We start from the raw sequence: 71,314 nt of genomic DNA on the forward strand, positions 1-71,314 counted from the left end.
TGAAACGTAGTTAGACGTGCCGTCTAACTCCATTAGACTTTGTGGTCTAATGGATCTCTCTATTAGACGTGAGCGTCTAACTTCCTTAGACTTGGCAATCTAATGGAGCATGTCTAATGCATCGCTTCAGCAACTGCTTAAAGTTAGCATCCGTCTACCCACGATCAACTAGTTGTACGCTACTCCTGCTCCACTCATCTGTGTAGTTCAGTACGACAGCCAGTTGCATCCAATGAATGAATGTCACGTAAGTAAATATTCTTTCCATTAATTATTCTATGCAGGACAGTTCTAGAAGAATATTCGGCGTTCTACCAGTTCGGTACGGCCACAATTTGAGTGCACAAAGCATGTTGTACTATTGTACTATGGGCGGCTTTTCAATGGATGCTCACCATGTGTCAATACAAAAGATTCGACCATTGGTGTCTGTCTTATATATAAAGATCCTCAAGGACAACGGACGAGCTGTTGGTTTTTTGCACTGTCTCAAAAATTATTGTCTACTTGCTCACTTGCTTACTGATTTTGTACATCATCTTCAAGAGAGAAATAAAATCAAAAACATTGTCTAGTTGAGTGATATTCTTAAATATATTGTACGTTGAACAGAGTCTGTTCTGTTCAACAGTTAGCTAGCCAATAAACTGTATTTGATTCAAAGAAGTATAGTGAATCCTTCTGGTGGTTGTAAGAAGGGGTGACGTAGGAGAGTTTTCTCCGAACATCCATAAACAAATTGCTGTGTCATTTACATTATATCTTTTCTTCTCTCATTGGTTCTTAGCTTCAAACCTGAGCAAATGTTTCCACACTTGAATTGCATCAAAAGTTTGCAAGGGTTTGTGAAGAATAGAAAGTGATATTAATCCCTAATAGGATTTCTATCAAACCGTTTTCCAGAAGTTGTCATCAATCAACGAACATGAATATATTCTGCGAGATCAAGTCCTGCTCCTCTGCTACAGATATTTGGAAAAAGCTGATTCAAATCTATGGCCGTAACATTCAAACTAAAAAGAACCAGAAAGATCAGAAGGTTCTTATATGTGCTGAAAACAAGTCCAAATGGGCCGATAGCGACTAAGAGGACTCATCTAGTGAAAGTGAAATATAAGTTGTCACATGTTTGATGGCAAATGATCAATCCAAGGTAAATGATCTTCCCTCACAAGAGTTTACCAACGAAGAGTTAACTATTGCACTCAATGACATGGCCATTGAGTACAAGAAGTTATCAGATTCTTTTAATGAATTGAAAGCGAAATATGAGACCAATATCTCCTCTTTATCTCAAATATCTGAACCAAATGTTTCTGAATGGTTGAGCTCTCATCTAAGAATGAGATTCTCAAAGAACAGATTCAAACTCTTTCTTTTGAAAACAAAAGGTTAAATTATATTGTTAGTGCTTGAACAAGGTCTGGAGAAGTTGTCAAATATCAGATTAGTATGTTGAAACTTGTTGGATCCAAATCTGGTTTAGGATTTGATAGTAATGACCCAACCCAGTCCTGTAAGAAGCTAAACTCAGCAACTGACAAACTTAAATCAATAAGTTTTGTCAAAGGGAGTCTAACTAACACTAAAACTGATCCAATCCATGAGAAGTTAACTTTAAAAGATGAAATAACTTATGTTTTACCGACTGTTAGCTGGCTGAAAAAATAAGTTAGATGCAAATAGCAAGTCTGGCAATCTAAAACCTGACTCAAAGTCAAGGAGTTTTAAAAGAAAATCATCCTCAAAAGCTAAGGGATCAGTGGCTAGCATAAAGACGTCTGCTAAGTCAAATTCATACGCATTAATTACAAAACAAAATGGGAAATCCATAAAAATAACTCAAATATGGATTCCTAAGGGACTGATTAACAGAGGACCCAAGTCAACATGGGTACCAAACGATTGTACATATTGTTTTGTGTAGGAACATCCTAGGGACTTCCTGGAGGATTTTGTTTGGTATCTGGACAATGGTTGTTCTAGACACATGATAGGAAATAGACGGCTTCTAACTGATATAGCAGATTGCTCAGGTCCTAAGATCACCTTTGGTGACAACAAGAAAGGTAAGATTATCCATGGTAATTTAACTATTAATGATGTGTTACTTGTTGAGAATTTGTGCTATAACCTGATTAGTATTAGTCAATTATGTGAAAATGGTTTATCTGTTGATTTTCAAACTCATTCATGCCTAGTTAAGGATCAGCAGGTTAATACTCTGTTGACCAAAAGTATGGTAGGAAATTCTTATAAAATAAACTGGCAAAATAAGACATCTGACCCTATGTGCATGATTCCCAAAAATGACCAGAAATGGTTATGGCATAAAAGGTTAAACCATCTAAATTTCAAAACCATCAACAACATTTTTTCGTATAATTTAGTATTTGGTTTACCTAAATTACAGTTTTCTAAGGAAAAGGTTTGTCCTGCTTGCCAATTAGGCAAACAGGACAGATCATCGTTCAAAAGTAAAGAGAAATCTCAATCTAGCGTTGCTTAGAACTTTTACATATGGATCTGTTTGGTCCAATTCCTGTAAAAAGCTTAGGAGGAATGAGATTTACCCTAGTAGTTATTGATGAATTTTCACAATTTACCTGGGTAGCATTTTTGCAATCTAAGGATAAAATTACTGAAAATTTGATTAAAATCTTTAGAAGAATTCAGAACCAGAAATCTTTAAGTATTGCTTCTATTAGAAGTTATCAGGGAACTGAGTTTACCAACAGATGCCTATCGTCTTATCTCGAGGAGTCTGGTATTAGGCACGAGTTGTCTAGTGCTAGAACTCCACAGAAGAATGACATTGCTGAGAGAAGAGTAAGAACACTGAAAGAAGCAGCAAGATCTATGCTTTCTGAATCAGGTGTTCCTCAGAGGTTCTGGGCAGAAACCATAAACACAGCATGCTACACACAAAATCTGTCGATAATCAACAAAAGTTTTGACAAAACACCCTATGAACTGTTTTATGGGAGAATCCCTATAGTGTCTTACTTTAAAGTATTTGGGTGTAAATGTTTTATCCATAACAATGGGAAAGATTATCTAACAGCTTTTGATGCTAAAGCAGATATTAAAATCATGTTAGGTTACTCCTCAGTAAGTAAGGCTTACCGAGTATACAACAACAGAACACAAACTGTTGAGAAATCCCTACATGTTGTTTGTGATGAGTCTGTCGAAAGTAATCTCATTGATCCCATTGACCTTGCTAGCAGATTATAAGCGACAAGTCTTGAATCTGTGTGAGGATGAAGCTCTGGCTAAACAGATTCCATTGTCTGATCCTGTGGCTGATCCGGTTGAGAACCAACCAGACGTTCAAACTCCTATTCAACAAGATATTGAGAGTTCGGACGTCGTAGAGCCATCTGGTCAGACGACTAATCATTTAGGACCCACCTTCAGATGGAACAATAATCATCAACCAGAATTGATAATCGGTAATCCTAACTCTCCTCGTAGGACAAGACGTCAATTAATGGATGAAATGGCCAACTCTGCCTTTATCTCTCAAATTGAACCCAATAAAATTGGTGAAGCAGTGCTTGATCCAGATTGGATCAACGCTATGCAGGAGGAGTTAAACCAATTTGTGAGAAATAAAGTGTGGCATCTAACTCCAAGACCGACTGATCAATCGATCATTGGAACTAGATGGGTCTTTAGAAACAAGCTTAGTGAAGATGGCTTAGTTATAAAAAACAAAGCCCGGTTGGTTTCCCAAGGATATAGACAGGAGGAAGGCATCGACTTTAATGAGTCATTTGCACCTGTGGCTAGACTTAAGGCAATTAGAATCTTCCTAGCTTATGCATCATTTAAGAATTTTAAAGTTTTTCAAATGGATGTGAAAAGTGCATATTAAAATGGTAAACTAAATGAAGATTTTTATGTGGAACAACCCCCTGGTTTTCTAGATCATATTTTACCAAATCATGTTTTTAAACTTGACAAAGCTTTATATGGTTTAAAACAAGCTCCAAGAGCTTGGTATGATACGTTGACTAAGTTTTTGTTTGATCATGATTTCGTTATTGGAACTGTTGATAAAATACTATTTAGATTTGTTAAAGATTCCCACATTCTACTTGTTCAAGTATATGTTGATAACATTATATTTGGATCAAATAACTCCAAATTGTGTGAAAAATTTGTCAAGCTGATGCAGGATAGGTTTGAAATGAGCATGATGATAGAACTAACTTTCTTCCTCGGCCTTCAAGTTCGCCAGCTGGAGAAAGAAACATTCATCAATCAAGTCAAATACACCAAAGAGTTGCTGAAGAAGTTCGGGATGGAAAAGTGCTCTACTGCAGCTACTCCAATGAGCTCCTCCAGCAAGTTAGACAAAGATGATGGTGGACAGGGTCTAAACATCACTTCCAATAGAGGTCCCATCGGATCCTTGCTTTATCTCACTGCCAGGCCAGACATACAATTTGTTGTTGGTGTCTTTGGAAGATTTCAGGCTAATCATAAACTCTCTCACTTTACTACTGCTAAACGTATTCTGAAATATTTGAAGGGAACTCAAAATGTGGGACTGTGGTATCCGAAGGATTCCAGTTTCAATTTAATAAGTTTTTTAGATGCAGACTATGCAGGGTGTAAAACAGATAGGAAAAGCACGAGTTGAACATGTCAGTTCCTTGGAGATCATCTAATCTCATGGTTCAGCAAGAAGTAGACGTTGGTTGCCACGTCTACAGTTGAAGCAAAGTACCTTGATGCAGGAAGTTGTTGTTCTCAGCTCTCTTGTGGGTTCAACAACAACTAAGGGACTATGGGATTGAGGCACAAGAATCTCCAATTTTCTACGATAACACAAATGCGCCATCACCTATGATAGGATCGGCGTAATCAATAGAGACGGGGTCTGGCTATTGATAACGGCTTCGGATAAATGATTTGATAGAAATCCTGTTAGGGATTAATATCACTTTCTATTCTTCACAAACCCTTGCAAAATCTTGAACGATTCAAGTGCGGAAACGTTTGCTTAGGTTTGAAGCTAAGAACCAAAGAAGGAGAAGATGACAGAATGTAAATAACACAGCAGTTTGTTTATGGATGTTCGGAGCAAACTGTCCTACGTCACCCCTTCTTCCAACCACCGGAAGGATTCACTATACTTTTCAATCAAATACAGCTTGTTGCCTAGCTAACACTCTGTTGAACAGAATAGCCTCTATTCATCTTACAACACACTGTTAATGACTATCAAATAGTCCAATAACTTATCTCTTAACTTCACGTAGTTATTAACAAAATACACTTGAGAATAAAATATCTAGAGAGAGAGTAAGTTGATTCAAGAAATCAAGCTTTTGAAAATCTGTTGATTCAATGAGAGAGAGAGCATTAGCTTTTGTCTTGTAATTTCTGCTGCTTTGCATCTTGATCCTTAGGCAACAATATATTGTTGAAAAACTTCAACGGTCGAATCCTCCTTTTAGACACGTGGAAAGCGTCCATTGGAAGGCCTCCCATAGTACACAAGTACAGCAGACACTATGCACATGGAATGTGGCCATACACAACTGGTAGTGCGCCGAATATTCTTCAGAAATGTACTTGCAAAATAAGTAGTGTGAAGGATATTCGCTTACGTGACATTGGTTGATTGGTTGCAACTGGCTGTCGTACTAATCTTCACTAGAAAGTGAAGCAGGAGTAGCGTACAACTAGAGCACGTGGGTAGGCGGGTGTTAACTTCAAGCAACTACTTAAGCATGGCATTAGACGTATTTCAATTAGACGACCTCGTCTAATTAAATCAGACGTCCCCGTCTAATAACAGGATCCATTAGACCACCTGGTCTAATGGGATTAGACTTCACGTCTAATTACAGTTTACTTTAGACTAATCTGAAGGAGTTAGACTGCACGTCTAATTTTCACTAGTTAGACTGCACGTCTAACTTTCACATTCCATTAGACTCCACGTCTAATTACGGTTCCCTTTGGACTTGTCAGAAGGAGTTATACTGCACGTCTAACTTTCACATTCCATTAGACTCCACGTCTAATTACGGTTCCCTTCAGACTTGTCTGAAGGAGTTAGACTGCACGTCTAACTTTCTGTAGTTATACTGCACGTCTAACTTTGCTAGTTAGACTGCACGTCTAACACCGTGCGTATTATTAATTCTGCACCTGATGAGATTCGAACTCAGGTTACCTGTATGACAGACGAACATGTTTACCACTACACCAATTAAGATGTTGATATCTAAATATATATTTATATATTTGATATTACTAACCATTATTGAACTTAGTTTTATCCATTTATTATCAAAAAACCATTTCATCAATCATCAAATCAAAATTTTTAAGTTATTTTAAATCAATTAAAAATCTTAACCCAACAATACCTACAACCCAGTCCTGCACTCTCGGACAAGGCACATCGAAATCAGACATCATTTCATCCGAGAGCATGTCAGTGAGAAGCATATTTACCTTGAATATGTCCAACAGATCAACAAATGGCAGACATCTTCACGAAGCCTCTACCCGAGACTAAGTTTTCTCTCTTTAGAAATATCTTAGGACTTGTTGATCTTTACTGATTTTCTTATATGCATATACTGAGGGGGAATATGTTGTTCAAATGTAACTGGACAGACAAGTTAACAGAGGTCTCAATACGTCCAATGCATCAGTAGTCTAAGAAGCACAACTACTTAGACGTGAGTTTGCTCAAGCAGTCTATACCTCCTTTTATATATATGACTTGGTTATTAACCTGTGCAGTTAGACGTCGGCGTCTAATAGACGTTTAGAAGTTTATAAGACAAGAGTAATTGGAAGCTCACGTCTAACCAAATATACGTCTAGCACGTGGTGTCTATGCGTAATTAGACGTTCAAAGTATATAAGACAAGCGTGATTAGACGTTTCCGTCTAATAGACACATATCCAAATTAGAGGTAAAGAATGTGGAAAGTAAATGAAACGTCTAACTACTTATGTAATTAGACTGTTCATCTTCTGGCTATTGGGACAACTGTCCACTACCATTGTATCTGTCTATTTACTTTTCCCGCCAAAAATTAAAATAGTCACTTCTCAAATGGATTGAAGACATGTGTCTTTTAATATTCAAAGAGTGACTAAAATATCAGATAACCTTTCAATACACGTTTAACATTAATAGCACTTTTCATGATTAATCTTAAATGATAGTTGTGTTTCTTGGGAATAGGTTTCTTAAGCTTTTGAAGGTTCATATAATCATCAATTTAATGGTCACACGTCAGCTCTTCTGTATTTAAGAAACGGTCATACTCAAAGGCTTGAATATCTCTTTCCTGAATCCCCGATTCTCTTTCTAAGAAATCCTTCTTATAGCTTTTGAATCCCTAAGCTTTTTTCTTTCATCTTATTGAAATGTCTTCTCTCACTACAAAATCTCTTCAAATAGATTTTGAATCTGTCTCCTCCCTGGTGATTCTAGAAATGGTTACAATGTTTCAATCTCTAGAAACTTCTGGGCTAAAGAAGTTTCTGCGTACCCACTGTATCTTTCACGAACAGGCGGTTCGTGAATTCTTTGAAACTGCCAGATTTTATCATAACAAGTATATTCGTGCGACTATTCTTGGCAAAAATGTTTGTTTCTCAGAGGAAACATTCTCCATGTTCTTCAGGCTTCCAATTGAAGGGATCTATGAGTTCCCTCCTTCCTCCGATGAAATTTTGTCCGAGATGAAACTCGTTTTCTCGGATCAATCATTTGAAGGGCATCTCTTTCCTGTCGCCTCTCACGGAAAGAGTTCATACCTGAAAGTTGAGTTTTCCCTACTCAACGACATCATTTCAAAATCTATTCTTGCTAGGGATTATTCCTACATCTACTGCAACAAAGTATTTGAAATAATGGTGGCCATCACAAGGGGTGTAGCTATCAATTGGTCGAAATTTCTTTTCAATAATCTAGTAAAGATGATTTCTTCTCCAAAGAAACTCTATGGATATGATGCTCCTCTCAGCACGTTCCTTTGTTATCTCCTCTCTGAAGCTGGACACGGTGTTTACTTCAATCCATCTAGAGTTTTGAACAACCAAAAGGTTTTCGACTATGTTCTACAAATAGGTAGGCTCAGGTTGAAGCGACGAAATCGGGCAGCCTACATTGCTGAAAGGGCATATTAAGATTCCATCTCCCAATGATGTTAAAAAGGGGGAAAAGGGAAAAGATTGGCCTTAGACTTAGGGGGAAAGAAAGAAAATATTTTGTTGATCTTTTACTATTTTGAAAATCTCTTTATTATTGATCATGCTATGTGTCCTCTGAAAATATGAATATATGATCTTTTGTTTTTAACTGCGTGATGATTATCGAAGTTGCATATACATTCTTAATCTTTTATTTAAAGTTTTAGCATCATCAAAAGGGGGAAATTGTTGGGTCAAATTATTTTGACTAACGTTATTTTAATGATGTATTAGTAAAACTTTTATTAAGAATGAAGCTAAGCCGTCTAATTATTTTTGTGCAGGTGCATCAAAAATATGCTAAGTTAGACTTAGTTTGAAATAGTCTAATAGATACGTAGTTAGACATACAGTCTAACAGATACGTAGTTAAACGTGCAGTCTAACATATACGTATTTAGATGTGCAGTCTAACGAGATACGTAGTTAGACGTGTAGTCTAACAGATACGTAGTTAGACGTGTAGTCTAACAGATACGTAGTTAGACGTGCAGTCTAACAGATACATAGTTAGAAGTATAGTGAATCCTTCCGGTGGTTGGAAGAAGGGGTGACGTAGGAGAGTTTACTCCGAACATCCATAATCAAATTGCTTTACATTCTGTCTTTTCTTCTCTCATTGGTTTTTAGCTTCAAACCTGAGCAAACGTTTCCGCACTTGAATCGCTTCAAGAGTTTGCAAGGGTTTGTGAAGAATAGAATGTGATATTAATCCCTAACAGGATTTCTATCAAACCGTTTTCCAGAAGTTGTCATCAACAGTTAGACCCACGTCTCTATTGATTACACCGTCTCTATTGTTGCAGTTTTAGAATTGACCGACCTATGCTTGCAATTCTTAATATAACTTAGTTGTTTTTCCTTAAATGTTCTGCGTATTTAATTCATTTCGGCTACATTTAAAATCGCTGCATTAATTACCACATAATAATTAATCGGCTTTATTATTATTACCGCCAAGTTTTACCGCCAATTTTTACCGCCATGTTTTACCGCCAATAGTTACTTCTTACCGCCCTTGTGCATTTTGGAGGGAAAATTCGCGCCTTTTAGAGGTGGGCCACACGGTTACGTGTGACGGTTTGGTGATTCAACCGTCACATTTATCCTATATAAAGGACACCTACAAATTTTTTTAATCACAAAATATCATTCTTCATATATTTCTCTATCATTATATTATCTCTCTACAAATCATCTTCATCTTCAAACTTAAATCATGGGAAGGGATAATGCGATGTTTAATCATATTGTCCATGTTGATTTCACCGAAATTAAGAATGTTGGTTCCGTTGAAGTTCAAAAGATCATGGAATCTATCAAAGAATCTGGTCTGGAGCATTTTTTGGATGGGCCAATGATTTGTTATCAGGATGTGGTTAGGGAGTTCTTCAAAACCGCAAAGTTAAAGAAGAAGATCATTCATGCGGAAGTGCACGGTGTTAAGTTTGAAATTTTTGAGAAAGTATTCGCTGAATCTCTTCAACTTCCGACGGAGGGGCGCGACTTCTCCACCGAATTATCAAAGGCTTCAATCCTCAACATCCAAATGCTTCTTTCCAATACCGGTGAACCGGTGCAGTTTAATGGAAAGAAGAACTCCATGGGTTTTGAGTATCGGATTTTGTGCAATATAGTATCAAAGGCGCTTCATGCCAGAGGAGGTAATTTCGATAACATCACTCAGTCAAAATTCGATATGATGGTTGGCATTCTATCCGACGACAGAATCATCTGGGGGAGTGTCCTTTTCGAAATCTTATGCGAGATGGTATCTCTTAAGACCAACCAGTGCTTAGGATATGTCATGCCGATCGGCGAGATTATGCTCCATCTTAGTATCCCTACCGGTCCAGGTATAATTCTCTCCAACTGTAAACTGTTAAATTCCAGCAATATAGAAAAATGTCTTATAAGAGCTAGCAAGGTTAAAGAACCTAAGGTTAAATAACCGAAGGTTAAAGAACCAAAAGTTAAAGAAACAAAGGGTAAGGCGCCCAAAGGTAAATCTACAAAGGGTAAAGAACCGGTGCATGTGATACCGACTGCTGAAGAAACCGACAATGAGAAAATCGAATCAGGTTCCAAGGTTCCCGCTTTAGAGAACCGCGCTGCAACACCGATCAACATTCAGACTCATGCCGAGTCTACTACCAACACGGTCAGTCGATCCAAAACAATAGGGACGTCTCTTCCTAAACAAACCGCCCATCATGAGGTAAATATTCCTATCTCCTCTCCTTCTCTGGTTCTTAAGGACACTGCAGCACTACCGGTTGAGCTTGCGGCTTTAGAAGTCCAACCGATAGTGTCGGATATTATTAATAATGTGGTGGTTGGAGTCGATCGGATGCCTGAAACCGATCAGACAAGTGTTGATGATGCGACCAGTCGAAATGTTGAAACCGACCAGACAGATTCTGAAAAAGGAAAAGAAGATCGGGTGACCGATAAAGAACAAGAAAAAGCTGAGACAAGGGAGCCAATTAAATCTAATACCGGTAATCCAGAAATAAACGCTCCAAACCTTTGTAATGAAGATCAAGAAATGGTTCAAATTGAAACCGAAGGTATTCCAAGTCCTCGTGAGGAGGAAGTCGATGATATTGTTAAGGATTCTGTTGAATCACCGGGCCTTCAAAGAAACGAGAAAGAGGCCGAAGATATTTTGACCGACATTCTGAAAGAGGTTGACAAAAGGGAATTGGAAACCTCCAATATTTTCTATGCATGGGCAAATGCAAGAATGGAGATAAGCTTTAAAGATGTTCTCCCATATGTGTCAGAGGAAAAGAAATGGTCGTCGCTCCTAAATATGGAAGAAGTGGCTTTCGGTTTGGCAAGAACCACCTCTGTCCATGAAGCACTAACTAGATTTCATGTTGACGAAGCAAATGCTAGGCGGAGAATAATATCACCGATTATCGAAAAGAGGGAGGAGGACTTAAATTCAAATGGATATGCCACTGAAGTGAACGGTATTGTCCTCACACGACTCAAAACCATAATGAAAGACGTCGATGAAATTATTTACAATGATGAAGAAAAACCGGTTGAGGAAGAACATTTTCAACAAGATGAAACTCAAGCCGAGAAAACCAGCTTTGAGGTCGGTCAATCTTCCAAACTGGCACAGACTCAATCGGTGGAACAAGAAATCTTTAAAACCGGGGAGCAACGACAAGCCAAGTCATAAGACAAACATCCTTCTGGTCAACCGAACTCTGTCATCGACATTTCAGAAAATGAAGAAGAAGAAGAAGAAGAAGAAAAGGCATTTTCAAACCTGTCTCCTGCTAAATCGTCCAAGACTTCTTCGGGTAAGTCTTCTGACCGAAATAAATCAAGGGAAACTAGTATTGATAAACCGGCCGGAAGAGAATTGTCTCTTCACGCCAACTCTCATGGAACGTTTCCAGTGCAAAACCATTCCGTCGGTTCACTACTTCCTATATCTAAAGAACGACTAAAAATATTGATCGAAGAAATGATCCAAAAATCCATGGCCCCGTGGCAGGCAGTTTTAGAGGCCCATGTGATCGACGTTCTCAAAGAGAATGCTTCATTTCACGATGTAAAACTGACACAAGTACATGAAGTAGCCTCTCAAACTCTCTCCTCGGTTCAAACTATATTATTACAGCTCGTAGAGATGGCAAAGAATCAAGGCGCTGTCGATGCCGAAAAATTGAGAATGCATGAAGAGGTTGCCCGGCGGATCCAAGAGGAGGAGAACGCCAAGGCTAAGGAAGTCGGACTAGAAAATGAGAGAGCGGCTCGAATTCTTCAAGATTAAATTGATAAAGAGAAAGATGTTTCTCCTCCGATTGCCAAGAAGACAAGAGTGGCTAAGCAAAAAAGAGTTCAAGAGTCTGAGACAACAAATACTGGACCGGCAATTGAAACACCGGCTGAAAATCCTGTCGTAAGCAATGAAAATTTGATTTGTGATGAAGAAGAGGAGGAAGATCAGTCGTTAACCCGTAAACCGAGAACACTACCCGAACCGATCGAGGAAGTACCGTTCCGAGCTATCCCTTACAGTGCCCGGACAGACCGACGAATCCGTAGAGGTGGTGTAAGTTTGGTCGATAATGCTTTCCAGAGCCGAAGAAATGTCGAGTTTCATGCTCTTGTGCAATCGACAATAAATGTTGAGATTAGGGTTCCTAGACAACCAGTCCGCGGTTTTGTGAGCGGCTTCTTCAACGAGTTGATAAACAAACCGAATGAAGGGGGACACTAATTTCTACATTTATGCTTTCTCTTATATTACTATAATTTCCTTACGTTTATCAAATTTCAGAACTTATAATATTTTGGGGACTTAATGATCCGGTTTTAGTTTCAAAATACTGGTTTTGATAATTTTAAATTAAAAATATTAAAAAGGGATAAATTGTTAAAAAAAACTTAATTTACAAAAAAAATTTCAAAATGTTTCTCAAAATTTTTCTCAAAATCAATTTAAACCGGCCAACAATTACAGGTTTTGAATATTTAACATAAATAATCAAAAATAGAGAAATTATTAGATAAATTGGATAGTTAATTAGTAGGTAATTAACTATCTAAATAACTTAACCAAATTCACTGTTTGTGCAGGAAACACAGGGACCAGTCAGATTATTAAATCAACATTATCAACATTGGACCGGTCGACCGACATTGCAGAAGCGGCACAAACCAGAATTCGCTAAGTTATATCTTTTATCAGCTATCTCTACAACAGAATCAAGTAGAAGATCGGTTCAAACAAGTCTACCGTTCAGTTAAAGGATCGGTAAACCTATACTTCAAAGATCGATTTTCGGCAATAAGACTGGTCAACCAATATTGAAACTACAAACCAGTAGGTCAACCGGTCGGCACAATATTGGGTGCAATCTTGAAGCAATCCATACAAAAATAACGGTCAGAAAGTTAACAGACCAAATCAAAGATATGGAACAGCTGAAAGTTTCGATTTTGGTGCAATCAGATTACTTTAGGAATAGGCAAAAGGGAGCCTTCAAAAATGCAGACTATGCTATTTCCTTTTTGATACATGTCTGATGATAGACTTTAGGAAGCAGAGGACTACCAAAAGTGATCAGGTACCTATTTTAGTATAAGTCCAACAACAGTCCCCAAGGAGCAGGTATTTGTCAAACCGCTTTAGATGATAAAATCAAGAGAAGACAAAACTGGTCGGCTGTATTGCTTCTTGGGAAGTGTGAACCGCATTTAATGTCATGCAGTCCTTTGTTGACTGACCAATCAGAATCAAGGATTACCATGTAGAGTATCCGTTGTATGAGAAATATGACCGTTGTCATATTTTCACTACTTAAAAGAAGGAAGAAGATCAACAACATACACATTATTATACGAACAACGAACACAAGAAGAAATATATCAAGATATATAACCGAAAAGCTTCAAAATATTCTTGTTTACATTCTTTCTAAAGTGTTAAAGTATATTCCATTCATTCTGTGTAAGAAGTGAAAGTTGTAAGTCCAATAACGAGTAGTAAATAAGCTTGACGTGTTGTAAAGTGTGTTGAATATTTTTAGTGAATATCCTTTTCAAGGTTTGAGAAGAAGGGGTGACGTAGGAGTTTTATCTCTGAACATCCATAAATCTTTTGTTGTGTTTCTTATCTTCTCCATACCTTCTTATCGCTGTCCAAAACTGTGTGTGTGTTGCTTCAAGTTGAAACGAACTATTCCGCACTTGAACTCGGTTCAAGAGTTTGTAACAACTTTCTTAGTATATAGATCGATATTAACTTCTAACCGAGTTAGTATCAACCGGCGTATTGTGTAAGCGTTCGTCTAAGTCAGACCCCTAGTCTCCTTCGGTGATCCCGATCTTAACACTTTTCATCAAATTCAAGTATATTTTCAACAATAATAATTGGGTTTTCTTAAACGTTTACGGGTTAATTAACTATGCTAGACGTCGGACTTTATTGGCAAAATTAGTAATATTCAGAATAGCTGGTCTCTTTTGTGCTGCATATACGGTGATTTTAATTTTTTGATGTCGCTAAATGATGGTTATTTTGAACTAAGAATGCATTTTGTGTAGAAGAAGAGATATAAGTTGAAATCATTTAAATACAACTAAATGACTTGATAGTTGGGATAAAAAATAGGAAAATACATGAACATGATCTTCAAGAAACTCTTCTAGAATCCACCTAGTACACCATGAATTATAACTAAAATGCTAAAAATAAGGAAAATTATTAGAAGTTTCAAGCAAACTTCAATACTCCCTCCTTTCTTGAGTTGTTATAGATGCCAAGTTTCTCCATTAGGAACTTGATCTTGTTCCTCGGTAAGGTCATGGTGAACATGTCTTCTTACTGAGGTTTAGTCTTGCAGTATTTCATCTTAATAGATCCCTCTTTTTGCACTTCCCTAAGAAATAACAACTTGATGTTGAAATGTTTGGTATTCCCATGAAAAATAGGATTGTTCGAGATAGAAATTACAACTTGATTGTCTGAATAATCCTGCAAAGAATACTTCAGACCAGAACTAAACTTAATGTCAAAGTCTAGTGTTCCCCTAACATATCTAAGGACCCTCTTAACTGCTCTAAGATGAGTTTCAGTTGTACAATTAGTAAATCTTGACAAAAGACTTACAATATTCAGTATATTAGGTATGGTTGTTGTCAAGTACATGAGACAATCAACAAACCTTCTATAGAGAGCCTCATCAACTTTATCAACTTCATCATTCTATCTCAGTTTCTCCTTCTAACTCATAGGAGTAGGCATATTTTTGCAATCCTCCATTTTGAACTTCTTTAATATCTCCTTGGCATAATTTTATGATAAATGAAGATCTCATTAATTTTCTACATGATTTCCATCCCAAGGAAATAAGCCATCTCTCCTAAATTTGTCATCTCAAAAGAACTTTATATATCCCTTTTAAACTCTTCAACAATCTTAGCATTGCTTCATGTTACTAATAGGTCATCAACATATAAAGAGATGACAACAAAATTGATTTCTTAACTTTTGACATAAAGAATTGCTTCACTTAGACTTTTCTAAAGCCCAACTCCATCAAATACTTATCAATTTTGTTGCACCAAGCCCTTGGAGCCTGTTTCAGTCCATACAAGGATTTCTTGAGCAAGTAGACTTCATCTTCATGTCCTTTCACAAAAAATCCTTCAGGTTTCTCAACATAAATCTATGATTCAAGGATTCCAATCAGAATTACAGATTTAACATCTAACTATTGCACTTTTATCCCTTTTGAGAAGCAAAAGAAGGGAGCAATCTAATGGTATTTAATCTAGCTACATGAGAAACTGTCTCAAAAAGATCAACATCAAAGATCTGAGCATTCCTATAATAACAAGTCTTGCTTTGTGCTTGTTAATGAAGCCATTTGCATTCAGGTTAGTTCTAAACACACACTTCACTTCTATCACCTTTCTATCCCTTGGCCTCTTTACAAGATTCCAAGTATGATTCTTCTCGATTATAGTGATCTTCTCTTTCATTGCAGCTCTCCATTTTGGATTCCGTTCAACTTCCCAATAATCTACAGGCTCAAGGACTACAACATTATAGCTCTAGTATATATTAGAAAGCAATCTTGTGCCCCTCACTAGTTCATCATCCACTAAATTTTCTTCATTCGGATGAGGATATGGAGTTGGTTATACTTCTGCCCAATTCAACTTGTCATTCTCCATGAAGTGCACATCTCGAATTATTATAATCTTTCTGGTTTGAGGCTCAAAAATTCGATAAACCTTTGAAACTGTGTTGTACCCCGTAAAGATTCCAGCTTCAGCCTTTTTTCTAGTTTATCTCTCTTTACTTGTGGTACATAAGAAAAAAAATAAACACCCAAATACCTTAATGTTTTTCACAGAAGGCTTGTAACCATACCATGCCTCAAAGGGTGTCCTTCCTTCCACAAACTTAATTGGTAGCCTATTGAGTAAATAAACTACATTGTTTGCAGCCTCTACCTAGTACTCCTTTGACAAGTCTTTCTCATGAAACATATACCTTTCCATCTCTATGATAGTGAGATTCTTTCTCTCACTCACTCCATTCTGCTGAGGAGTGTATGGGGTTGTCAATTGGTGTTAAATCTCATCTTCTTCACATAACTAATTGAATTGTTCTGAGGTGTACACCTTGCCATTATCAGACCTCAATGTCTGAATCTTTCAGCCACTTTAAGCTTTTATCCACTATTTGAATCTCAAAAATACACCAGTAATTTCAGACTTGAACTTGAGAAAATAGATCCAACAACTCATTGTATATTTATTAATGAAACTATGTAATACATACTCTCATTCAGTGAAGGAGTTTTGTGAGGCCCGACAAGGTCTGTGTGGATCAATTTTAGTCTCTCACTTTCTCTCCAATTTGCTTGCTTGAAATAAAGTCTTGATTGCTTCCCTAATTGACAAGCCTTGCATTCTGGTAAGTTAGCTTCTAACTAAGACAACACCTTTACAAACTCTTTCTTCTGCAAATTCAGCACTACATTATGGATGAAATGGCACAACCTTTTATGCCAAATCTCAGATTGAGATATTATATCTGAATAGGCTAATTGCTCATCCTTTAGTGGATCTAGCTTAAAGATTTCCCCTTTCATGCTAGCTTTGAACACATTCACACCATCTCCATCTTTGATTAGGCACTCCTTGTCCTCTAAGATCACCTTTAAACCTCTTTCGAGTAGCTGACCAACACTTAATAAATTTGGATTAATGTCGGGCACAAATAACACATCTTTAATTAACTTAGAATTTGAGGAACTGCCTACCTCCACAGTCCATTTTCCCTTGACCTCAATATACTCTCCATTGCCAATTTTGACTTTTGAGTTGAATGATGTGTCTAGTTCCTTGAAAAGGTCTTAATTAAATATAATGTGGTTGGTGCAGCCACTGTCCACAAGCTAGTTATTACTTGAGTTATTTGCTACAAAACAAGTTATCACAAAGAGTTGCTCCTCCTGATCTGTAACTTGAGCCACATTTCTTTGTTGAAGGTTTAGTTGAGTCATATTCATCTATTGTAGATTACTTTTGTAAATCTTCTGGTGATGCCCCATCATATGACACTTCTCACACTGCACATTTGGCCTTCTCCAGCATCGAAAAGGTGCATGACCTTTCTTCTCACAATACATACAAGGAGGAAAATATAGTTTAGAATATCTACTTGTTCTTGGAGAATTTGAACATGCACTTCCCTTCTTACTTTTCCAGTTCTACTTCCATTTTTACTTTGGCTTAATTGCACTTTTGCTAGAAATGCTCCAAACAAACCATTCATTCCTCGTCAATTTTCTTTGTTCTTTTGGCTAGAAGGCACTCAAGATTTCTACAAGACTGACTTTTGACAGGTCTTTAGTGTTCTCTAATGAGAAAATAGTAACCTTAAACCTTTCAGGAACAGTTACCAACACCTTTTGAACCAATTTGGAATCAGGAAATTTAGTGTCAAGCAATCTTACCTTGTTGACAATTGTGAGTAATCTGTTAGAGTACTCCTTAATAGTCTCTAAATCCTTCATCATCACCATTTCGAATTCTCTAATTAAATTGGAACTTGCATCCCCTTAATCTTTTCATTTCCTTCATACTATTCTTCAAAAAATTCTAGACCTTAAATGCTGACTTTATGGTCATTATCTTGATGAAAATCTCATATGACACAGCATTAAATAGAGTATCACTTGCCTTTGATTTTCTTGTCTTCTTCTCCTTATGATTCTTTATCCATGTAAGTGTTAGGTTAACTTATAATTATGGCACTACTTACTCCTCCTCAATAGCTTCCTAAAGATCATTTGCCTTTAGATGAGCCTCAATTCGATTAGTCCAGGCATCGTAATTGTTACCATTAAACACAGGTGGTGCTAATGATGTAAAGGGTACTTAAAATATATATTTTACAAAATATGTATTAACGTTTTTTATAAAAGTTTGTTAGATTAGTTTGTTAGATTAGGTTTTTAGATTAGGTTTTGCAATTTTATTTTTTAAGTTAGTTAGCATTTTATTATAATTATATTTGTTTCTTAGACATAGGAATAATTAATAATAATAAAATTGATTTCTTTAATTGTTTGTTTTAATTTTATTTCTTTTGTAGGATAAAGGGATAACGGTGCAAAAAAAACTAACGGTTGAAGAACGTGAAATCTCTCCACAACCGTGAGTTAAAAAAAGATGAAGGAAGAAGTACAGTCAAAGAGAGAAAGGGAAGATTCAAAAATAAAAAAAAAAAGTTACAAGAAAGAAAGATTCAACCGTGAGCATGAAGGCTTAGTCATTATTTTTTAATTAAAAATTAAAATGACCAAGTATTACATCATTATTATTAAAAGCTTAAATCCCATTTGATGAAAACTTGACATTTAGTGACATGTCAAGTGGAGATTGATCCATTATTTTAAAAATTTGTAAATGTTTGAAATAGTTTTTCTTTCCAACGGTCAAGTGTGTTAAATGGGCCTTTGGGCACTAGGGTTTCATAGTTTTGTCTATAAATACCCCTCTTAACACCCTAGCAAAGGGGCTTCCTCTCTCTTTTTTCACATTGCACGTGACATTCTTTTTCTTTTCAAGACACCAAATTTTAATATTCAAGTGCCCTTAGGCTGCCCCTTTGAAATAAAAGATGTCATCCACTTGAGTCAAGAAAGTAACCATCTTTGTAAGTTTCTTGACTTCACCTTTAGTTTTTGTCTTCATATAATAAGATTGCTTTTGGTTTTTCTATTATATAATATGATTGTATGTATGATTATTAGCTAATTAGGTCTTTAACTTTATGTATGATTTATGTAAACATTAATAACATACTTAACATGTAAATAAAATATAACTAAAAAACAGAAAGTTTAATGTAAATAAGAGGTTAAAAAAAGTTGTTTTCTTTGTATAGTTTTATTATTATTATATTATTATTATTATTTGAATAATTAGATAAGATGTTGAATTATATATTAATAAACTTTTATAAAACTTTAAGGGCCATTTGAATTTGAAGAACCTAAATAAAAATTTTCTATTTTATCTTTCTTTATTTTTTTTCATGCAAACCCTTTAAATGTTTAAAATGGAAAAATTCTAAAATATAAAACGTAAGAGATTTAAAAAAGGAACCAAAATTAATTAATTAGTAGAGACCTTAGAGGCGTTGTGGGACATAACGTCTAAAAAACCCTTTCCCACACGTAACCAAACGCCGAACTCACATCTCTTAATTTTCTAATTTTTGAAATTAGGTTGCGACTCTCTAGTCTGAGGTTAATTAATATTGAAAAAAAGTTAAAAAAATGACTATGACATAATTCCCATTAAAAAACTCTCAATCTCTCCTAGATTCGACGGGAAGGTAAGTTATGGAGTTGTCTACAAATCCTCGTTTTAAAAACTTAATGTTTTTATTTTTTTTAACATTAAAATTAATTCCCCTCACGTTTTCAAAATTCAAATTTTTTTAAGAGTGTCCCAGAATTTTCAAACTAGTTGATCAAAAAAATCGATCACAGTTTTCTGGGACACTCTTAAAAAAATTTGAAATTTGAAAACGTGAGGGGAATTAATTTTAATGTTAAAAAAAATTAAGTTTTAAAAACGAGGTTTTGTAGACAACTCCATAACTTACCTTCCCGTCGAATCTGGGAGAGATTGGGAGTTTTTTAATGGGAAGTATGTCATAGGCCTTTTTTAACTTTTTTTCAATATTAATTAACCTCACGACTATAAAAGTCGCCACCTAATTTCAAAAATTAGGAAATTAAGATATGTGAGTTCGGCGTTTGGTTACGTGTGGGAAAGAGTTTTTTAGACGTTATGTCTCACAACGCCCTAAGGTCTCTACTAATTAATTTTGGTCCCTTTTTTAAATTTATTAAGTTTTAAATTTTAAAATTTTTCCATTTTAAACATTTAAAGGATTTGCATGAGAAAAAATAAATAAAGAAAGAAAATAAAGAAAGACAAAAGAACTAAAACAAACAAAGAAAACAAATTGTTTTTTTGTTTTTTTTACTTAGGGTTCTTCAAATTTAAATGGCCCTTAAAGTTTTATATAAGTTTATTAATATATAATTCAAAATCTTAGATCTAATTATTCAAATAATAATAATAATATAAACAAAACTATACAAAGAAAACAACCTTTTTTTTAACCTCTTATTTACATTAAACTTTCTGTTTTTTTAGTTATATTTTATTTACATGTTAAGTATGTTATTAATGTTTACATAAATCATACACAAAGTTAAAGAATACAATCATATTATATAATAGAAAAACAAAAACAATCTTATTATATGAATTATTATATGAAGAAAAAAACTAAAGGTGAAGTCAAAAAGCTTATGACTCAAGTGGATGAACTCTTTTATTTATGAAAACTCTTATTTCAAAGGGGCAGCTTAAGGGCACTTGAATATTAAAGTTTGGGGTCTTGAAAAGAAAAAGAATGTCACGTACAATGTGAAAAGAGAGAGAGGAAGCCCATTTGTTAGGGTGTTAAGAGGGGTATTTATAGGCAAAGCTATGAAACCCTAGGGCCCATTTAACACACTTGACCGTTGGAAAAAGAAAAACTATTTCAAACATTTATAAATGTTTAAAATAATGGATTAATCTCCACTTGACATGTCACTGTCAATTTTCATCCAATGGGATTTAAGCTTTTAATAATTTAATAATAATGATGTAATACGGTCATTTTAATTTTTAATTAAAAAATAATGACCAACGGTTGAATCTTTCTTTCTTGTAACTTTTTTTTTGAATCTTCCCTTTCTCTCTTTGACCGCACTTCTTCCTTCATCTTTTTTTAACTCACAGTTGTGGAGAGATTTCACTTTCTTCAACCTTTAGTTTTTTTTGCACTGTTATCCCTTTATCCTACAAAAGAAATAAATTTAAAACAAACAATTAAAGAAATCAATTTTATTATTATTAATTATTCCTATGTCTAAGTAACAAATATAATTATAATAAAATGCTAACTAACTTAAAAAATAAAATTGCAAAACTTAATCTAACAAATTAATCTAACAAATTAATCTAACAAATTAATCTAACAAACTTTTATAAAAAACATTAATACATATTTTATAAAATATATATTTTAAGTACTCAATGTAATTAATTAAATAAAACCCTAAATATTCTAAGTATAATTACTACCTTAACTTATTAAGAATTCAAAATCAATTATTTTTGAAACTCAATTGTTCTAAAAATAATCGTCTTTAAAATAAATCGTGCAATAGGCCCGTGAATGAATTCGTGAAACTTGTATAGGCTCGGATTTATTAAAAGCATAAACTATAAAATTGGCGGGATAAAAATGAGTGTCTATAGAAGCCTCAAGAGATTGGAAAATGACCTCCATCTCCGGTAGCCCAGAGTTGTAGATGGATTTGAAGTCCACCTGCATCACGTTGTTAGAGAAAGCAGTTTCTTTAGCCATTCCAAGAATCTAGAAGAACTGAAGAATATTAAGAAATTTTTCTAGAGAGAAGGTTGAGCAATCGAAGTTTTGGGGTGTAGGCAAATCTCAATAAGAACGTGAAGCGAAAATTTTGACATGCACGATGTTTTTAAAAGACTGAACGGACGTGTTTCAAATCGCACTTAATACAAAGGAAGACAAACTGTCATATTAATTAGGCGTATTTCCTAGACGCTATGATTAATAACAATAAATCGCCATTTTTAAAAATATATTCCCAAGGGAACTCATCATTGTTTACTTCATTAAGCATAAGAATCCTCTAACAATTATATTGATATATCATAATAATGAATATCAATTATAATTTTTAACAATGAAAGACACATGTCTTCATGTTATTCGATATTTGGGGATATTTTTAAAAAATATTTATTTAAAAATATATTTCCTCCAAATATTCCGAAATATAAGTTTTTAATGTTTTAGTGGAAAAGGTACAAAGACAAATAATGATAAAATAAGACAGTTGTTCCATTTTGGTTCAAAGATGAGACTACCGAAACTTTCATTTAAATAACCGAAATAGATGTGTTGTCTGCATGTCCTGTATTTAAGGAGTCAGTTATTTATTTGAGAAAAACCGCTTCCGCTTATAGCGAGGACTGACCGAGCTGTATTTTGTTCAAATTGTAAATAATCGACCGGCTTAAATTAAAGTTGCTTAAGCGGTTTCCGTCTGATATATAGTAGTTTTGGTCCAATGATCTGATCGGTTCAAAACGAGAAAATAGTCCAGTTATTTCTGTCTGATTGATATATCAACTCATTTCCCTCTAAATTTATGCAAAAAATATTTTATAAAATCATGCAATAAAATAAGTTTTATAGAGAAATTTTCTCCATAAATTCATGCATGGAGTTTTTATAAAGATAAATGCAATAAAAGTATTTTAAAAGGGGGTTCTCCCTAAATGTATGCATGTCGTGTTTTTAGAAAAAATAGTTAAGGTCTAGAAGACCCAAAATGTTTCTAAAGTAGGAAAACAAAGTATCGGGGAGTGGCTTGGTAAAGATATCAGCCACTTCGAGCCGAATATGCTTTTAGGCAACATGATCTTGGATGAAGTGGTGTCTGATGTCAATGTGCTTTATCCGAGAGTGCAACATTGGGTTGTATGTTATGGCGATGGCGTTAGTGTTGGTGTTGTCACAAAAGATTAGAGACTCCTCAACCTGGATACCGAAGTCTTTTAGTTGTTGTTAAATCCACAAAAACTAATTAGAGCAGCTCCCAGCAGCTAGATATTCCGCTTCAGCCATTGAGGTTGCTATGGAAGTCTGTTTCTTTCTATACCAAGGAATTGGTATGTTCCACTAGTGCTCTTCCTGTCCACCTTACAACCTGCATAGTCTACATTAGAGTAACTTATTAAAGTGAAACTAGAATCCTTCGGTTACCACAGTCCCACATTTTGAGTTCCATTTAGATATTTCAAAATTCTTTTAGCAGCTACATAATGGGATTGTTTAGGGTTAGCCTAAAATCTCCCACAAACCCCAACAGTGAAGAGGATATCTGGCCTACTTATTGTTAGATAGAGAAAGGAGTCGATAATCCCACGACAGTGTTGTCAACGCTTTGACCATCTTCATCATTATCAAGCCTGATCGATAAGCTCATTGGTGTAGAGGCAGTAGTGAAACTCTCCATGCCGAATTTCTTAATTAGCTCCTTTGTGTACATCTCCTTCTTGATGAAGGTGCCTCCTTCAAGTTGACGAACTTGAAGGCCCAAGAAGAAACTTAATTCCCCCATCATGCTTATCTCAAATTTATATGTCATCATCTTAGAAACATTTTCACATAACTTGGGGTTAGTTGACCCAAAAATAATATCATCAACATATATTTGAACAAGTAAATATGAGAGTCTTTGACAAATTTAAACAATATTTTATCAACAGCACTTGTGGTGAAGTCGTGATCAAATATGAATTTGGTAAGTGTATCATGCCAGGCTCTAGGAGACTGTTTAAGACCATATATAATGATTTATCTAGTTTAAAAACATGGTTCATCAAGGTAGGATTTTTAAAACTGGGAGGCTGCTCAACGTAGACCTCCTCATTAATTATTCTGTTAAAAAAGGCACTCTTAACGTCCATTTAAAAAATCTTGAAGTTTTTAAAAGAAACAAATGCAAGAAAAATTTGAATGGCCTCAAGTCTAGCGATAGGAGCGAAAGACTCCTCAAAATCAATACCTTCCTCCTATCTATAGCCTTGGGCCACTAATCTAGCCTTGTTCCTCATAACCAGACCATCTTCATTAAGTTTGTTGTGAAAGACACATCTTGTTGCAATAACAGATTGATTAGTTGGTCTTGGAACCAAATACCATACTTTGTTTCTTTCAAACTGGTTTAGCTCCTCTTGCATTTCAAAGATCCAATCTGGATCAAGCAATGCTTCGTCAACCTTCTTAGGCTAAATCTAAGAGATGAAAGCAGAGTTCGCATACTCATCTAACATCTGATGTTTGGTCCTAAGAGGCGCAGAAGGGTTACATATTATGAGCTTAAGAGGATGATTTCTATTCCATTATAAGTTTGGTCCCAAAACATTTTTTGACCGACTGGTTGGCTCCGAGGGATCTGACCGACCGGTTGGCTGATCAAAATCTGACTGACCGGTTGGCTTAGCATTATCCAGACTTTCAGTCGCCTACTGAGATATAGTCTAATTTTGTTGAGCTTCAACATTTTCATTCGTCTGGTCATAAGCAATTTTTTGATTGACCTGGACTTCATCTTTGCTATTAAATTGGAGAGTAGCAGCCTCCATTCTGTTAGACAAATCAATGGATATAGTGGTGTTACTTTCGATAAACTCATCAAATACAACATGGGATGATTCTTCAACAGTTATAGTATGTTTATTATACACTCTATAGGATATACTAACTGAGGAATATCCTAACGTAATACCAATATTGGATTTGGCATTAAAAGCGGTCAAATTTTTCTTGCCATTATTATGAATGTAACACTTACAGCCAAAGATCCTAAAATATAGAATATTAGGAGCTTTGCCATGGTAAATTTCATAAGGAGTCTTATTAAATCTCTTATTAATCATTGACCTATTTTGAGTATGACATTTTATGTTAATAACATCTTCCCAAAGCTTTTGAGACACTCCGGCGTCAGCTATCATTGATCTAGCCACCTCCTAAAGGGTTCTGCTTTTCCTTTCAGCTAAGCCATTTTGTTGTGGAGTTCTGGCACTAGACAACTCGTGTCTGATACTATACTCTTCAAGGTAAGAAGATAGAGTCCTTTTAGTGAACTCAGTACCCCTATCACTTCTAATTTTAATTATGTTTACTGATTTTTCATTTTGCACTATTTTAAGCATTTTAATCAAATTAGGAGTAGTTTGATCTTTAGAAGCTAAGAAAATAACCTAAGTAAACCTAGAGTAGTCATCAATAATTACTAAGGTATATTTCATGCCTCCTAAGCTAGTTACCCTGATAGGACAGAAGAGGTCCATATGTAAAAGCTCTACATATCTATCAGACTGAATGTTACCTTTATTTTTGAAAGTTGATTTGATCTGTTTTCCCATCTAGCAAACAGAACAAACTTTATCTTTTGAAAAATTCAACTTAGAGATACCTTCTACTAATTCCTTAGAATAGATAGTGTTAATAGTCTTAAAATTTAGGTGGTTAAGTCTCTTATGCCAAAGTCAGTTTTGATCATTCTTAGCTATCATGAAAATAACATTAGATAATTTGTTTTTCCAATTGACCTTATAAACGTTACATGTCATATGCCCTATCAATAGAGTACTTCCCTGTTGATTCTTGACTATGCATGCTTGCTTATGAAATTCAACAAGATATCATATATCTCACATTTGACTTATACTAAGCAAGTTGTAGCACACATATTTTCAAAAAGTAGTACATTTTTATGGTGAGATTACTATGGACAATCTTACCCTTTCTCACGGTCTTACCCTTGGAGTTATCACCAAATGTGATTCTTGATCCAGATTCCTTTACAACATTGGTTAGAAGATTGCTATTTCAAGTCATATGCCTTGAGCATCCACTATCCAAGTACCATTCTAAATCCTCTAGGCAGCTGACATGTTTAACCTACGAATGAAACTATTTACAACCTTTGGTACCCATATTTAATTGGGTCCATGGTTAATCAGTCCTTTGGGGATTCATACTTGTGTTACTTTGATGGATCTCACGGTGTTTGTCTTAATAGTTTTACTTACATTAGGCTTGAAATTTCTCTGTCTTCCTTTAGATGAGTCATGATATTTTGAGGATGAATTTTGATGATGCCTTCTTGGCCTGTCAGGCTTACATCCAGCTGATCGGTTGGCTTTCCTTCTCTCAGGTTTAAGCCACAATGACTTGTTAGTTGGCTCAACATATTTTAGTTCCTTTTTAGTTATTGACTCATTTGCATCGTTAGTCGTTTGAGTATCAGTTGAGGTACTTTGAAAAAACTTATAGAAAGAAGTTTGCCTTTTGTGGGTTTCAACTTCTTCTATGACTTGTCTGGGTTGTTATTGTCATATCCTAGACCAAATTTGAATTTGGCAGGCCTTAGTTGACTTGTCATCTAATTGATTGCATCCCTAGATTTTGTCCATGCAGCGATCACATAGTTGAGTCTCTCGTTTTCTTTAGTTAACAGATGAACTGTCTCCTTGATATTCTCATTCTTAGAGGATATTTCATTTGTTTCACCGGTTATGTTATCTGGTTCAGTTGAAACGAGATCAGACAATTTCTTGTACTCAAGGACCATGTCATTGAGTGCAATAATCAGGTTCTCTCGAGTGAACTCTTTAGAGGCAAACTCAAATACCTCTTTATCATTAGCCATGAAGCACTTGATTTCTTCTTCATCACTATCACTTGAGGAACTGGAGTCCGAGTCACTTTGGGCCCAGTTGCTTCTGCTTTCCTCTGCCAACATCGCTTTCTGATCCTTCTTATGCTTAGATGATTTATGATCCTCCTTATGTTTATGATCAGCTGGCTTCTTATCATCTCTCATTGGCTTCCGACATTCCGACTTGTAGTGACCTAAAGTGCCATAGTTAAAGCAACGGATGTTAGCCTTATGATCATTGGAGTTATTATTGTTATTGAAAGATGGGTTGGATTGATTCTTCCTCATAAATTTTCCAAACTTCTTGACAAATAGTGTCATCGCATCTTCGCTGAGCTACTCAGCTAACTTGATGGATGAGGAAACTGCTGGCTCCATAGAGGACACCAACGCCTTAGTTGCGGTTGAGGATGAGGGCTCGTCTTCATTTCTTGAATTCATCTCGAACTCATGGGCTTTCAGATCGGCAAACATGTCGTGCATCTCCATTTTGTGGAGGTTTCTGGACTCCCTCATCACCGTCGCCTTAATGTCCCAAGCACTAGAAAGAGCCTTCAACACCTTGACGATGATTTCTTTGTTGCCATAGACCTTTCCCAGAGTGGAAAGTTCAATGATAATGCTGGTGAAGCACTTGTCAAATTTGTTCATCGTTCCCCGGGACGCATCTTGATATTATCAAACTTTTGAGTAGCAACCATGAGTTTATTCTCTCTTGTTTGTTCATTGCCCTCACAAAGTTGGATAATCTTCTCCCATATCACCTTGGTAGTGGAACATGCTTTGATTTTGCTAAACATGTTCTTGTCAAGAGTTTTGTACAGGGTGTTCTTGGCCATGTTATCAAGGTTGGCCTTCCTTTTATCTTCAGATGTCCACTCCTTTCGGGGCTTCTCAACGAGGTGAGAAACACCATCAGAAGAAGTGGTGGATGAGTTGGCTTTGTAGATCTTTATCATACCATTTGTAAAAATGTACCGCATGTCGTCGTCATGGGAGGCTTGTTAACGACAGACATGATAATACTTGATTTCTTGAGAATAGAAACACTCGCTCTGATACCACTTGTTAGGAAATGAGTCAACAATAGTAGGGGGTTGACCAAGTATTGTTAAACGCGTGACTTATACTTCGATATTAACTTTGTTAGAAGTTAATATATGTTTCTATTCTTCACAAGTCTTCACAAACTCTTGAACGGAGTCAAGTGCGGAACTGTTTATTTAGACTTGAAACGACAGATAAAGAGATGGAAGAATTGGAATGTAAATAACACAAGACACAAAGTTTGTTTATGGATGTTCGGAGCAAACTCTCATACGTCACCCCTTCTTCTCAACCTTGAGAAGGATATTCTATAGAAGATTTGGTTTGAATACAACACTTACACAAACCCGGTCGGACAACCAGGACTTAGACAATGCATATTTCCGAAATCCTAGCACGCAGTACTCTATTAAACAAAACAGCCTCTATTTAACTTACAATATTGAATCTCACACAGGAATATCAGTGAATGTAATACAACTTAATGATCTAGAAAAATTGTAAACTCTTAGAACTTGAGAGTTTGAGTATTTGATAGAAAGTTCACACAAAATGCTTAAGACTCGTGAAAAACTGTAGTAAAAAGGTTGGTGCAAATTGTCCTCCAACTTCTTCTTAAATGAATAATACCTCAACAGACAGATTTGTTTCAGAAGACACATGTCCTATTTCAGTTGGATGTGTGACAGTGTAGTACATTAGAGAATATGCGTTTGATCGTGGATGTACTAGATGATGATAGTGCGCCGAATATTCTTAAAAGAGATCGTGGGGTACTTGGAACGTACATCACATGAAATTTGAATTAATTTGGCATGTGGAAGTCTTCTATAGGTTTAGCTCAACTATTGTGTTAGACTGCCAATAATGGATTTGATCAAGAACTGGAAGTTCTTCACAAAAGCTAAATACCAAGTTTGATCAAATACCGAAAATGCTTCATAAAACCGAAGTTTAGGAAAAACCATAAGCGCTTCATATAAAACCGAATTTGATCAAATACCGAACTGGTTAAATACCGGAAGCGCCTTGTATAAAACTGAACTAATCAAATACCGAAAGTTCCTTGTATAAAACCGGACTGGTTAAATACCGGAAGCTCCTTGTATAAAACCAAACTAGTTAAATACGAGAAGCGCCTTGCGAAAGTTGAACTTCTGGAAAAAACCAGAAGCGCTTAGCAAAAGCTGAGCCGATCAAAATACCAGAAGCGCTTCTGCAAAATACCGAAGTTAACATAAAACTGGACGCACTTCTCCAAAATACCGAAGTTAACATAAAATCGGAAGCTCTTTTCCAAAATACCGAAGTTAACATAAAATCGGAAGCGTTTCTCTAAAATACCGAAGTTAACATAACACCGGAAGCGCTTCTCCAAAATACCGAAGTTAACTTAAAACCGGAAGCGCTTCTCCAAAATACCGAAGTTAACATACCGGAAATGCTTTTCCAAAATACTGAAGTTGATCAAATACCGAATTTGATCAACTACCAGATAGATTCTCATTTCGGTTTTTTTCACTTTGACCCTACACATAATCAATTTAACATAACTCAGTCTTATTGATACACTTAAAATTAATAAAAAAACTTTAACCTTACAAAATCACCCACTACACCATAAACTAAAAATGAAATGTCAAAAATAAAGAAATATAACAACTGTTTCAAGCAAATTTCAACACTAAATGAGAAGACGAAAGTTAGAAGATATACAAGGGAAATTAACATATTCAAAGAATTTATTGACAATTTCTTCCTTATTGATCCCACCTTAAACGGAGTTAAGTTCACATAGAAAAGAGATAACAATAACGGTATTATATCAAAAACCGTTCGATTTCTCTTCAATGAGGATTTGGAAATGCTATTTATTCCTATTAATCAAGTAGCTCGCACAAGAAATTCATTAGACCATTGATGAATTACTCTTCCTTGCAGTTCCAGTGTTGAATCTAAACCACCTTTTCAATTTGACAACTCACTCCTCGAGGACCTGAACTTTGTTGAGGCAATTTACAAATTGTGGACAAAGAAATCCTCTATTGAAGTAAGACCTTCCTCCTGTATATCTTCAAAGCTAAGAAAATCGAAACCATTTATCAAGAATTGGAGAAAATCAAATTTTGGGTCCCTTGAATATCTCATTTCAATCATTACTACTCAATTCGACGAGTTAGATAGAGCCGAGGAGGAAAGGGAGCTAACGGGAAAAAAATTGCTAGTAAGTTGAACTCTTTGGAAGGCTGAATCAAGATGTTTATCGATAAGGGATAGTGGTTGTAACACAAGATTTTTCCACAATTTGCGAACTCCTGAAATAAATATAATCAAATTTCTATTATGCCCAAAATATCGAGGACCCGAGTTCCATTAGTAACACCATCATCTCATACTACAAGGAGCTTCTTACCAAGACTAGTTAAGAAAGTCTCACTCTTTACGACATCATTTGTGACCAGATTTCAACGAGGAATGAGTTATCAGCGAATTATATTTTTCAGCCAGGAAAATTCTCAACGCTATTAAGAATTTTCACAGAGACAATGCATCGGGTCCTAATGGTTACTCAATGGCTTTTTTCAAAGAATCGGGGAATCTATTGAAAGACGAGAATGTGGCCTCTTTTAAACACTTTTAGAACACTGTCTTTTGAAAACAGATATAATGCGACTTTTATTGTTTTATCAAGAAAAATCTGGGACAACGAATTAAAACACTATATGTCAATTAGCCTAGTGTCAAGCTAAAACTCTTGTCAATAAATTGAATATCCTCCTCCCAAATAATATATCCCCCAATCAGATGCCATTTGTTCAAGGTAGATAAATCACCAATATTTCTTTAGTTTCCAATGAGAGTTATGATTCGATTATTAAAAGGAATATTGAGGGATGTTTCTGCAAATTGAATATCGAAAAAATGTTTGATCACGTTAATTGGAACTTCGTTCTCCACCTACTCAAGAGAATGAGATTTGGAGATAAATGGATCAAGTGGATTAAGACATGAATTTCTAAGACAAAATTCTTCATCATTGTTAATGAAGAGGTTACCGTAGTTTTTTTTGTAGGTGTAGGGGCTGCGGCAAGGGGACCCTTGTTCACTACTTCTCTTCACCGTCATCATGAAGCGCTCTCTAGACACTTCGAGAAAACATTCATCCGAGGCAACTTTTCGATTATTAACATGGGAATAGTTAAAAGACCCCACACTATTTCTCATATCTTATTTTCCGATAACATCATTTTTCTCGCAGAACCATCAATTGAAAACAATTCCAATCTTAGAAGGATCCTCATCCTTTTTTGGGGCGTGCTCGGGCTCAAGATCAAAATAGACAAGTCTGAAATTTATTTATTGAAAATATTTCAGATCATCTTCTCTCGTTGATATCATGGGATTCAAAGTTAGTAAATTTTCAACCAAATTTCTAGGTCTTCCGTTGGGAAAAAAACTAAAGTCAAAATATTTGGAATCTCATCACTGAAAAATGGAGAAAATATTAGTTCTTTAGTAAAGTAAACTTCTCCAATGAGAGAAGAATGACCCTCATTAAGTCCTCCCTTGTATCTATTCTACCTACACAATTTCACTTTTTATTCTCATCACTCGTGTGCAAATGGTAGTAGAGATGTCATAAAAATAGTGTTAGATTTTGGGCTAAGATGTTGATTGCAAAGTATGACCATCATAAATTTGAGTGGATACTCCTTTCGAGAATGAAATATCTCGGCAATAACCTTTGGGAATTCGTCAAGACTTGGACCTAGGGTCGACCTTGAGAATGGGAGACCCATTCAAAACAATAATCGTTGCCCACAAAATTAAAAGATTCTACTAATTAATTTTTTTACAAAAATAAATATATACATGAAAATATATTTATTATAGAAAAAAATCATATTAAATATTAAAAATATTAATATAATTTAAAGAGAAACATTTAATTAATTCATAATATATATTTATTTATAAGTAAATAAATAATAAAATCATTTGGAGCCTAAACAATATCATAGGTTAACTACTCATATGGACGAGCCTAGGACCACCATTCACCCTCCTCATTATTTTCAAGTGAAAAATGAAAGAATGATTCAATTTTTGCTCGACCCGACCCTTGACTCCCTAATGGTAAGTTCACACTCACTTTTCACGATTTTTTCAACTGAAAAGATATCAAGATTGCAAATTTAAACACTTCATTCGGTGATCAAAATATTTGGAGGAATTCATCTAGTCTCTCATCGACTGATAACCTGAGGGCCAACTCATTTGGAGCGCTTCACTTTGAAGTTACGATTGATTCATTGATCTATGACTCTTTCCATCTCATCGGCTCTCCAAACTTCGAGGTTAGTCTTATTTACTCGTCCCTCAACACAAACTCTTCATTCTCTTGGAAGGACTTGTGAAAAATCAAGTTATCATCGAGAATCACGTTCTTCGCATAAAAAATCATTCACATTAGTATCCTTACACAAGATAAACTCGAGAAAAAGGGATTCCATTTGATATGTTTTTTGTGAAAGTTATGAGGAGACAACTAATCACCTTATCTTGGATTGGCAGGAGACAAAAGAAATTGGGTCTCTTATCCAAAACCTCTTTAATCTCCGATGGAAGATAGGGGAATGTTGAAAAATGAAATGACTAGAGCACTCAGTACAAATGACCGAAAATTAATCTTTCAATGGAAAAATGTGACATTGCTAAAATCACATGCTTCACTTCTCTTACACTTATCTATCAAAAAAGGAAAAAAAAATAATATATATATAATAAAACTTCTCACATTCACCAAAAATTCTTAGGTTACTTGAGATGAAATCAATCCAAATCTTGGTGTATTTCATTTTTTGTTTACTCTTTCTATTTCAATTAACTTTCCAATAAAATCTATATTCAAAGTTTAGACCAATAATTTACCATTTTCAATTGAGTTTCAAAATAGCTTGCTAGATCCCATTAGTTATTGTGAATGTCCAACATAACCAATAACCTAATGGATCACACACACACACACACACGCACAGTAACAAGAATTTGTAAAAGAATAATGAAATTTGATTCCACAAGTTGATAGTCCTTGCCCGATTCTGGATTGCAAAAATCAAATTGAAATGATAATATTTGGGTCAAGTATAATCTAAGTCAACATCTTAATGAGATATCTTCTAAAAACGGCACAATCAAATGGGTAAACACATCTCTGCTGCGTCCCATTAAGTACAGCAGTGTCATGTGACATGTTAATACCCAGAGAGAAAGAGAAAGTGAGAAATTGCATATTTGCAGCAGCTAGTTTAGCTTCCAGCAGCGACAGGTACAGCAACTGGCTTTGAGTCTTCAGCTTTCTCATGTTCCTTGTTTAACATCTGAGATAAAAAAAAAAATAATACCCTATTTGTATCACATTTTATCATCCAATAAAATCTATGTTTGTTGAGTTTAATACTCAAAATTCAACAATATAATCTCTGTTATAATATTTTAAAACAATCAATCGCTTTGCTTCAACATCATAGAACAGGATAAATCTACAAGGAGTATGAGTGACAAAAGGCAGTTCATACAAAATTCAGACCATCTTACCTTATTGTTAATCAAGTTGTGGAGAGCGATCACACTTCGGATAAGTGAAGACAGATATATAACCAACATCATGTCATTTGTTTTTACTGTCAGAGACGGAGAGAAGTGCATTAAGCAAGATAATGAAATGCATACAATACACACAAGAGTTAAAAAGAAACCAAAATACAAACAAACTCCTATGTTTACCTGCAAATGCTTTAATAAGCTCGGAGACGTTTAGATTTGGTAGTAGGTTGAACACATCCTGAGAGGGAAATTTGTAGAACAATAATTTTTTTATCAAATAAAGCTAATAATCACACTGATGATCTAGGTCAAATCTTATACGAAATGAAAAAATATCAATATTAATATTAGCTTTGGCAAACTTCCAATGTGATTGTGAGCTGGTAAAAACTAGCAGATCAAGTTTCTAATACTTTTAAAGTTTCTAGAAGCATCATTCCATTGGGTTATGTGGCTCATTAACCCTAACACCATGTTAACACATTAAATGCATCTATTAACAAGTCCATCAAACTTCATAACCCATGTTGTACATGGAAATTGTGAAAGTTTGTCTACACATAAATTGAACATCATAAAATTGGGGAAAGTTTGAGCACCTGTAAATGGCACAGAATTTCATGATTCAAAGGAAGCTTCCCATCAATGACAAGGTCCAGATAACCACGAATCTCTTGAAGTCGTGCATCCAATCCCTTCAAGGCTGCAAGTTTTCCTGTCACCTATTACAGAAATACAGGAGAACTTAATGAGATTATAATCAGTATTTGTAGTTTGGAAGACAAACTAAATTCCCTTCAGAGATAGATTAAAATTCTCAACAAACTATAAAGTAAATGAACGAATGAGAAACCTCTGTTGCAAGGGTGCTAATGGTTGTCTTTCACATCCCTTAGCAAGTGCTCCACACCTGTAAATTAATAAGTTAGGAGAAAGAAAAAAAAAAGAGAAAGGAAGGTATCTGATAAACCCTCTGGGGCATACCTATTTCTTCAACTTCATGTGCGGCAATTTCAGAGGGAAGATGCACAAAAACTTTTTGGCTTTTCTGAGTGGCATTCTGCAAACCAGCAATATTACACAGTAGATAAGATACATAATGTGTGAAGCCTTAGCTTAAGAAGAGCAGAAACTGATTAGAGTACCAGGTATCATGGAAGGTTTAGATACCTCTTGAACTTCCTCAATGGAATAGTAAGCTTTGGCTGGAATGCCCATCTCTTTAGGTTGCACATCAATGATGACCAAGACGGGGTTGGGAACATAACTGCATTAATAATAAAATCAGCGTACCATACATGAATATATTTTCCGTCTCCTCCTTATTTTGCCACACCCTATATTTTCTCATGTATCACAAGCATACATAGACACTATTACAAAAGTTATCAAGCCTCTTAATTTCTTAAACCATGTGCAAACTACCGGTGCTTGGAAAATCTTAGGCTATGTTTGGATGTGTATAATGAAATAACAATTATAATTCCAGGTGTATAAGAATTCGAATTGGAAAATTGCAATTCAATTCTTATGCTTGGAGATATCATAGAATTGCGATTTCAAAATTGAAAGAATCTAATTGAAACTTAAAAATCATATACATTCAATTCATTGCAATTATAATTCCAATCATTCTTTTTAAGTCATCAAAGAAACAAAGGAAATGGAATTGAACCCTCAATACCAATTCTAGTTACAATTTTGCACAAACCAACCATAGCCTTAGAGAGTTCTCTTTTTCAAGTGACCCATCTACTAGACTAAAGAACCACACATTGACAATCATACCTATGAACAAAACCACCCAATGAACTACCCTCAGCTCAATTTTCTTTCTCCAACATTTTATAAAAATGGTTCCTACTTTTGACAAAGAAACAATACTAGTGGGATTTTTTCCCTAATTTTTTTCTTCGCAACTCCTATGTCTTGACAAAATTTATCAAGATACAAGTAAAATATTCCAGTGTTCCTCTTTGCTTTTATAACTTTTTATGCCTTGAGAAATGTCAACTACCGTGGAGAGCTCCATTTATGTAGTGAATCATACATAAGGTGGTAGGAAGTACAGCTAGTAGGTCTTGAAAAGAAAGAGAAAAATATTCACATAACGATAAGGACCTAATAAATTAGAAAATAAAATAGAAACAACTCTTTGATTATTATCTACTGAAAAACAATAATTAATCATTTTCAAGTCAATAATTAGACACAATTCATGGGAAATGTTTCCATGCTGAAGAACAAACATAAGAAAATAATTCAACAAAAGAACTATAGCCATAAACAAAAAATTTGTGAGTAACAAGACTTTTGTGGGAGCAAGTAAGCAAAGATTGGTGATTTTGTTAACTTACTCAGTGAATAACCCATGGATATTTAGATCATTTTCCCGCAACTTTGGACCAGTACTATACCACCCCACAATGTGCTCCTTGGCTGAAAACTATATGAGTCAGATTAAACAGACAACGTTGCAACCAGAAACTGAAAAGCAGAACCGGAATTGCAGAGTGTTGTATAAACAAAATATTGAGTACGAAGAACGTAGTATAAACAAAAATGTACCATTTATTCTTCTGAACATAGAAAACATTGCTTCATGGTAGTTGTGGTCAAGAAACCAGATACTAGGATCCTTGTCATCTTCTTCAAAGGGAACTGGAAAGACAATCAAGGATGATGTCAATATTAATAGAATTTGTTCTGCCAGAGAGCCAATATAGAATTTAATCCAACAGCTGTTACACACACTAATTTAACTACATGCAAAGACTTAATTTTGTCAACAGTTACAGATAAAAATAAAAATAAACCCTAGTCTGCCGTAAATGAAGTGAAGAATGAATTAGGAAGAGATTGAGATCTAGGAAGAGCTATAACCTGCGTAGCTGTTGCTAATATCAACGGTGCCGCGTGAGGAGGAACCGAGGAGGACACCGACGACACGCTTCCTTGTGTCTCGTGCAACTCTATTGTAATGATCGACTATGCTAAGTAGAACTAATGGATGAACAATCACCTTCTCCATAGTCCGCGCTGACACCTGTTGCGTCTTGATGACATCCATGGCGTTATTTCCAAGTCTCAATCAGTTTACCACTTCAGTTTCTATATTGCCTTGCTTTCTTCTTCAGTTCACTCCAAAACAAATGCTAATGGAGTGTTATTGTTTGTTTATGTTCAAATTCTTTTCTTTTTTTTTTTTAATTCTTTTTTCTCAAAGTGAGAAACCCATTTTGAGAAAATCAATAGGCTCTTATAGGCTTATAACACACCACACTCTAAGAGGCCCAAAGTAGCTAAACATATGTGGAGTCATTTGTAAATATAATGAAAAATTATTTGAATGATATATATATATATATATATATATATATATATATATATATATATATATATATATATATATATATATATATATATATATATATATATATATATATATATATATATATATATATATATATATATATAGAGAGAGAGGAGTGATAGAGTAAGGGAATTTAATAAGGGAATTTGGTGAGGGAATGACGTGGCATCACCTTCATTGGTTGGAAAAGGTAAAAATAGGAGGAAAGAGAGAAAAGAAAGAAATTATTTGATTTTTTCAGCGAATAAAATTATGCCACGTCATTCCCTCACCAAATTTCCTCACCTAATCATTTCTCATATATATATATATATATATCAAATTGTTTTCCACCTCCTCTTATATTCTCACCCTTGTCCCATTCTATAATTAACTTCAAAATTATTTATTTATTCCTATTATTTTTATATATTTATCTTTCTTATCTTATTCATTTACTTATTTTATTTTATTTAATTATTAAATTTTTATCATTAAATACAATTAATTAATTTTTAATATATTTCTATTTTATTTATTTAATCAAAAATACAAAATATTATTATTTTTATATTATAATTGTTTAAAATATATAAAATATTAAAGTGTGTATTAATTTAATAAAATATAAATATTTAATATTTTATTATATTAATTATATATATATATATATATTAAAATAGTTATGATTCAATTTTTTATATAAATAAAATTATCTATTAATTAATTATTAATCTAATCATAATATTTTACTTAATAATATTATATTTTAAAATTTAGTCAAACATAATATTTTTAATAATATTTTAATTAATAATATTATTTATTAAATTAATACACATTTTAATATTTAATATATTTTAAATAATTATAATATAAAAATAATAATATTTTGTATTTTTAATTAAATAAATAAAATATTTTAAAAATTAATTAATTAATTATATTTAAAAAAACTTAATAATTAAATAAAATAAAATAAGAAAGGTAAATATATAAAAGTTATAAGGATAAATAAATAATTTTGTAGTTAATTGAGGAGTGAGGGCGAGTGGGAATATGGGAGGGGTGTAAGGATGGAAAATTTCCGGATTTCGGGGGACCCGAACCGGAATCGAATCGAACCGGACCCGAATCTGCCCCGAAAAATCGGGTCCATTATTGACCCGAACCTGACCGGTTCCGACCCGACCCGATTTTTTTTAAAAGTTCTGGATTTTTTTTAATTTTATTTTTAATATGATCATTGATCAAATCTAAAAAGTTTTTAATTGAGAAAATTTACAATGACCTAAATCTCATGTCACTATCTTTCTCTTTAGAATGGGCTAAACATAATGGGCTAAATAGTATATTTTTTACAACAAAAGGACAGAAAAAAACATGGTCTTCTCTCTCATTATATTCCCATTCATTATATTCCCATTTTGATAAAAGAATGGAAGATTAAGTTTCACTATTACTACACCCTTACCCTTTTTCAGATTACATTATCACTACCAGTAATCAACTAGAGCTTTTATTCTATCATTCTCTCTATTTTCAGATTTCTCATTTCTTATTTCATTCAATTTTGAGTTTTCTGTTTTTTTTGGGTTTGTGTTGTTTTTGTGCGATGACGGCCGAAGTAGAGGTTGTCCTAAGTTGAGATGCAAATCAATTGCTACAAATCATATTGAAAAAGAGTAAACTAAGTAAGTTACGAATTTGAAGCTGAATCATATGACAAAAGAGTTCATCCCTTCTTCTGCGTACTTGATCGATCAAAGTTGCGATCAGTTTGCCGAGGGCAAAGGATTTCATCAATGCGTACTTGATCAATCGGTTCGGTTCTGAACTCGGTTTATACATTGGGTACACTAACCGATCGGTTCCGCCTCAATTTTGCCCCGAACCGAAAATCAAAGAAATTACCCGAACCGATCGGTTCGGTTCCTTCGAGTACCTGAACCGTCGGGTCCACTTTGCCATGCTTAGAGGGGTGGGAAAAACCATACCCCTCTGTTATTCCCACTTATCGGTTCCACCCCTCCTTCCTCCAAAATTATTTATTTATCCCTAACACTTTTATATATTTACCTTTTTATTTTATTTATTTTATTTTATTATTTTGTTTTTTTATCATTGAATATAATTAATTAATATATTTTTTCTACTTTATTTATTTAATTAAAAATATAAAATATTATTTTTTTATATTATAGTAATTTAAAATATATAAAAGATTGAAATGTGTTCTTCTAATTTAATAAAATATAATATTTTATTATATTATATTATATATATATATATATATATATATATATATATAATAAAATACTTATAAAAATCATTGAATGATATAATATTTTTTAAATAAATAAAATTATCTATAATAAGGTAAAATCTTTAACATATTAAGTATAAAATTTTACTTAATAATATTATATATTAATAATTAGTCAAATTAAGCCTAATATTTTTAATCAGCAAAATCAAATCTAAATAAAATTATATATTATTAAATAAAACATTATATTTAATTTGAATTTGAGGAAGGGAATGAGGAATGGAATAATGTGGTTCAATTTGATTAACCAAAAAAATGACAAAATTTCTCTCTCTTCTCTCTCTTCTCGCCTTTTATCATTTTTCAACTAATGACACATATTCTCTCCTTATTCACTTTCTCAAATTCCCTCCCTATCACTCCTCTTATTAATATATAATATATTAAAAAATTATAATATAAAAATAATAATAGATAATTTTATTTATATAAAAAAATTGAATTATTCAATTATTATTTTTATAAATATTTAAAAAAAAATATATATATATATATATAATATAATAAAATATTAAATATTTATATTTTATTAAATTAGGACACACTTCAATATTTAATATATTTTAAACAATTATAATATAAAAATAATAATATTTTGTATTTTTAATTAAATAAATAAAGTAAAAAAATATATTAAAAAATTAATTAATTAATTATATTTAATGATAAAAAAACTTAATAATTAAATCAAATAAATAAAATAAGAAATGTAAATATATATAAGTGATGTGAATAAATAAGTAATTTTGGAGGTGAGTGATGAGTAGGGCCGTAACGAGAATAAGGTGGAAAAGAACCTCTCATGTATAAATCATGTAAAAATGTTTAAGAATAAGTTATCATACACAATCAATTATGTAATTAGGTAGGTGTAAACATGTTATTAATTTTTAAGATAGATTAGTTTATGAAACTTGAAGGTATATATAATATTTTGTAATTATATAATTTATGAACTTACAAATTATGTTATTAAATTAGAATATAATATATTGTGTCTATTTTATTATAAAGAATTATGTACAATAAAATGATTTATAGATATGTGAGAATAGTTTCTGATTATATTGAAGTGAGATTATTAATTTGGTGTAAAATGATTGTGTTAATAATAATCTGTATAGATAAGTTATCGGTCCACAACACATGATTCGTTATATGATTGTAGGTGGATAGTTAATTTGCAAATTGGCATGACTAAAAACTTTGAAACGAGTCACTTAAATTGAAAAACTCCTTATAATATTAAAAATGATTATGAAAGTTTAAAACTTTTATGTTATTAACACGATGTTATAATTAACTAGCTGTAGGGGTGGTTGGTAACGATGAGTCGGTTAAGCAAATTATCGATTAAGCAAAATATCCCTTAAGGCTTGTTTGATGAATGGATTTTTGGGATAAAACTTAATTTTTATTCCAAAATCCAATCATCACATCATCAATCTAATCAATTTATTTATCTTTTAAAATACTAAAATTATTTATATTTTTTTTTAATATAAATTAAATATTAAATAAAAATTTAGAGGGATAAACGGTAATTTAATCAAAAATAAATAAAACTCAATTTTTTTCTACTTTTTATCAAATAAGGATTTTTTTAAGAAAAAAACTCAAACAAAATCAAAAAAATAACTTCCTAAAACAAGCTATGAGGTGGTCAGTAATAACTAGCCAGTTGGGTAAAATACTCCTTATTAAATGTATGACAGGGTTGTAATGTCAAGTCGGTGGTAAAATGATGCTAAGTAATAAGGAGATAATATGATAGGATAGGATGGTAGTAATAACAAGTTATTTTTTAAGTTTGAAGTTATCTCCATGTCTTGAAATTACCTATATTTGTATTATTAGTGCAAGCATATAACTAATAGACATTTTATATTAAATTTAACTCAAACTTTTAGAAGAATGCTTAGACATTTGCATTATTGACATTTTAATATTTTAATATGTAATAAAGTGATTTGATATGTTTAGATTCAAATGATAGAGGCTTGATTTGTATTTAAAATAAAACATTGAAAAACACCAAATTGTATAACATTGTTGTTTTCTAGGTAGATATCAAGGAGAAGGAGAACATGGTGAGAATGTTTTCTTGACAGATATCAAGGAGAACATGGTGAGAAGTACTTCAATTATAGTTGCTTATGTGAATATATATTAACTAAGAATGAAAATTGAATATCATTCACCCTAATAAATTGATATATTTGATTACACATAATTCAACAATATATGACATTTTATTTATTTAATTGGTTAATATAGTGCTTGTGTCACGGGCTAAAATTAGATCCATGTGACACTAAGCTAGATAGAAGAGATTCTAACTTAGTAAGCCTTTTATAAACAAGAAGAATTCAAATGCAAGAACACTTAGAAAGAGAGAAACAAAGTTTTGAGAATAAGATTGTATTAAAATGAATACTTAATAATTAAAATGAAATACCCTTGAGGTACTTATAGGACTTACGACGTATTAAATTAGGAATTGTCTTCCAATTACAATTTAATTACATTTGGGATATATCTTCCTTAATTAGAAAATATCTTCTAATATCTTTCTTAATTATCCTTAATTAGAATATATCTTCTAATCTCTTCTTTAATTAGAATATATCTTTTAATCTCTTCCTTAATTAGAATATTCATTGGGTCTACTTAGGCGATTGGGCCTCCCCGTGGGCTTGGATATTAGCGCACTGTGAGGCCAAGACTTTAATGAGCCTCGACATCCCCTGGATTGGTCGTGACACTAATGGGCCGTAACATTCTCTCCCACATATGTCGTGGTCGTCCTCGGCTCGACCTTGGACTAATACTCTTCAATCTTCTACTTGAATTGACACAAGAGATTCTCTCTTTCCCAGCAATTCTCGACATTGGGTAGACCTTTCCCCCACGCCGCTCAATTTTAAACGGTCTCTCGTATCTGCGTACAAACCACTTATTAAGGGACTTACATTGATGCATGAGTAATTTCCTTATTCCTCGGTCCCCCCCTTGAACCTGACTACATGCCTCTTCATATCTGTCTGTTTCTTCAACTTCTTGGTGTTTTCCTCCAAAGATGCCCGAGCAAGATCTGCTTCCTCTCCTAAGGATTTGGCGATAGTGAAGGTGGACTGCATTTGACCAACGTAACATGTGGTCAAACTTTGTGGAGTTGATGGTTGTGTGGTGTCTTTGGCCTTGAGCCCCTCGAAAGCTTTGACACACACTATCTGGACTTCCTCGGGTCATTCTTCTTTTCCCTTGGAACCGTCCCTATCATCCATCTTGGCAAAACTTGCAAATGTCTCTTTACCACATTTGTGACCTAGGCTGTACCGCATTGCCGAAAACATGTACATACCATCTGATTCTCTTCTTGTTGGTATCACTATAGTCTTTCCGTGATCTAAAATAATTAAGGAATCAGAATGAGGAACTATGCAAGCGCGTACCTGATCGAAGCATTATAGTCCCAACACTACATCGTAGTCATCCATAAGGACTAATGTAAATGAGACTGTCTCATTTCAGTCTCTAATCCTAGTGTGCATTTTCTTAGCCTCCTCAGTTACCGGCTTGGCTGTTGTACTCACAGACTTTACGGTCTCTCTTGTTGGGTGGATGCGAAGACCCAATGCCTTGGCCACTCCTTCGCGCATGAAGTTGTGAGTAGCTTTAGTATCCACTAGTGCTTTGATGCGCCTTCCCCCAATCAAAGCATCCACGAACATCGAGCCCCTCTTTGTTCCTTTAATCGGTTCACAATACTAGCCTTCACAGCATTGAGTAGTCTTAAGGATCCTATTTGAGTCTCTTCTTCCTCATTAGAGGACTCAGTTCCTTTAACCACTACAACCTTCCCCCCCCCCTTAAACGGGCACATAAATTTTATGTGATTATGAGAATCACAAATATAACAGACTCTTGGTTTACCCGATTCTTCGGCTTGCCTTCCTGAGTTGTTGTGTGGATACCCATTCTTGGGTGGGTAGTCTCTCCCACCTTTCTCCTTATCATGTGGGCAGTCTCCCCCACCTTCCTCATCATCATCCCTGAGGATCTTCAGTCTGTCCAAAAACACTTTGAGCTCTAACAGTCTTTCTACAACTGTAATTTGCCTCAAAGACGTTCTGCACCTTGGCCCTTTACAGCTCCAAATACGCCTGTTAGATAAAATTAGATCATCCATCTAAGTAACCGGTTAATATTGTCAAGTAACCTCGCTTTTATCCGGTCAATATCAAAGAAACCGCATCTTCGCGGCTATACACGGTTTCCAGAAGAACCGCTTAATCAAGAGTTGTAAAACAACTCAGAACACTCATCTAAATAACTGGTTATATCGATAGACAAAGCACCGCAGCATCACGGTTTACATTTCATGTCATCAAACGGTTCCAAAAGAGGGATTGCGTCATCAAAGTCAAAAATCGAAAAATTTGGAGGGAAATTTCCCGCCCAAGGAATTTCCGCTCAAAAAAAAAATCCCGCTCTGATTTGGCGCCCATAGTTTGCCGCCCCTTGGATTATCTCCTTTTGGCTTCCCGCCCACGGATTGCCGCCTTTTCGGCTTGGAGGGAAAATTCTCGCCAAATGTTGATGGGACGGTTGGGTTTCCAGACCGCGCCTATAAAAAGGGTCCTTGGCCATTTCATTTCTCTCTTACGCGAAACAGCTTTCTCTCTCTAGGCTCTCAAAACTCTCTCACAGCGGTTATTCTCTTGTTTTCTCAAATCCTCTCAATCATCTAAGATGGGTCGTGCTTCAGCTTTGTTTAAACACATCATTCAGGTGGATTTTGAGGAGATCCGCCAAAACGGTTCGGCACCGGCAAAGGAAGTTATTAACCGGATTTCCGAAGCCGGACTCGAGTATTTTCTAGGCGGTCCATTTGTGCTCTACAGAGAAGCGGTTGAAGAATTCTTCAAAACCGCATCTCTTTCTGGCAACAAAATAACCGCAACTGTTGGCGGTACACAATTCGAGATAACCGAAGAATCGGTTGCGGAGATCCTACGTCTTCCAGCAACTGGCCGCAATGCCTCGATGGAACTAGATCCCAAAACATTCGAGGCGGCTTGCCAGATTCTCTCAGCAACCGGGAAGCCGGTAAAGGTATCCGGTAAAAAGTCCTCATTACGACCGGAATACATACCGTTTTGTGACATCTTCACAAAGTCGGTTCAAGCGAGAGGTGGAAACTTCGACAACCTCACAAAGGCTAAAATCGAAATGCTTATCAGCTTACTAGAAAGTGTACACGTTAACTAGGCGAAGGAGGTTTTCCACAACCTGAAAGACATGGTGAAACCGGATTCCTCCCGGTCATGGGGATACGCCATCCCTCTTGGAAAGATCATGCTACACAACGACATCAACACTGGTCCGGATGTTGTTCTGTCATCAAGCAAGATTATTAAATCTCGACAATTTCTGGAAAGGAAGCAGCCGGCCCCCGGTTCTACAAGTGGCCGAAGGAAGAAGTCTACCGCCAAGGCACCGGCTCCGGTAAAAGACAAGTCCGGAAGCAAGAAGGGTAAGGAACTGATAGCATTCACGGAACCGACCTCGCAAACAAGAGATGAGGAAGAATCGGCTTCCACGTCTGACCGAACCGGCTCACAGAAAACCGATGAAAATCCTTCCGATAGAGAAGGACCGAATGAAAAAGAACATTCGGGTACAAGTCCTGACAATACCGGTGCGGCCGCAAGCCTTGAAAACACCGATGCCGGTGCAGACGGCCGTGAGGAGGAAGAGACTCCCTTTGACAACGACCAGAAGATGGCCGAAATTATAGTGCGCCGAATCTTGGAGGAAATTGAACTACGAGTTCAAGCGGTTGCCGCAGTATACCGGGAATGACACGAGTACCGATGCGACAAATTTTTCAAACACATGTTACCGGGCCTAACCGATGAACAATGTTTCAGAAGACTGAAGGAGATAGAGGAAAACGTTATAAGCCTCACAAACGCCGAAAATCCTAACGATGCCATGGACCGACACGCAATCGTGAAACCGCGTGCTCGGCTACAAAAGCTAACCGTACGTATCCGAAAGCTTACAGAAAGGTACGTTGCGGGAACACCGAAGGCTAAGTTACAGCTCTTGGTGTTGGATAAACTGAAGATAAGGAACGAAGAACTCGCTGAAGAAATAGATCGGCTTGAAGCGATGCACAGACAGCAAAATCCACCGCACTCTCCGGCTCTTGAGACCGGTGACGATCAGAACCGAGGTGAAACGCCTCCTGTAGCGGATCCGGTTAGAAACGAGACCGACGAAAGGACAGAGGCTCCTTTCACCGGGCCATTTGAAACGGATCAACCGGGGGATTCAGAACCGGGCGTCACAGAGGAAAGGGTCAAGTCCCTTATTCAAGAGTTTGCCGACTCCACGGTTCAACCATGGAAGAAGAAAGTCAAGAAAGTCGTGCGCCAAACACTCTTGTTCGCCGAAAAGACAAGGGATGATCTTGTAAAGGCAAAGGCCCGGATCACAGACATCGAAGACGAATACCGGGACGACGTAGTTCTGCACAACGATCATCTTCAACGAACCGAGGTCTTAGAAGATAAGACCTCAAGGATAGTGGATGACATGGATCGGTTTGAAAGGGAAACCGAGCAACAGATCACAAAGGTCGATGAAGACCTGGGGCGGTCAAGTAACGAAACCGCTTCCACACTCGACAGGGTCATCAGCCTCGAGGAAAAGAATGCAAGCCTTGAGGACTGGAATACCCAACTCGAAGCCGACCTCAAGGCGCTCACCGCACAGGTAAATGAATCGATAAATGCCAAGTTTAATGCTGATAAGGCGGTTGAAGAGGCAAACGCCCAAGCGGCTAAGGAAGTCCAAGATGCGCTGGACGAAGAAGCGCGGAAAGAAAAGGAGGCATCGCGTCTGTCTGAAGAAGAAATAGCTGTGCGCGAACGACAACTAGCGGCTAAAAACACGGCACTTGTAAGGTCCATTGCAGCTCAAGCAGCGGAGGATGCAGAGCGGTTAAATACTGAAAGACAAAGACTCGCTGAATTTGCAAACGCTCACAAGAAGAAAAAGGCAGCTTCTTCCTCTTCGGTTCCGGCAAAACGGAAAAGGAAAACATCAAAGAAGGCTCAAGTAGCCGGGATGCTGGAAAGGATCACCAAAACGGTTATTGAAACTCAACCGGATCCAGCTATGCACACCGAAGATGAAGACGAAGAGCATCTCGAGCTGCGGTCTACAAGACAACGAGTTCTCAACACGGTTCAAATAAGCACGGTCGGTCAACCGCAAGCTGGAGGTTCAACTTCAAGAACAGCTCCACCGGATGAAGAGCAACCAACAGATGATATGATGGACGGCTTCGTATTTTCCGAATCAGAATAGGGGACTTACTTTCTTACTTTATGTTTCTTTCAGTTTATTTCGGTTACTTTTATATATATAGAAAGTTATTTTTGAAACCGGCCTATATTTGCATTCCTACATTGTTTTGATAATTTTAAATTAAATAATCAAAAAGGGAGAAATTGATAAGATAAAAGATAATAATTTTCCAAAATTTTTCTTAAAATTTTTCGAAAAATTCTCCCAAGTTAGTTTCAAAAAAATTCGGTCAAATAAAGAACCGGCCTACGTTTGCAATCTTACATGATTTTGATAATTTTAAATAAAATAATCAAAAAGGGAGAAATTGTTAGATAAAATTAGACCGGTTCATAGAACTTAACACATAAACCTTCCATGCAGGAACAAAGAACCGGACCAGTCAAAGTACCCAACCGGTTTGAGAAAACCAACCGGTCAGATCACTCAACCGGCTAAGAAGCTCCACCGGTCAAGTTATTTAACCGACCTGAAACATGACCGCTCAAAAGAAGGCTGGAAACACCAGACAGCCGGTTGATAACCGGAAGTCATCAGGCTAAGTCAAATGACCGACCAGCATAAGAAGATACTTCGGGTATCTGTTGAGAATGATACCAAAGGAACAGACTGAACATTTCCATATTCATACAAGTCTCAGGAAAGTCTGCAGGCTGCAGAAGACAGTCCTACAAGATCTTTCTACTTCAGGATAAATCAGAAAGACAATCTTCCAAGTACAGACAACTGTCTAACCAACAATCACCATATTGAGTAAAAGACAAACCTAGCAGGTTTGTCTTACACACTGGAAGAACAGACTGCCAAGTCTGTAAAATTGACCGCCAGGTCTGAATCACTGAACCTCTGCTCAGCCAATCAGATTCAAGAAAGTGAAATATGACCGTTGACATATTTCATCTATAAAAGGAGCAGCTGAAGAAGAGTAAACGTGGGACAAGGGACACAAGTGGAACAAGTGGGATACGTGAGACAAAAGAGATTTCAAGGGAACATAGTGAACAAGTAATCTACAAGTGACAAGAGTGTTCTCTCTCTAGAAAAAGCCTAAGTGCTAAAGTTGAAGTGTGTATTTTACAATTTCGGTGTAAATTGTAAGGGTGTTATCGAGCAGGAAATAAGTCTCGATCGGATTGTATTTGTATTCTTTAGTGAATATCCTTCTCGCGGTTTCGAGAGGAAGGGTGACGTAGGAGTTTTATCTCCGAACATCCATAAAAACCTGTCTTGTTATTTACTTTCTGCTGGTTCTACATTCTAACCGACATGTACTAACCTATCTACACCGCTTTAACCGACTTTACACCACCTAAACCGAATCACCAAGTTACAAAAACCGATCCATCAATTTCCAAACCTGTCCTATTCAAAACCGGCTCTGCCTATTTCGTAAGTGTGCTGCTTCAACTTGAAACAAACCTCTTCCGCGCTTGAACCTGGTTCAAGAGTTTGTGACAATTTGTGTAGTATTGAAACCCCGGTATTAATCTCTAACCGGATTAATCACCACCCTTTGAGTGAGACGCGCTAATCGGCCCCAACCCCGGTCCTCTAGCGGCGACCTAGATCCTAAGAACGCCCAAGTCTTTAGGCCATTAACAAACGCGAACAGGGCCTCCTGCTCCGTTAGACTAGGTAATTCGATTATCAACTCCTGGAACTCTTTCACATACTCCTTGATGGTTTTGTTGTGCATAAGTTGACTTAGCCGCTTCCTAGCTTCGAAATCGGCGTTCTCTAAGAAGAATTGATGCTTGAACTCGGTCTTAAAGTCTTCCCATGTTTCCATCTTCAATGTACCTCGTTCAATATCTTCTTCTCGCCTCCTCCACCATAGTAGTGTCATATCTATAAGAAAGAATGGTATTGTTTCCAACTTGGTACGATCATCGAATTTCCTTGATGCCCGAAAGTACCTCTCTCCATGTTCTAAAGGAAGTCCTCCACTTCCCTTGCACTTCTCGAGCATTTGAATGGAGTTAGATTAGGAACATCCATCAGATGAGGTACTGCACCTCTATGCTCCCCTCCATTCCACCCAATCCGACCTTCCAACGCATCGAGCCTCCCCAACATTTCCCTTCGGAGAGCGTCGATCATTGCATGGGATTCTCCTCGGATTGTCTCAAGTATTTCCTGTCATATATCATTAATCTCCCCTTGAATCGATCCCATCACGTCATCACGAATGCTACAATTCAAACGGTTAATGATCCTCATGACATCATTCTCCAACTTTTCACCTTTCTCATCCAACATCGTTACTCTATCGGCCACCGCACTAAACACTTCAAGAGCTTCTTGGTGCTTGCTCATGTCTTCTTCAAGCGGGTCACCCGCGCTTCCATGGCAGCACCTCTCTCGACGGACTTATTCCTCTTGGATCCCTTGTCCTTAGTTAGTCGGTCGGAACCTTAGTAACGGTAGTACGTGAATCCATCTCTTGCAGCTTGAATGCGGAAGTACAACCTTGCTCTGATACCACTTGTCACGGGATAAAACTAGATTGGTGTGGCACTAAGTTAAATCGAAAAGATTCTAACTTAGTAAGCCTTTTAGAAACAAGAAGGACTCAAATGCAAGAACACTTAGAGAGAGAAACAAAGCTTTGAGAATAAGTTTGTATTAAAATGAATACTTGATAATTATAATGAAATACCTTTGAGGTAGTTATAGGACTTACAACGTATTAAATTAGGAATGGTCTTCCAATTACAATTTAATTACACTAATTTAGGATATATCTTCCTTAATTGGAATATCCCTTCCTAAGTTAGAATATATATCTTCTAATCTCTTCCTTAATTAGAATACTCATTGGGCCTACTTAGGCGATTGGGTCTCCCCGTGGGCTTGGGTCTCCCCGTGGGCTTGGGATATTAGCGCACTGTGAGGTCAAGACTTTAATGAGCCTCGACATCCCCTAGATTGGGTCGTGATACTAATGGGCCGTAACATTAGGCCGGATTTGAAGTTTGAAATGTCTTATGTGGAAAAAAAATTATTCTTATTTTTTTTATTTAATTTGATATTTATTTTTATGTTATATTAAAAAGATATAATAATAATATATAATATTTTTATATTATAATTAATAAAAAGAATATAGTCTTCTTTTTTTTGTTAAATGATGTAAAATTATGTAATTACTCACCTTAAGGTTGTTTGTTGTAGTTTTACTTTTATTACATTCAATATCCTTTAAATATTTGAATTTTTATGTAAATCACAACTCAACATCTGAATCATCTAAGATCTCTCAAAAGTTTACATGGGATAGAGCAGATTTTTTATTCTTGAAAAATTTATTCACAATTTTTTGCTACTTCCTCCAATGGTGGAAATAGCTATTGGAGGAGAACTCAAATATTATATTATTCATATTTTCTAAGTACTTTTTATCTCTATTTTATCACGCATTATGTTAAGAAAGTGTGACGTCATTTCAAAATTGCACTTTTTCTCTTGACTTAATTTGTAAATCTTCGTGTCTCGACATATTTTTTTCAACATTTCATCTCTCCAAAAATTATCTTTTATTTCAAAAGTGCATTAGCCAGTACCCAAGAGTCAAGAGTCACTCCTCTGATGAAGTAAAACATGCATTAAAATCAGTCAAATATATATATATATATATATATATAATGATGCTTAAATTTTAAAGTATCCGGATTGTCGGGTCGAGAGTTGTGGTTAATTTGGATATGTATGTGAGAGTAAATGGATACTTGGGTTGGATTGTGAGTTGACCCGCCCATAAACTTAAAACGGTTAAAAATAAAATTAAAAATGTTATAGGTATGGTTCGAACTTGCAACATAACAAAACAAATACAACATTTTAACCAACTAGGCTAATAATAATTTATATTTTAAATTCAACACCAAATTTGATGAACGTGGGACATTTTAACAATATATGTTCAACTTTTTAACTAACTAATCTATATATATAATGATGCTTAATTTTTAAAGTGTCCGGATTGCCGAGTCAAGAGCTATAGTTAATTTGGATATATATGTGAGAGTAAATAGATACTTGGGTCGGATTGTGGGTTGACCCGCCCATAAACTTTAAACGGTTAAAAATAAAATTAAAAATGCTATAGGTATAGTTTGAACTTGCAACATAACAAAACAAATACAACCCTTTAACCAATTAGGCTAATAACACTTTATATTTTAAATTCAACACCAAATTTGATAAACGCGGGACATTTTAACAATATAAGTTCAACTTTTTAACTAACTAATATATATATATATATATATATATATATATAATGATGTTTAATTTTTAAAGTATCCGGATTGTCGGGTCAAGGGCTGTGATTAATTTGGATATATATGTGAGAGTAAATGGATATTTGGGTCGGATTGTGGGTTGACCCGCCCATAAACTTAAAACGGTTAAAAATAAAATTAAAATGTTATAGGTATGGTTTGAACTTGCAACCTAATAAAATAAATACAACATTTAACCAACTAGACCAATAACACTTTATATTTTTAATTCAACACCAAATATTATGAACGCGGTGGTTCATCAATAGTTTTTAATTATTCTCTTTTGACTCTGCGCTATAGATTTCACTATTATTAGTTAGGAATAATGGAAAAATTTCGTCATATTTATAGAGATAGGGGACATAATTCATATGGATATAATAAATCTCGTCTGAACTACTTTAATAGTAGTTTTTACAATTTTCCTTTCACTCGTAGTATGGGAAAGAAGTGGACTCTAGTGGTTAAACTAATTGAGTTGAGGAATCAAGTTATATCAATTGTTTTAGTGATCGTTCTGCAATGTGAGAGTAAATGGATACTTGAGTCGGATTGTGGGTTGACCCGCCCATAAACTTAAAACGGTTAAAAATAAAATTAAAAATGCTATCACATTTTTACCGTAATATTTTTTTTCACAGTTTTTTATATTATTACTCGTGCAAATGCACAGAATACATACTAGTTAAAATAATGTCATCAATATTTTCATCCCCTAGGCAGCATCATTTCCGCTCTCATAGCTGCCTAAGACTTTTTCTTTTAGGTGGCTGACATTCTCATCAAAGTTCTTCCATGGTGGAATTTCGAAGAACTATGTGACAAATTGGACACTCTTAATATCTACTACCCAACTTGAAATGTATGTAGAATTATGAAATTATTTACACTCAAAATATTGTTTATTGTGAGTTTTTCTTTTATTATACTTAATGTTCTTTATATATCACACATCTCTAATGTAAATATCATCTAAACATTTCAATAATATTATTATTTTTAAATATTCCACAAATGTTATAATAATTTGATGAAGATTGTGGGTTCAAACATTGTACATAGTAGATTTTTAATTTTTTTTTTAGGACTTGAATGAGCCTAGTTTGTCTCACCCTAAGGTCGACCCTAATATGTGCAAACTTCCTCAATTCAATAAAAAACAATCTAAATATTTTTTTATTTAATGAAATTTTATAGTATATATTATTTATGAAAGACAATGTAAAAGATTAAGATAAGAGTTTGAAAATGATTACTTTGTTTGACTAACATGAAAATAAGTTGACCTTCTTGCATGAAGTTATTTGTTAGCCAACAAAGATGCGAAGAATCAATGAGCAGGTAGACATCTAAAGTTCAAACTATTTGATACGTGAGTTTGTGACACAAACTTGATCTATTTTCCAATTTCACACCATTCTCTTTCTTAAGCAAATACAAAAATCGGTGTCGTAGTGACCAAATATCACAAATTCGATTCATATTTAGAACGTCCTAAGTTAAAATAAAATTATCGACTTTGGGAGTCCCGCTAGTTTTGTACATTTATAAAATAGATACCTTGGCCAACTAAACTAACCACTGCAGCTAAACCAAAAGCAGCTAAATAGGTGCATACCTTTTGTTCCAAGTCAATGAATCCAGTCCCCAAGCCTACCCATTACAAAACTGAGTTTTTCATTTGAACAGGCTCCAAAAATCACATCATTTTATTAATTTTTTGTGTTACAGGCAGCATTTTTTTTTATTTTTTTTTTATCAGAGCACCAATTAAAAGAAGAAACCATATCCATGTTCAACAACACAACATAACTCTGCAGAACTACTATGTTGCTTCGTTTAATAAAGACTCAAAAGGTAAATAACTATTTATGTAATAATGTAAAGTCAAAAATGTTCTAAAGTACAGCAACAGAATCATAATGAACTTTCCCGTATACATATATAAAGACATCAATGAAAAGAAAAGAGAGCAATCTAAAATTATGATGATGGATCACTGCAAAATATTGATGAACTGGATTTGAAGAATTTATATTCCAACATTTGCAGAACCAACAAGACATATCTGGTGGAAACTATCTGTTTCAGTTCTTAATAGCTGCTCTTTTTCTAAGTACCTTTTCTTTAATTAGCTTCTTCTCCAATTCAGCAGCCTGTTCAGTCATACCATTGGCAGCTATCCCTTCGATTAAAGAATAGTAAGCTGTCTCTGGCCTGTCGCGACTTGAAGTCATCATTCCCAGAACTTCTATAGCTTCATCCACATTGTTCCTCTTGCATAACCCATGAATGATTTGCTTATAAGAACTATTTCTAACTGCATGGTTTCTCCTCAACATCACCTTCACTATCTCAACTGCTTCATCAATAAGATCCATCCGACAAAACCCACCTAACAAACATCTATTAGTAACCTCGTCAGCTGTAATAGAGTTGTCTCTCATATAGTCATATAATTCAATTGCCTTTCCAATATATCCCTTCTTCACTAATCCATCCATAACAATGTTACACGACACTGTAGTAGGCAAACAACTCGACTTGCCTATGGTGTAAAAAATTTGGAGGGCATCAACCGACATCCCCTCTAAACAAATGGCACGTAGGAGGATATTATAGGTAATAATGTCGGGAGAGCAATCCCGAGAAACCATCTGTTCAAGCAAGTCGATAGCACTTTCCAAAAGGCTATGTTTGCACATACCACGCAGAAGAATATTGTATGTAATAATCGTGGGAACGTAGGGTCCACGGTCCATAAACATGAATATCTCATTAACAGCGTCCCAATAGCCGTCATCACAGAGAGTGTGAAGAAGGGTATTGTACGTCACAACATTGGGTTCAACCCCGTGCGATTGGAGATTGAATATGACCAATGCCGTTTCCCCATACTTCTTTTGCTTGCAAGTGAAGTTGACCAATGAATTGTAGGTCACGAGATCAGGACAGTAACCTTCAGTAGCTAAATCGTCGAGTACTTCTATGGCCCTAACAACCCCAGAATTTTGGCAAACTAGAGTAATAAGAATTGTACAAGTAATCAAGTAGGGAGGGCATCCCTTTCTGAGTTGTTCTTTCCAAAATCCAATGGCTTGATCGAACAGACCGCTGTCGAACATGAATCGAATTATTGTATTATAGGTAATCACATCTGGGGAACAACCGCTCAAACACATTTTATCAAGTACTCCAATTGCAGATCTTAGATGCCCTTTCTTGCATAGCGCACCGATCAACATGTTATACGTAATAACATCAGGCACGCCACCTGACATAACCATTATTCTTAAGATATTAGAAGCTGCATCCGTCTGAGAAAGCTTGGTAAGGCCTCTGATTAGGCCTATGCAAGAAGGAAAATGAGGGATTTGGCTCCGTCTTGCCATCAATTCTATTATCTTCATTGCATCCCTTAATTTCCCACGAACACAGAAGTTTTGAAGAATTTCATTATTTGTTTCCTCGTCATTGTCAATATATGGGATATCTGAAGTCAACGGGGTAGAATTAAACTGTTTCTGCAGGAAAACTTGTTCATTAAGTTTCCCTTCTCCAACTGTCATTACTTCTCCTACTAAACTTTTATCAGTAGCAAAACCAGATTCCCTGGAGCCCAACAAAAGAGCATTTCTCCTGGGATTAGTATTCCTCTTCCAAACAGAACGTGGATATTTTTGGTTAAGACTCGTACATAAAGTAACATTCATCGCTGCTGACATTTTGGTAGAAAAACGTTGGACCAAACTAGGATGAGATTCTACATAGCTGGTAACAAAGTTCAGACCACATGAATGTGTAGCTTCAGCCATTGGTATATGGAGGAATTAATGCATGATCTGTTAATTTTCACCAAAAACACAAATGGAAAGTTGACAACAAGGCCACCCCTTTCAAATTCAGCGCATTCAGTTCCAAGTTTGGAAATTTATAAAATCCCTGGATTCCTGAAATGAAGTATAAGCGCCAATAAGCACGAAACATGATCATTGAAAAGCTATAAACGTCACTTCTAGGAGAGAAGAATATCAGACACAAATAAGGTAGAGAAATAGCCAGTCACAACAACAATTTTCTCAATTATAGCTTCAACATCGATTTCATTGACAGCAAGCTACGAGAAAAAGAAGTGAATTTTCTCTTTTCACTCCTAAATCCATTGCGAGAGAAAGTATGGCCTGAGCCCAGATTAATGAAGAAAAAGAGAAAATAAGAAAATTTATAAAACCCTAAACCCATTCAAATCTAAAAACGCACCAACTTTAGCATTCAGAAAGGCTAAACAAAAACCCACGTTAAATCGTATTACAACTAATGGAAAACCTAAACTTTGATCACGAACCTTGAAGGAATTCATACAAAACAGAATATAATTACATCTTAATGTTAAGAACCACTTGACGGCGACCATGAAAACGAAGAAGAGAAGAAGAAATCATCAAGAAGACTAAAAATCAAAGTCTTGAATAAATAACCAAAACCAAATCGAATTAGGCAAGAGAATAGATACATACAAGATTGATTTATTTTCAGCTGCCGTCTTCCTGTGTCTTTGCATCTGAAGCATAAGAATTAGTAACAAATATGATAACTCTCTCCCCACTTTTCCCTCTGTTTTCATACGCGTTAAGGGGTTCCGTTAATAACTAGGGTACTACGAAATTCTAAAAAAAAATAAAATACTACGAAATTAATACTCATTTGTCCTAAAAGTTTCAACACCTACAAATTGAGTCCCAAAGTTTGAGTGAACGATATTTTATTTATTTTATTCTAGAAAGAGTGAAGTTTTATTGTTCCGTGTAAAAATGATTACAAATTTCACAATCAACAAGAAAACGGTAAGAAGAAAAACAAAAAAAAGAAAAGAAAAGTGAGGCATGCATATGTACCCATCTTTTGATTCATTAGACCTAAGGAGAATGATTTGATGAGTGAATTCATCTTCGTTATGAATGATGCTTTGCAAAATGGTAGTTAGAAATCCTTGAACAAATTTAAGTTTGACCATTCAAACATTGTTTTGACCGACAAATAGTGCCCACCGGTGTAGCTCGATTGCAATAGTCTTATCATCGTAGAATCATTTACCTTCAAAACTAGCAAATATAATTGTAGACACTACAAATTTATAAAATTAAAAAATAATTATTTTGACTTATTTTTTAATAAATAAAAAATTAAAATAATTAATCCAATAACCAAACTCAATTAAAACAATTCATTAAACTAATTATTATGATAATTAAAGCCAACGGATTGGATAACAGAACGCCCAGACACAATGACACTTGGATGGAAAGCAAACGAAACTCCCAAACACGCTCAAAACGACGTCGTTTTGAGCGCCACATTCGTCTTCAATGCGATGTCGGAGGGATAAGAATCAAAGATCCGTCTTTGATTTCTCCTTTTTGGAACTTCCTCCATAATTCAACCATTTCAACTGATTTAAAGCGTGAATGATCACCCTACCACGATGATCATTTCTCCCTATCAAAATAGGGATGATTCATCTATATTCGACAAGTTGACTCAAGAACAGCAAAAATGCCATTAATGACTTTTGGCTAATTCAGTCCACTTAAGCCTCCACCAACTCAGGGATAATATAAATACATCCATCCCTTGAGTCATTCCGAAGGTAAGAGATAAGATCTTCAACCTTGAATAATTTATTTTTCGAAAATCCGCCATTAAAGCTCAAAATTTTTTATTTTTCAAAAATTTTGTATAAGGTCTTAAAGCTTGGATCTGAACATCCCAAAAATTTTCTTAAGAATCAATTAGTGTTCTCCAATCCTTGATAAGTATCCAATCACCCTCAAATTCATATTTACAATTTGAATTTGAAATTTCTATATTTGAAATTTCATAAGCTTGTATGCTTATTGTTTATAGTGTATTTTGGTTGAATAATGATCTTATGATCATTTACAAACTATCTGGATAAGATAGAACTGATCAATCGATCTAAATAACACAAACACACATTTGAATTTTCAAAATAAAAAAATGGGTTTGTTGTTCTTGGGTTATTTATGTTGAATCACAACCTAGAACGTTTCCCAACATGATTGTAATGATGATGATAACTATTTGAATCATGTTTGATCAAAATTAAAATTTTCAAAATAATTAAAAATTTTAAGTTCTTGAATTGGTTTAAACAAGCAACTAGTGTTCTTGTTTTGGTACCAAACAAGTATTATATAGTATAAGAAAGCTATTGGATAGCTCCTTACACTTCAAAACAACTTTAAAATCAAAACCCAATTTTTTTATCACAAACTATTTTAAACAAAATGATCATCATGCAAGTCGATGGATACCTTGAGATGATGATCAATATGTTCATGTGACCTTTGTGAAGTTATCCAAGCTCTTGGATAAAAAAAATTAAAGCTAAAAAAATGAATTTTAAAACCTATACTTTTGTGTTCTTGAGAACCGAGGCTTGTTAGCCTAGGACTGAGTAATTTGAACCTAGGACCTAGACCTAGGACCAAGAATTTCAACAAGATCGAGAGGTTCGACCGATGTTCTTGAGCTAAGACCGAGAAATCCGATCGAGGATTTCCATCTAGGACTAAGAGGTCGAACTTGGGACCAAGACTCCCGAACCTTAGGACCCGAGAGGTCTGACCTTGGGACTGAGAATCCCAAACTTGGGATAAAGAATCCCTAACCAAAGACCGAGAGCTCTCGAACCTAGGACCGAGAGGTTTATACACCTTGACTGAGGGACTTAGCACCAGACAAACTCAGGACCGATGGGTTTATACACCCAGACTGGTAAGATCATCCAAGGACTGAGAGTCCTTAACATCTAGACCGAGGGGCTTCAACACTCAGACCAAAGATCCTGATCCTCGACCTGGACCGAGGGTTTATTGACTTCGACCGATAAAAATGAACTTGAGGTTTAGGACTCCGGTCCTAAAGCCTGTTTGGTTTCATTTTTCAAAATTCAAAATTATTTTTGTAATTTTGGGATTCCAAATCATTTTTTAAAAATCCTGAAAAATTAGAAAATGCTTTTAAAATATTTTTGGGTTATTTCCACAAAATATTTCAACAAAGACTCGTTTCATTTCTAAACCCTAATGTTTTTAAAAATGACTGATATTCTTCAGGTATTTCCTCCCTAAACAATAATCAATAACATGTACTAGAATTTAAATATTGTTGTTTCAATAATTTAAATAACACATAAACCTTACGCATGCTTAAGAGTATAAGAAGAATTGGTAAAAATAAAACGTTATATAATCGATTTTCAAAAGCTAACTTTATAAGTAGAGATCGTTTTTAAAACGGGTACGAAGGATGAAGCGCGAAACGCTTTCCTGAGTCTCACTAAATTATGAAGTAAAAGAAAACTCTAGTCAATACGTTTGTATACGTATGCCAACTTTTATTGATTTTCAAAAATTAATTAGCGACTCTGTTTCAAAAAAAATATCTTTTAAATTAATTATGTTTAATTAATTTAAATTAAAGGATTTCTAAAAAATCAAATTGTAATTTGATTACCGTAAATCCTTAGATTATTTATAATTGATTATCGAAGCTAATTATTTTTAATTAATCTCCAAAGCTATCAGTAATCAATGAAATCTTTTAAAATAATATTTTATTTAAAAGAAAATCCTGACACGCAAACTAAAGTTGAATTTCTCGAACATTAATTTTTTTTATGAAATTCGTACGAAAGGGTTTTTACGGGGGTTACAATAAATAATTCCTCTTATGATGAAGATGTTTTAAGGGTGGAGTGGTAGAGTTGTTTAATGGGTTATGTGTAGGGTTGAAAACGAGTCATGATGAGTTCAAGCTGACTTGAGCTCGACTCGATTAAGTTTCTATTAACTCAGCTCGAATTCAAGTTCGAATGTGTTTGTATATTTAAGCTCGAATTCGACTCGATTATTTACCTATAAGATCGACTCGAAAAACTTGAATTAAAATTAAGTATTCAAGTTGTAGTTTGAGCTCGATCTCGAACTTAAGTCAAAACCAATTTTTAAAATGAAAATAACATATTACCATACAACATTCAACATTCAAAACATGATATTTCAAAATTAAAATATCAAACCACTTTAACTATTCAAAATTCAATAATATTATATTCTAAAAATCAAAACATCAAACCACCATAACTACTAAAAATTTTAAAACATGACATTCTAAAATCAAAGTACCAAACTACTTAAATTGTTTTTTTGGGAAAACAACTTAGTGTCATTTCATTAAAAAAAACTCAAAAGAGGAAAAAAAATACAAAAGTTTAAGATCAGATCTAGACAATTTCTAAATTTGACTATGAAACAATAATTGAATTACAGACAACAACAATCAGTTAGCGTCTATAGTGTTTTTACTTTGATTTTACTTGTGACTTTCTAAAATGAAATATTCCATATCTAGCAGAGCTTTCTATTCTATTCATTCTTTTTGATTCCTCTCTAGGATTGAATGAGTGCATTTCCATCTGAAGTTATATCACTCAAATATCTTCAGCAGTTCTACTTCTTTCACTATGAGTTCTTGAATTTTTTTCTTTCTAGATATTATAGATTACTACTTCAAAGTAGCATTTTAACATACTTAAATTGAAGGATCTTCCTTTTGTTTTATTATTTATTCACTATTGGATTTCTTCCCATATTCTTGGAAAGTTGATAATGTTCATGTTTGCAGCATACCTTTTCCATATTTGTATTACAAATGAGCATTCCCCAAATAAATGGTTTATGGTTTCCTCAACTCCCGAACATAAGACATAGTTGATATCAGGAATGTTTATGTATTTTCGAATTCTGTCTTTTGTTGTCAACATTTTCCTGTATACCAGATAGAGAATAAATTGGTGATGAGGAATAATCTTTGGAGACCATACCATATTATGCCAATCTACCTCTTGTCCTCTTGTTTTAACCATTTCTCATGTCTTTCTTGTAATGAAGTTCTTGTTGTACTTAAATTGTTTGAACATTCAATATGTTTGTTTTATCTCATTTTATCAATCATAACACACATACAACTACATGAATTCGATAATATGAAGTTCTTAAGTTAACTATAATTATATCAGAAATATATGTTAAAATTAATAACTGAAATTTAACTTACTTTAAGAATATCAGTAGAAAAATTTCTTAGAATGTATTCTCTTTATGAAAAAAAATAAAAAATCAAATAAATAGGTAATAAAATTTAGTTTGTAACATAACAAATTAATAATTAAGACTTATTTAGTCTTCTTTTTCAGTCTATGTATATGTCGATGTTAGACACACCATAAAGTATAGTCTGCATTGTATTCATAGATAGTGATGAACAATAAGAAATAATGACTCTCGCCACAATACTAAATGTTGCTTCTGAAGCTACTGAACTCAAATGGATAACTAAAATGACACTTTCTATCTTTGATAATAATGAATTTTACATTATATTCATTTTTTGAACTTGAGTGCACAACTTAACATCTTAAAAGTCAAGTTCCACCTGGTTTACAATCACGAATCAACTATAAATATTGTACACAGTTTGAAAATTGCGCATGTCTTACCTCTGAAGGATTTATATATTCTACACTTTTCTTTATATTACTAATAATATATCCAATCTCCCTCAATCCATCTTGAACACACAAATTTAATACATGCGCACAACAACGAACATGAAATAAATTTTCTCCACATGTTAATTTTCTATACCTTTGAATGGTATCTTTCATATACCGAATGACCGAATCATTACTTGAAATATTATCAACTGTAATAGTAAAACCTTGTTTTCTCTGCCCCACTTTTTCATACACATGAAAAAGACATCGAAAATTTGAAGATCCCCTTGGTGGTGTCATTAATGAAACTTAAAACTATATTCTAAAAATTCCAATAAGAATCTATCTAATGTCCAATATTACCTTGTACTCAATCTTTTTATTTTTATTTTTTTATTTTATTTCCAACAATGTATTGTCAAACTTACTTTATTAACACACTTAATACTTTCCTTCAATCTCTTTTTTTTTTCGTCTCATAAATTTTCATACAATCTTGTCTGATTAATTTTGTTTTGTCATTATGGCATTCTACGTCTCTCATCATTAAATTGAACCCTTCTTCATCAAGAATGACCAAGGGATGTTATTGCATCATAATCTAATGGGAAACTAGATCTCTTATTTATTCCATGTCCTGTTTTTCAGAATGCAAAGTAGGAATAGATGATAAAGCTAAACCGAAGGAAACAAAAATTCAACTTTGTTTGTTGCTCAACTTCTCATCAATTATTTTTTTTCCTCACACAATTTAAACTATACCTCAAAAAACTTGAGGTGCATCTTGATTTACCTATTGTAAAGAGATAATTACAATGATTACATTTCTCTTTATGTCCATCAAATGTGTCAAAATCATTCCAAACTTTCAAAAAAAAAATATTTTCTTTGTTTGAAACACCTCTTTTTTTCTTCAACGTTTTCTTGTGTTTCTGGACTAGATGCATTAGTTTCCGTGTTCATCTCCATGTCAATCTCATTAGATTTTGATAAGTAGAAGAGATGACTCTTTCATAAATATACCTAATATTAATAAATAATGTTCAATTTTTTATAGTTCATAAACATACTTGATATTAATTTTGTAGAGCAATAATAGTTCTGAGTGAAAACAGATTTATACCTTTATAAGAGAAGCAAGATCACTATTCAGCTTTTCCTACTAGTAACTTAAGAGATTCACTGCTTCAAATGCTTTAAGGCTTTGGCTTTTGAAGATTTATTAAACTAACAAAGTAAGATGGCAAACAAAAATGAGGTTACTGATATGTCAAATTAAAAAAATGGATGGAAGACGTCTTCATTACTACTCTATTAATATTTAATACAAATTTTAACATTTTAAAAATAAAATAAAAATATACAAAAAAAAATTACCATATACAAATGATAAGAATGTAAAATCTCAATTTAAAAGAAAAAGAAAAAGAAAATAAGAAACTAAAAAAATGAACAAAACAAACATTAGACTCTATCACTAGTGATGATCAAAACTATATCACTAAATAAGGCGACTGTAGAGGGGATTAGATGGAGATAAAGTTTGTGGGATGTAGAGGGAATTAGATGAATGAATATGGAGTATACGACTGTAAAGAATATTAGATGAAGATATGGAGCATATTGATTATAAATGAAGATGGATGTAGATGAGAGGGTTTTAAAATATGGTCATTAGGCTATGATTACACAATATGTATTGGGGTCTTGGAATAGGGCAATATGACATGATGATGAATATTACTAATTGTCTTCAATCCACATGAAAGTTGATTAGACTTCACAGAGGTGATTTGAAATTTGAAAAAGAGATTTGTTTTAGGTTTTAATATTAAAAATAAATAATATATAATATATTATTTGGCTTATAAAAAACTCGACAAGTTATTGAAAGCATATTATATGAGCGCGAATTCAACTCGAATATTAAACGAGCCGGCTTAATCTCACTTCTAATTCGGTCAAAATTAAACTCAAGTCGAGTTTTGACCGAGAAGCTCACAAGCGACTAAGCTCATTTATAGCCCTAACTATGCGTAGATGAATATTTGGTCAATGAAACAATATGCAAATTTTATTAAACACAAAATAAAATATATGCGTTGTTGGGTATTGGTTGACCCAACATTGTGGTACAATCTCTAGTAACCCACATAAATTAGAATATTTAATCAAATAAATATTCACCATGTCACATTATTTATACAAAAGAAATCATAATGTTTCAAGTATCTTTGGTCGAAGACGCTTAAACATTTATATTGGTTGCACGTTTGCATCCCATAATATCGGCATATTTGCCACACCATTTCTTAAATCAAACACAAATTTTCTTGTGATTATTAGATTTCAAAAATATCATATTAAACAAGTCTTTATGATGAAATAAAACCATGTATATCAAATATATAATCGAATAACATAATCAAATGATATGTCATATAGATTATAATTACTTCATATATCATTCAGCAAATAACTTTTTAAATACATTAATAATTGACAATTTATTTTTAATCAAATATAAAATAACTAATTATTATAATTAATTATTCATGTCATCAATTCATCAATTTCTTAATTAATGATGATTTTTAATTTTCTACAGGAGTTATTGTATACCAAAAGATACAATAATTTTATGAAAAAAATTTAGAAATTTCTATTAAAATAAAATAGATATACTCTAATCTTTATTCATGTAAATATATAAATAACAAGTTAATCATACATATTATGAATAAATACAAGTTATCATATTATTAGCTAATATGCATGTTATATATATATTTAAGCAATTACTTAGCAACACAATATATAACTACAAAGGTACTTCATGTCTGTCATGATTCATCACATAATTTCTATACAAGAAATGAAAATGCTTCAAAATATTAATGACACTCTCATTTTGACAAATTAAATTTCTATATAAGAAACCATTAAGTGTCCTAATTCATTTTATAACTTATACACAATTTAACGGACCTTATTCATCTCATAATTTTTTACACAAAAAATTGGACAATGACTAGAGCCATTTTAACATGTTTGATTTCTACAAAGAAATCATTGACAATTTTATTCATCTCATAATTTCTACACAAGAAATTAGAATAGTTTTCAAATAAATGACTCAAGTCATTTTAAGGAGTATAGTTTCTATGAAAAAAATTATTGACTACCCCATTTATCTCCAACATCAATGGATAGACTCATTTTAAAGAATCTGATATCTATAAAGTAATCATTACTACCTCATTCATCTCCAACATTAATAATGACTAAAGTCATTCTTAACTAGTCCGATTTATGCTAAATTAAGTTTGAGTTTGGGTGAAGGAAGTATGACCGCTTTACCAATAGTTGAGACTCTTTACCAATAGTTGAGACTCAATCGGGAGATGTTTCGGCTTATATTCCTACTAATGTAATTTCCATTACCGACGGCCAAATATTCTTATCCGCCGATCTATTGGGTATCTTTGTTTTCAGAGTTGGATCTGCAGCTCAAATTTCATCTCATAATTTTTACACAATAAATTGGACAATGACTAGAGTCATTTTAACATGTTTGATTTTTACAAAGAAATCATTGGCAATCTTATTTATCTCATAATTTCTACACAAGAAATTAGAATGATTTTCATATCTATAAAGAAATCATTGACTACCTCATTCATCTCTAACATTAATAATGACTAAAGTCATTTTTAACTAGTCTGATTTCTACCAAGAAATTATTGACTATCCATACATCTCATAATTTATATACAAGAAATTGGAATAGTTTCAACATGAATGACTATAAGGTCATTTTATCGTCAAATTTCTACAAAAAAAATCATTGGCTGGATTCGAATAGGGGACCTTCATTTCGCCACACACCCTTACGTCTAAACTTTGAACCATTGCACCAACACGCCTTTTCATCCTTCTACCATTTTTACGATTTTGTCTTATTTCCGGAGACAACTTATTCTTCATATTTAACTCAACTCTGTCAACAAACGAATATATATATATATATATTTATATAAATAAATATATTATCTATTATTAGTTATCAATAACAATATTACATTTTTATTAATTATCACGTTTAATTAAGTTAAGGATATATATATATTATAATTAATTATTTTAAAATAAAAACTGTATATTTTAATTATAATTAATTTAAATTACTATTAATAAATTATAACTATTATTTTTTTTTTGAAAATTAAAAGCTAACATTTTAGTTACTTTTTTTCATTTATTATTAATAATAATTTTAGTAACCAATAAACATTTAATTAAAAAATATATATTATTTTTTAATTTATTTTCTAGATAACTTTTGTATAATTAATATACATCATTTTTCTTTAGATTATATATCTACATAAATATATTAACTTATAAAATTAAGCTTTCACAAAACAATGTTATTAATAATTAACCTGATAGATATACAATAAAGACATATCTTTATTAGTCGGTTCTTTTATTCCTTCAGATGAACAACTTTATCTTGCCGAAATAAGGCATCATCACAGCTCGTATTTCTGAAACATCAAAGACAAAATTTTAACGGTACAAACTACTAAATAACTTAACACATGTAATTATTTTAATATTGTTAGATGTCTTGTCTTTAAATAAACAGAAAATATATACATATGATATTATAAATAAATTAAATATAATTAAATATACAAAGAACAAAATTACCGATTAAGATGTCAATTCGAGGCATGTGCTTATCACATTTTCCTTAAAACAATTTCATCGTCTCCCGTTTGTGCTATAGCTTATTGTAGATGACTATCTCTCAAGGTACAATGAATCTAGTAGTGATTCTGTACTGGAATCACTACGCATCAAACTTTATCTATGTACCTAAACTATCACTAAGTTTTAACGAAAAAATATCGAGCAAAGAATTCGAAGAACACTCACAAAATAAGAAGAGGACTTTTGGAATTCTAGAGTGAGAAAATATATGAGGATGAAGTAATGTGAAATGAATAAAGAATGAGTATATATTATTGAGAATTAAACCTTTAAATAAAACCATCCAAACGTTTATTAGAAATAAATCATTTGTCAAATAATTAATAACTAATTAACATCTTTGCATATATATTGATTTGCTGAAATACAATGTTGGACATTAATTATTCATTATTCAATGTTAGCTAATGAAAAATCTATACGTTAGCCAATTAATAGGCTAATTAAAGTTGAATGTTTATCCTAACATTAAACTTTAATTTTTTAATTAGGCATTAAATATTAATTAAACAATTAATATTTAGTTATAATTTGGATTAAATTCACCGTTAATTCAAGTTTGAATTTGTGTAAATTTTATTTAATTTTATTTATTTACAATCTTATTTTCATTCATTAATGGAATTAACTTAATTTTAACACTTTCTTTTTCTTTCTCGTATAATTTATTTAATTTGTAAACTATCTAGTGATACACTATATGATAGTTTTTTGCGCCATTTTACTTGAAAAAATAATTAGTGAACAAAATAATAGATATTTATAAACATTTGAAGTTCAAAAAATAATATCATAATATTTATTTAAAATGAAATTAAACATAAATATTTTAATTAGAAATTTAAACTAGACAATATTATAATCACTTATTAGAGTATCATGGATTTATCTTTATCGCGATTTCTCAACCTGCCTTTTACATTATCTTTCACATAGAACACTTGTTTTGTTTGTGTGACCAATATAAACAGATTATTTTAATATCGACACTTATGTTTACTATTTATACTCACAAATCCATATTTATCTATTTTAATTCTCATTTCTCCATAATACACATTGCACTATTTGCACTTAAAAAGATTAAAATGTTTTCCTCGAAGATCTTGTATTTCAATAATTTCTATCAAAATACCATAATAGTTCATAATTTCCGTGTGATGTACGGCAATCATTAGAACACCACTATTATGTGTCGTTAAACCTCGTTCATGTCTTTTTATTTTGAATTTATATATGTTAATTTTACACCACAAAATGTTGACGCATACTGCATTGGACCACTTTTCAAAGTTTTAAGCTCTAACATTTTTAAAATTTTGCCGGTTAAGTGTTCGACCTTCCAAATAAAAATATATTATATATATATATATTTAAATTATAAATTTATAAGTTAAATAAAAAATAAATCTTATTTTATCTTTAACCATTTGTTATATTTTTTTATCACATTCACTAGTTGAGTGATCTTGCAAATACTATATACATATAAATTTGGGTTTGATAGGATCGGTGCTAGCAATAAAGACCAGGGTCTGACTATTGTTAACAACTTACGATAAACTCTTTGATAATAATTCTATGAGGGATTAGTATATGTTTCTATTCTTCACAAATCCTCCAAACTCTTAAAACAGATTCAAGTGCGGAAGTGTTCGTCAGATTTAAAGTTTTGAACAACCGAATGTAAAAAGAAAAAAGTAAAGAACACAATGAATTTTATGGATGTTCGGAGATAAAACTCATACGTCACCCATTCTTCCACAACTGAAAGGATATTCACTAAATACTTTGAATCGAATACAACTCACTAAACTAGCTAACTCTCTGTTGAACAAAACAACCTCTGTTCAACTTACAATATTCTCACAGCTAGACAGTAATTGAATTTCTCTCTTGAACTTTAAGAATGTAATAAGTCAGTAAGAGCAAGAGCAGTTTTTGTGAATCAGGTAACCGAGAGATTCGTCCGTTGTCCTTGAGCATCTATTTATAGTAGAAGGACACCAACGGTCGAATCTTCTTTGTGGAGACATGGCATGTGTCCGTTGGACGACCGCCTATAGTACTAGAGTACAACAAAATCTGAACAATTGGATCGCGACCGTACCGAACGAGTAGTACGCCGAATATCCTCTGATATTGTCTTGTACTGGACATATAGTTGGAAGGATATTTGCGTACGTGGCGTTCATTTATTTGATATAATTAACTAGCGTATCAGATTATATAGAAGTGAGTGGAGCATGAGTAACATACAACTAGTTGATCGTGGTTAGACGTACGCTTTCTTTAGACGGTTGCTAAAGCAAGGCATTAGACATTCTCTTTTAGACCACGTCTAAAGGAGTTAGACGTACCCGTCTAACTACGCATCCCTTTAAATCGCGTATAAAGGAGTTAGACGTACCTGTCTAACTACGCTTCCCTTTGGACCGCGTTTAAAGGAGTTAGACTTCCACGTCTAACTACGTTTCCCTTTAAACCACATCTAAAGGAGTTAGACGTACCCGTCTAACTACGTATGACGTCTAGGATAGTCTACTTTAGACCACGTCTAAAGTAGCATAGTCTTATATGTGTACATTCACAAAACAAATAGACAACTTAACTTTATTCACAACTAAGTTTTAACAAAGATCATCAAAATAATATCAACATAAAATAAGCTTATTCTCTAGTTTATTTTAGTCAAAATAATTTGACTTAATAATTTCCCCCTTTTTGATGATGTTAAAACTTAGTCAGAAGATTAGGAAAATAGACATAATCGACAGACAACAAAAGTTCATATATATATTTGCAAAAGATCTGGGGAAGATAAACAAATTAATAGAGATTGCCTAAAAACTACAAAAAGTTGGGTCTTTTCCTATCCCTTTCTACCCTTGATTCCCCTGGGCCTTATGCCACTTCTTTTCTCCCTTTTTAACATCACCGGGAGAGACAGAGTCCTAATATTCTCTTTGAGCTCTTAGGAGTGCCCGATTTATTCATTTCAGCTTCAGTCTTCCTACCCTAAGAACATAGTCAAGAACTCTTTGGTTGTTCAGGACTTTGGAGGGTTTGAAGTGGACACCATGTCCAATATCTATGAGGAGACAGTAGAGGAGAATGCTGAGAGGAGTAGCATACCCAAATGGTTTTTTTGGAGAAAAGATCATCTTTGCCAAGTTATTGAATAAAATCTTCGACTAGTTGATGGACACTCCTTTGGTTATAGCCACCATCATTTCAAATACCTTTTTGCAGTAGGTATAGGAGGATCCCTTAGCTAGAAGGGACTTGGTGATGATGTCATTGAGCAGAGAAAACTCAACTTTTAGGTAGAAGCTCTTCACGTGAGTTTCAATAAGGATGAGATTCCCTTCGAAAGAATTGTCTGAGAAGATGAGTTTCATCTCAAATAGAACTTCATTAGAGGAGGAAGGGAACTCAGATATCCTTTCTGATGGAAGCTTGAAGAAAAGGGCGAATGTTTACTCACTAAAACAGATATTTTTACCGTGAATTTTTGCACGGATGAACTTATTGTTGAAGAATCTTGTAGTCTTGAAGAATTCACGAACCACCTGTTCGTGAAAAATACATTAAACTCCCATAAACTTCTTCAACCCAGAAGTTTCAAGAGATTTGAACATAGTGACCATTTATGGAATCACTAAAGAAGAGACAAATGTAAAGTCTATTTGAAGAGAGTTTTCTACAAGAGAGTCCATTCCGATTTAATGTTAGGAGAGCGTGGGATTCAGACTACTAAGAGACACAATAAGTTTTCATAGAGAGAGAAGGTGGAGATTCAGAATCACAAGAGGGATAGTAAATCTCTTCGAATATGAACGTTACTTTTATAGAATGAGATCGACGCATGGTTATAAAAATCATTGAGTAGATAAATCGTCAAAAATATAGAAACATATTCCCAAGAAAATCATCATTTAAAAGTGCAGCATTTAAAGATGATCATAAAAGTTTATCATTAATGCTAAGGCGTGAAGTAGAAGGATGTTATAAAATTTAGTCATATTTTTAACATTGAGAGACACGTGCCTTCAAGTTATTAGAAAAATGACTGTTAAATTTTTGCGGGAAGCGTACATAAACAACTCATGTAACGGTAGACAGCTGTCCCACTTATCTGAAGATGAGAAGTCTAAAGACATACGTAATTAGACGTCTAATTTGTTATCCGCATTCTTTGCGTCTAAGTTGGGTAGACGTTTGTTTAGACGTGGGCATCTAACTACTCTCGTCTCACAGACGTCTAACAAATGTTTGCCTAATACATAGACGTCTAGCCAACCTAAAAGTGCAAGTTGCTTAAACATGTATACGTCTAAGTAGGTATTTTCTTAGACGACTGATCTATTAAACCGATTGAGACCTCCGTTTATACACGTCTGTCTAGTTACTTTTAAACAATAAATTCCCCCTCAATTTGTGCATGATTAGTTCAAATAAATTAGTCAAGATCTATCGGTCCTAAAATATTTCTAAAGTGAGAAAACTTAGGTTGTGTTTGATAAAACTTAAAATTAAGACATGTTACTAATTTTAAGTACTTAATGACTAAAATATTAAGAGATAAAAAATAAAATTAACAAACATGACATCTGGAATTTAAGTATTCAATATTTCTGTTAGTTTGATAATATCTAAAACTAATATCTGAAAAAATAAATCTAAACTATTATACCCTTATATATTACTCATATTAGTTAATAAACTTAATATAATATGTTGAAGTATATAATTTAATATATCAAATAACAAATTAAAATAAATATTATATTTTATTAGCTAGTATATATTAAATTATAATTTGTTAACATAATAAGAAAAAAAATAAAAAATTAATACGACTATATATTTATATATATACATAAGTATAAGGGATAATATATATATATATATATATATATATATATATATTTCTCTTATTTTTATTTTATAATTAGTTTACATATAATCATATTTTTATTCGATAATTTGTATATATATATAAATAAAAGAGACTAACTAATATATGTATATAAGAGATAATAAAAAAAATATTTATCCTAGAAAAAAAAAATTTGTTTATTAATGAGAAAAAATTGAAAAATTAATATGACTTTATATTTTTATATATAAATAAATATAAGAGATAATATATATATATATATATATATATATATATATATATATATATTTCTCTTATTTTTTTATTTTATAATTAGTTTAGATATAATCCTATTTTTATTCTAATGTTTGAAAATGTAATCTCGTACAAAATAATTAAATGAATTATGATAAGAAAAATAAAAAAAAAAAGAGAAAAAAATGGAAAAGTAATACGAATTTATATTATATAACAATAATTTTATTAAATTTAAAAGGATATACTGGTCTCTTGATGATTTTATTTTTAGAGTAGTGCTTTAATTTTTTTCCCTCTTTTAAAATAAGCTTTTGAGCTTATTATTTTTACCGTGTTTTCATAAGTCTATAGTAATAAGTGATTATAAATATGTGTTATCAAACCTACTTATTTTAAATAAGTCCTAAATATATTCAATTAAGTGATAAGTCAAGTTATCAAACACTATTTTAGTCTCGGGTAGTGGTTTTGTGAACACGTCTGCCACTTATTGATCTGTTATGACATATTCAAGGCGAATATGCTTCTAACTAACATGCACTCGGATGAAATGATATCTTATTTCGATATGCTTTGTCTAAGAGTGCAGCACTGGGTTATAGGTTATTGCAATTGTACTTGCGTTGTCTTAGAAAATTGGAGACTCCTCTGCCTCAATTCCATAATCCCTCAGCTGTTGTTGAACCCAAAAAAGCTGAGAGTAGCAACTCCCTGATGCAAGGTATTCGGCTTCAGCTATAGACGTGGCAATATACGTCTGATTCTTGCTGAATCAGGAGATCAAACGATCACCAAAAAACTGGAAAGTTCAACTGGTGCTTTTCTATCAATTTTGCACCCTACATAATCTACATCTTAAAAACTAGTTAGATTGAAATTGGAATCTTTCGGATACCACATTCCCACATTTTGAGTTCCCTTTAAATATTTCAAAATACGCTTTGCAGCCACATAATGAGATTGTTTAGGAATAGCCTGGAATCTTCTATAAATGCTGACATCAAACAGGATGTCTGACCGACTAGTAGTAAGATAGAGCAAGGAGCTGATGATTTCTCTATAGGCAGTGATGTCTACACTTTGTCCATCTTCATATTTGTCTAGCTTGCTGGAAGAACTCATTGGAGTGGCTGCAGCCGAGTAGCTTTCCATTCCAAAATTCTTTAACA

At 33.7% G+C, this 71,314-nt stretch overlaps 1 protein-coding gene and 1 pseudogene across 1 annotated transcript; both read right to left on the reverse strand.

The window, feature by feature from the left end:
• Window positions 1-32,741: 32,741 nt before the first annotated feature.
• On the reverse strand, window positions 32,742-36,457 carry LOC124945973 (annotated as a pseudogene).
• Window positions 36,458-52,459: 16,002 nt separating this feature from the next.
• Window positions 52,460-55,300, reverse strand: LOC124945679 (pentatricopeptide repeat-containing protein At1g08610-like). The gene is made up of 2 exons (XM_047486149.1): window positions 55,164-55,300; window positions 52,460-54,596 (listed from the first exon to the last, which is right to left on the reverse strand). The coding sequence occupies exon 2, from the start codon at window positions 54,459-54,461 to the stop codon at window positions 52,734-52,736; it is 1,728 nt and encodes a 575-aa protein (XP_047342105.1). The 5' UTR covers window positions 54,462-54,596; window positions 55,164-55,300; the 3' UTR covers window positions 52,460-52,733.
• Between the last annotated feature and the right edge of the window lie 16,014 nt (window positions 55,301-71,314).

The sequence above is a fragment of the Impatiens glandulifera genome, chromosome 7, assembly GCF_907164915.1.
Source record: "Impatiens glandulifera chromosome 7, dImpGla2.1, whole genome shotgun sequence".
In the NCBI taxonomy this organism is placed as follows: domain Eukaryota; kingdom Viridiplantae; phylum Streptophyta; class Magnoliopsida; order Ericales; family Balsaminaceae; genus Impatiens; species Impatiens glandulifera.

Coding starts and splice junctions, on each gene's coding strand:
- LOC124945679 (XM_047486149.1), bottom strand. CDS start 54,461: ATGGCTGAAGCTACACATTCATGTGGTCTGAACTTTGTTACCAGCTAT.